Source organism: Vombatus ursinus, unplaced genomic scaffold, assembly GCF_900497805.2.
Source record: "Vombatus ursinus unplaced genomic scaffold, bare-nosed wombat genome assembly UNPS02014812.1, whole genome shotgun sequence".
Classification (NCBI taxonomy): Eukaryota; Metazoa; Chordata; class Mammalia; order Diprotodontia; family Vombatidae; genus Vombatus; species Vombatus ursinus.
Genome location: NW_020954590.1, coordinates 45,833,404 through 45,905,492, shown reverse-complemented (window position 1 = coordinate 45,905,492; position 72,089 = coordinate 45,833,404). Strand labels below are relative to the sequence as shown.

The 72,089-nt window shown below is 39.7% G+C and overlaps 2 protein-coding genes across 2 annotated transcripts in view; both read left to right on the top strand.

Annotated features, from left to right (window-relative positions):
• Positions 1-10,360, top strand: part of LOC114054115 (myosin regulatory light polypeptide 9) — an 11,753-nt gene extending 1,393 nt beyond the window's left edge. Inside the window, exons 2-4 of the mRNA XM_027877243.1 lie at positions 6,580-6,778; positions 7,482-7,643; positions 8,625-10,360. Coding sequence (XP_027733044.1) covers positions 6,595-6,778; positions 7,482-7,643; positions 8,625-8,797 — 519 coding nt within the window. The 5' untranslated portion in view covers positions 6,580-6,594 and the 3' untranslated portion in view covers positions 8,798-10,360. The remainder of the gene's footprint in view (positions 1-6,579; positions 6,779-7,481; positions 7,644-8,624) is intronic.
• Positions 10,361-18,443: 8,083 nt separating this feature from the next.
• LOC114054074 (myosin regulatory light chain 12B-like) lies at positions 18,444-47,571 on the top strand. Its single transcript, XM_027877166.1, has 4 exons — positions 18,444-18,584; positions 31,113-31,308; positions 35,374-35,535; positions 46,877-47,571. Exons 2-4 carry the CDS (start codon positions 31,128-31,130, stop codon positions 47,047-47,049), a joined length of 516 nt encoding a protein of 171 aa, XP_027732967.1. The 5' UTR covers positions 18,444-18,584; positions 31,113-31,127; the 3' UTR covers positions 47,050-47,571.
• The last annotated feature ends 24,518 nt before the right edge of the window (positions 47,572-72,089 follow it).

Below are 72,089 nucleotides of genomic sequence, written 5' to 3'. Positions count from 1 at the left end.
AGAACATATGTAGACTAGTTTGAAACGTTACAGATCTAAAAATAAACTGTCTCAAAATATGTTTAGCACTTTGTTACTGCACAAAATAAAGTTTCTTGTTTTCTAGCATATAAATTTTTTTTAAAGTTATCCAACTTCTAGATTTTGTGTACAATCATAATAATTATCAGGGTGTAGCAAAAGAAACACTGGTGGGTTTTTTTTTTTAATGCTACAACTTTGGCTTTAGGAAAATGCATTTTGTACCTTGGCAAAATAATGCTAGCTATAGAAAATATAATTTTAAGTAGGCCATTTTCCATTTATATATTGCAGTTTGTAATCACTTCATAGTTCTGTGGTTACTTGTGGCAAGCTGATGAAAAAGGTGACTTAATTCTTTAGGGATGAAATGGCCTGTGATTACTTGAGTAGTTCAGGAAGATGCCCTGTAGCTTGTTAGACTCTGGATTCTCTAACATTCTTAATAATGTCATGATACCTTTAGGATTTAGAGATTAGAGATCGAGTCCAGATCCCTCATTTTATAGATGAAAACTTCAGAGAGGTTTGTTGACTTGCCCAGGAGTTTCACATGCAAGAGCTTTGATTCAGGCACAAGTCCTCCTTCAGAGCCAGTGTTCTTACTACACAATGCCAGCCTTTTTAAAAAGTTTTTATCTTAGTGACTCCCAGTTTTCTCATGTCAGATTTGAAAACTCAGATAAGTTACCTTTTCTCAGTCTCTCTTGAACTCATTTTAAATCAGCCTGTGCTCTATGGATTACCTGGAGATTGATATATTTTCATTAACATCCCTGAGGGCAATTTGGAAGCCCCTGGGTAAGGGGGAAAGCTTGTAAAGATTCCCTTAATCTCACTGTTTCTAGTTATACCTAACCTAGAATGTCTCCATAAAAACTCTTTTAAAATGTTCAAAATTAACCATTTGGGGATGCTGGGTGGTACAGTGGTTAGAGCACTGGGCTTGGAGTCAAGAACACCTCAGTTCAAATACTAGCTTGAGAACTGCGTGACCCTAAGCAAGTCACTTGACCTCTTTTTGCCTCACTTTCCTCACCTGTGAAAAGGGCATAATAATAGCAGTTACCTCCCAGGGTTATGAGGATCAAATGAGTGTAAAGGCTTTTGGCGCATAATAAGCACTATTTAGATATTAGCTGTTATTATTCAATTTTCTGTTTATTTTTATTAGCCTTTCATTATTCATAACTTTTAAGCCAAAGTATGGCTAATACGCAAGCAGTCCTTTGTATTATAGCTGTGGTTTGTTGAACTTCCCCCTATCCTATCCCACCAGAAAAGGAATGCTTGCAGATTATGTGAGGCCTTTAAAGCTATGTTTACAAATGATGGGGAGGCTAGGTGGCATAGTGGATAACATTCTCAGACACTTAATGGCTGTGTGACCCTGGGCAAGTCACTTCACCTGTTTGTTTCGGGTTCCTCATCTGTAAAATGAGAATGGTAATAGGACTTACCTAAAAAGGAGTCTGACGAATATCAGATGAGATAATGATTAGCACACTGTCTAGCTCGTAGTGCTATATAAATGTTACTATTATTAATAACTTTCTGTAGCCAAATTTATACTTGCTTGTTGAAAAGTTTAATTAGCTTAACTTGCAGAGAGTTATGCCTATGACCGAACGGCAGGAAGATCCCAGAGAATATAGACTGGATTTAAAAATGAAATCCAGAGGGATGGGGGGAAAGGCAACTGATCTCAGCTTTTCAACTTGATGTAAGAGGCATTTAGGAGCCTTTTACTTTGTTGAAGGTAAATATGGGGCTCTGATTGGCATGGGGAGACTAAACATGGCAAGGCACAACAAATTAAAGGCAGTGAAGGAAAACAGTCCTTGCCAGCCATCTCCTTTTTTTTTCCACCTTCATATGTGAACACCCCTCGAGTATCTTTAGAGAAAAATGTTTTTTGATAAATATGATGGCAGAGTTTTTTCTTTAATTTTTGCTTGGCGCTCCAAAAAGTTCTGAAGCTGTGTTTTGAATTTCAGTATCAAGTGTACTTATTTGCATGTGAGCATAAAAAATACATTCCAATTCAGGTACAGATAGCTTTTTCTGAATTTTTAAAATTTTGGCTTAGCCATACAATTCTGTCCTAATATGACAAGGAGAGAATTTATTCTCTTGTACTACACCAGTAGAAATCCTTGCTAACCTTTCAGGTCTACACAGGAAAGAAGTTCCTGGCTATACTTGGACAACATAGTAAGCATTCTGCTGTGTGAAATTATTAGTTATTGGATATAGTCAAGCATTAGCTAAAAGTATTTTAGAGCAGGAAAGAGACTTTAGCAATCTACCCCCATAGAAGAGATTGTATTCAAAGAGGTTAAGTGACTTCATGAAAGTCTAAATAGCTAGTTTGTAGTAGAGCTGGAACTAGGACCAAGAACTTTTCACTATACTACAATAGACAGAAAGTACTGTCTCTTCCAACTCTGAAATATTTTTTTCCCAATTAAGAACCAATTGAAGCCTCTATAACCATAAAGCTTTTCTGGTTCAAGGTGACTTCTCTCTCTCTCCTAAACTAAGTACCATTCATTTGACCATAAAGCATGTACTCCCCTGTGATATCTCTTGTGTTTTTGTCACCTTTAAATTTTTCACATAATTGGCATGATTATAAAGTAATGCAAAAAATAGTATTCTTTTATAATTACATCCAAATTTACACCTTTGTTTCAATAGCCGTTCAATAAATTTCTTGATTCTAAGACCATGCCTTACATTTGTTAATTATATATAGTATGTGAATGAGGATTCTATGGGAGGTCAAAAAAAGCCTTTTCATGTGAAACTTGCTCAGTTTTTGATAGTTTTCAAACTACTTAAGTTTCTTTATCACTTGTCCTTGGAGTAGCAGACTAAAATAGAGGAATAAAGTAAAAAATTACTATTTCATTATCAACAGGTAGCAAGTTGTATTCCACCAAATTTGTTCACATCTAAACTTACACACAGATCACTCAATTTTGAGAAGAGTCTTTTAGTTTTTCATCATTTTCATAGTTATTTTAAAATAATTTTTAGTTTTAAAACAGATAGGTAGGTGGCACAATGAATAAAGTGCCTGGGCAAGTCATTTAACCTGTTTCCTCATCTGTAAAATGGGTAATAATAGCACCTACCTTCCAGGATTGTTGTGAGGATCAAATGAAATAATAATTGTAAAGTGTTTATCACAGTGTCTGGTAACATAGTAAGTGCTATGTAAATATTAGCTATTATATTGATACTTTGTGTTTTTACAACACCAAATTTCCCAATACTTCTCTCCTTCAAACCTCAGATAGCAATCTCTTTTAACAAGAAAGAAAAAGAGGGAAGGAAATTGAACAGTTCAGGAAAACTAACCAAATATAGAAAAAGTCTGACATTACCTGTGGTACATTCCCTCACTTTTAAGCTCCACTTCAGTATCTCATTATGTGGAGGTAACCCTTATGCCAGAAGAGGAGCAATGTATGTCTAAAAACACTCTAGTTAATTTAATGTCTCCAAAAAATTGATAACATTTTTAAAAATTTTAAAGGTTTTTTAAAATTAAGCTTAGTTAAGTTTTAGGATTTTGTTTGAATAAAACTAGTATCCTTTGTGATTGAATATTTCATAGACATTTCTCTTAGAAAATACAAATGAAATCTCTTGGATGCATACCCTAATGAAATGTGCTGCTCACCTCTGTGGGCTGGTATTAGATTATATATAGCGGCAGGAGAACTAAATTCAGGAACTTGAAAAAACCGGTATCGCAACACTTTTTGGTCTAGAACTGGAGTGGGGAAACCTTAAGCCTCATAGCTACATCCCTTAATAAAAGGATTTGTTCTGTAAAACTTGGACTTAGTCAAAAGGCTGCACACCGAAGACCTGGAAGGCCACGTGTGGCCTCAAGGCCGCAGGTTCCCCATCCTTGGTCTAGAAAGAATGCTGTGCATACCCTAAAAAGCATGATGGTTGTGGATTAAATATACAGACAAATCTTGGAATATTTGAAATTGGAGGTACCCCTTAAGGTTTCAAATAAGCAAAATTAAGATAGATAATATTGCTTCAGTACAGAGGGGTGTAAAAAGTAAGAACAAGTACTGGCTGAAGCTACAACTTCAATTATAGATAAATTTGAACAGATTAGGACAACTAGAGGTCTGGGGATGATGAGTAATGGATAAATTTGCACTTAGCTTTTCAGTCTGTCATGGCAAATACCATACTTTACCACAACATTGACCCCTGGTATGTGTGGTATTTTGTTTTATGACATTTTTATGTTAAGACTCTGAAATGAGAATCTAAGAAAACAGTGAGGGTTATACTTTTATGAATTTAGTGATGAAACTGTAATAGGGAATGTAAGTAACCAAAAAGAGAAAGAATTGATGAGTCAGTCATGGGAGCCATCTGTTCAAAGCTAATATAATAAATAAAAATTTTTCATTGCTATGCTAAACACTTCATTTATAGAAAGAAATTTATGGCACAGAGATCTAGGTGATAGTTCATTCTTTGGAGTCCAGGGATTTATTTTTAGTACAGAGGATAGTGTTTTTCAGTGTCATAGATGAATGTTGTATATGGAACGTAAGTTTTAAAATTGTTATACTGGTCAGTGGATGAAATCAGTAGTGGCTATTTGTAGATGTAGCTAGAAGAATATAACTCATTACAGAGTCCCATTCTTTTTAGCCACAGCTTTTGCAGATTACTAGCCGGATCTCAGCTCAGCCATGGTACAGTAAAATATTTTATTGTTAAATGGTTGTGGGGCTTGTAATAACTATATAAGCCAGTTTTAGGTTCTTTGAGAGGCAGAATATTTTAAAGGAATTATTGCTTTTGTTGCCAAAGATCAAACTGTTTGTTTTATTCCTGGACACTTAAATTTTAGTTGTAATATTTCAGTGTGTTTCAGTTAAGATTGGTAATTATTTTCATATCTATCTTTATTGATAATTTGTATAAAATTTATTTTACCATGTGTGTATTTGTTTTATTTTTTAAAAAATCAACTACCTAGCTATTATGAGTGATTTCCTGTACTACAAGTTAAAGTCCATTGGCAATTCAGGCTTAAGGGTATTTGGCAGTAGGAAGTACTGGGTGAAAAATCTATTCCTATAATTGTATTTCACAGCTACTCTATACCCTTATCTTTCTTCCTGCCCTATAAAGCAGCAGCTATATTAAAGAAAGAGAAGAAAAGTCTCTGAAGAGATGGGAAGAACACCTTATAATAATTAACATTACTACTACCCTGTGTCCCATGAAAGTTTAACTTTTAAAGTGTAAAACTGGCATTGATGCCCTAGTAGTTAGGTACATTTCTTTACAGCCATTGTACAGTTTATTTGTTGAGTTTTTCACTCTGGTGGCTTGTTAAATGTTTGGTGGGGGTTTTTTTTGTTTTTTAATTAAGGAAATTGGAATGTCATTTCTGTTAAAAGTCCACAGTAGTGCTGTGCATGTCTCATCAGTTTGATGTCAGCTTTGAATTTATCACTTTGGTGTTTGTGAATTATAAAGCCCAGGTCTTTTGGAACCTACCTAGAAGCCCAGTCAAAAAACAAAACAAAACACCCCAATTTTTTTTTTCAATTCTTTACCATTTTTATTTAAAGTTTTCGGTTCCAAATTCTGTCCCTCCGTTCCCTCTCTCCTTCCTGAGACAGTAAGCAATCAGATATAAGGTATAGATATATAATTATGTAAAACATTTCCTTATTAGTCATCAAAAAAACTTTCTTAAATATTAAGGGTGACTGGTCTCAACAGTATGAATTCTGGTTTCTCCCTCAGCACAAATGCATAACTAAATAATAAGTGTATGGGTTGTAGAAGAAAAGGGCCCTAGTGATAGTGACTTCAGATAAAGATATCTTGCTAATCGAGGCATGAATATAACGGTATATTCTTCATATCCTTTACTTTTTGGAAGTTCTTCATTTGTCATATGTTGTAACCTGTTCACACCAACCCACCAGGTGCTTCTTCATTTCCCTTTCCATGATTTGTAGAATAGTAATGATAAAAAAAAGGTCATAGGAACATAAATTTAGAACTGGAAGGGACCAAAGGCCATCTAGTCCAACTCCCTCCTCCTTCCCCCACCCCCCAGTTCCAAGTGATTAAAGGGGCTTTGCAATAACCTGAAAATAATCCAGCCTGCTAACCCTCCTATTTAGTTCTGCAGCCAACAGGTACTTATTCACTTATGTAAGAGAATGTATGATAATACATATAAATTTTAAAAAGATGGACAGGTTATGTGGTGAAGGATTACAGATAAGCTATTCATGTACTCCTCTGTTAAGAAGGTCTTCCTCCTTATCCTTTCCCGACCTTCCCAATTTATGAGAGAACATGGACAAGAGTCACAGAATGGATAGGTATAGATGGGTTGCGATCTTTATCACTGGAAGAAATCAAAATCAATGAGATCACAGATTCATTTGAGTCTTGATCAATTTACCAGTAAAGTGGCTCAACTTTTAAATTCTTTTAATTTAGGTTGTGTTCTTGTGTTTTTAATTTCTTTTTCCTCGCTAGGACGTAACAGTCAACATGTCAAGCAAAAGGGCAAAGACAAAGACCACCAAGAAGCGCCCTCAGCGTGCAACTTCAAATGTATTTGCTATGTTTGATCAATCACAGATACAGGAATTCAAAGAGGCCTTCAATATGATTGATCAGAACCGGGATGGTTTTATTGACAAAGAAGATTTACATGATATGCTCGCTTCCTTAGGTAACCATGGATTATTTTTTTTTAACTGTTTTACATACACACATTATAGAGTATCTTAGAATGTTTTGTATAATAAGTTTTAAAATACTAAAACGATTGCAGTACAGTAGTAGCCACTGAGGGTCAAACCAGGTCTTAGAAGCTTGGAACAACCAAAAGCAGCTTTTGGAACTGTTCTCTAGAACCTCATGATGGAGGTAAGATTATTAGCAAAATTTTAAGATGGACCTCGCCACTAGCTTATTACCTTATTTGAGATATACGGTTTATAATTATTAAGCACCTACCTAGTTTTAGTGTTCAATAAATGTTCCATACTAGATGCTAGGAGTACAAAGATAAAAAATGACACAGTCTTACTGTCAAGGAATTTACATATTAGTAGGAGGATAAGATATACATAAACTATAAATTAAAATGTAATAAATGCAGAGATTCAACTTGAGGATGGCTAGGAAGACTGAATAAACTCAAGGTAAGAGATTTGAGGTATTTAATAAAAAGCTGAGATTCAACTCATGTCTAGACTTATAATCAAATGTTCAGTACACTGAGAATACCAACTATTAAAAATTTTTGGCATTTTAAAGCCAAAGATGGGGGGAAATAACCAGTATTGTTTTTAAAAAGTAAGATTTATATTTTATTTGAAAGGGCTTCATAAATGTGAGTTAATTCTTTTTAAATGTGGACATCATTATAGGGAAGAATCCAACTGATGAATACCTAGATGCCATGATGAATGAAGCTCCAGGTCCTATAAATTTTACTATGTTCCTCACAATGTTTGGGGAAAAGCTAAATGGAACAGATCCAGAAGATGTCATCAGAAATGCTTTTGCTTGCTTTGATGAAGAAGCTACAGGTAAGAGACGCCTTTTAAGATAGCTGTACGGAAGTCTACATTGTAATCCTTTTGTAGAATTAACTTTTCAGTGGGTATTTCTTGAATGACTATCTATTTCCCAGTAATTATGGCAAGACAATATAAAGTGCTCTAAATTCTGACACATCCTCTGTTTCTACAGTAAATCTAGCCCTCTTATTTTAAAAATTATAAAGCAGTTATTGGCATCCCCATGTATAAGAAGCAAAAGAAGAGGAACACACCATATTGTAGTGGCATTAAGAGGACAAAAGTGTGCTTGCTAACTATTGACCACCAGACAAAAAGTGTGTTCTTAGGAGAGCAATTTAAACTGGTGGTGGCTTTTATTATTAATAGCAAAAATAGTTATCACTATATGAACTCTGGTTTTCATTTTGATGATATGAAAACCCTTCAATTTTTACTATCTTGAATTCTTTATGTGTAATTATAGGGAACTCAATTTTCAGTGGAAATTTTTTAACCATTTTTCCTAACATATTTCTTGGCCTCCTTACCCACACTCAGCCCATGTGGCTTCTGACTTTTAGGGTCACTTAAGCAAAATAACCTGCCTTCAAATTTTATCATTTCAAAGCCATTTTTAAAAATTATTTTTTGGATTATCCTCACTGTTCATTGACTCGTGTTAATTTTCACCTTCCCCATTTAGCCAAAGAATGAGAAGTTTAGAGCATGCCTACAGAAATAGGTTAGTAAAATTGGAGGACACTGGAAACAGAAATGTCAGGCAGCTCTTAAGTCTTCTAAGTACCACAAACCTCACACAATTTGACCGTTTTTGATGGATGGTGAAGGTGTCTTAAATTTCTAGAAATACAATTCCAGAAGTATGTATCTTTTTGTGTTTAGTAAGACATGCTCATTACTCATAGACATTTTGCGTGTTAAAAGATTCTCAGAATAGCTTTTTCCCATCCTCCACCCCCCCTAATCTTTTTGTCTTGTATTTCATAGGCACCATTCAGGAAGATTACTTAAGAGAATTGCTGACAACAATGGGAGACAGGTTCACAGATGAAGAAGTAGATGAGCTGTATAGAGAAGCACCTATTGACAAAAAGGGAAATTTCAATTATATTGAGTTCACACGCATCCTTAAACATGGAGCAAAAGACAAAGATGACTGAAAGGAAATGTCAAATTCATGCCAACAGTTGTTATTTTCACTTTGTTTATTTCTGAGACTTTCTGATACTGTTTGCATGTACTCAGCTTTATAGCTTTTGCCTCTCATGTATTTATTCCAAACCATTTGGGGTATACTTGCACCTCTGTAATCAGACTGGAAAAGGGGGTGGCGGTTATCACTTTTTAAAACTGAAGTAAAATAGAATTGGAGAAATTATCATTGACTTGTGAAAGCCTAAGGGGAAAAAAAATCTCAAATTTCTGGTTTAGCTGGATTTTTTTTACACTTTTTGTAATAAATACTTTTAAAATAAAGGTTGTAAACAAAGTATTTCCACTAAATACAGATATTAGGTGTATTTAAGTAATTTCTGAAAATAAAAAAATCTAGTGTGTTAAAATCTCAGCGGCCAAATACTTAGTTATAGCTTATGCATGAATCAGAAATTTCTTCCTCTGGAAGAGGTGTTAACTCCTCTATTCTTTATTCTTGTGCCAGATTAAAAATATTTCTGAGATGTAGTTCTTGTTCAAAACCTTTAGCTCAACAAAAACTAATCAGCTGATGGCAGCTTGGGCATTTATTTAGTACTATTCACTGCTTCCACAAAATATGCAGATAAAGTAAACTGTAGAAAAAATGAGAGTTACCTACTTGTTTTGCCTCCATCTCTAACTTTCTGTCTACCGCCACCATCTTTGTATTCCCAGTGCCTCTTAGCGTCCCAGACACTGAATAACTAACTGTTGAACCAAAAGTTAAATGAGTGCCATAAGTGCCATAACCTTATTTGTATGAGGTTTCCTTTGCTCTCTTCTAATTTCTGATTTACATTTGCATTGTTAATTTGTAGTGCTTGGGTAGCTTTAATCCTAACCGAGCTATGCCTTCCATTATGTATTTTGAACATTTGAGCCCTGCTTAAGTTCATAAAACAAGATTATTCCATGTTTAATTCCAAATTTGTAAATTTTTGTCAGAATAGTTGCCTAAATTCATAAAATTATCTCAATAGAGGATGAATCTAAGTGCCTTAAAATTGGAATTTTGTCTTTTTTTTTAATTATGGTTTGTGGCTGTTAGATTTCTTAAGAGGAATTTCCATATATATCTTTATTGAAGTATCTGCCATTTGAATGGAAAGCCTTTAAAGGTGTATTACATTTTATCTAATATTGCACAACACTTTGCACTGAATTATATAATGAATCCTAGGCCTTACATGGTCTCTTCTTCATCTCTACAGCACTGAGCAAAATACATATCCCTTAGGAAAAAGGTATATAAAAGTTTTTTAGCTCTACCGTATTTCAAGTTATAGCATAGTCCTGTATAAGTGTTGCGTAAACCATAATTTGTTCTTAGAGATATTGCTTCATAATTGAATTTGGCATGTTACATATATAACACAGGTGTGTTCTATTTAAGCACAAATATTTGTACTTTGATAAAATGAGGATTCTTTAAAGCCAGTGAGTTTGAAGCAAACAAGTCTGTGTCTGCTCCTAAGTTTTGTTTTAAACTTTTGAAATCATGAAATAAATTTATCAATTAGAAGAAATGGGCCTGGGTGTTGTGGTGCACTCCTGTAATCCTTACTCCTGAAGGAGTGCTAAGATAGGTGGATCCTTTGAGCTGGAAGTTCTGAGCTACGCTAGGGTGGCAGTGGATTAGGTGGTCCCATTATGTTCATTGCCAATGTGGTGAGCCCTCTGGCAGCATGTCAGGATGCCTAAGGAGGAGTGAACTAGCCCAGGTCATAAAAAACAGCTGGTTAACACTTTCATGCCAATGATTAATTCCCGTGAGTAGCTGCTACACTTCTAGCCCATTAAAATAAAAATAGGGAGTTCCAGTCTTCCCTCCCCAAAACAAGAAAAATACCATTCCAACCTCACAGGCTCAAGATCATGTGTGAAAAGGCTTTTTTTTCTATCTATTCTAGTCTTTGATGGAAGTAGGGTCCTTTACTTGCCTCAGTATCCTTGTTTTGCACTTAATTTGAATATAAGTGGAATCCTTTTTAATAACCAAATTATATCAAGCAGAAGTTGGATTAAAACCATGGAATTCTAGATGAGACTTAATCATATTGGGACAAACTCATTCATAATTTCTTTAGATTACAGATGCATAGTTTTGAGTCATATCACCATCCCTTAGTGATCACTCAGGGTTGTGCAAAGCAGGGAGCTGAAGGACTGGCAAGAGGGACTAATTTGCAAGATTCTGCTGTCATTATCTGTATACTCAGTATTCTGCTTAGTAGAAGTTTGATGCTTAAACATTCCTTGAATTCTCTGCTCATAAAATCCACAGCCAATAAAGTGTGTTTAAGTGGAGGATGTTAAGAATGATAATCATATGAAAAAAAAAATGTCCCCCCTTACCAAACCAGTGGCTTACCTGTTTCGGTAAATCTGAAAGACTTAACATCAGTATTAGTCTCTATAAGGAGGGGTGGGAGGGTTGGGATGTATGCCAGCTTTATCTACGACTGTCTATAGCAAAAGCTCCTTTGCCTCCATCAGTGGTCTCCATTTCAGAAAGCATTCTCCATTAAAGAACTAAACCTTAGGTTTAGCAACAGTGCTCACTGAATGAAACAGCAGCTCCAAATTTAGCAACTACAATCACTACAGAGAAATCAATTTGACTGACAACCAACAGCTTCCATGGTAGATTCCAAACCTTCTTTAGTAACAATCTCCAGTGGAAAATCAGCATCAGCTTAAAAAAAATTCCATTGGAAGAGACAAGCTTTCTTAGTCTAATGAAGCACCCAACATAATGAACCTTTAGGGTATCAGCCTCACGTGCCTGGCTACAAGTAAAACAGCTTAGATTCTGTATAGGGATCAACTTTTGCCTAATAAGTAGCCTGATGAGTCCTTGACACCAGAAATTATGTGGGATTAAGGAGATGAAAGCCAGCCAAGTGGTTCAGTGGATTGAGTACTGGCCAAATCAGGAAGTTGAGTTGTTTCAGTCATTTCTGACTCTGTGACCCCATTTGGGGTTTTCTTGGCAAAGATACTGTAGAGTGGTTTGCCATTTCCTTCTCCAGCTCATTTTACAGATGAGGAACTGAGGCAAACAAGGTTAAGTGATTTGCCCAGCTAGAACTGTCTGAGGCCAAATTTGAATTCAGGTCCTCCAAAATTGTGGCACCTAGCTGACCCACGGCCTCAGGGGTCAGGAAGACTTGAATTCAAATAAATTGAAGAAGGAAATTATGAACTGCTTCATTATCTAAGCCAAGAAAATGGCAAACGAGGTCACAAAGGGTCAGGACACAACTGAACAACCACCACAAAAGAGATGAAGTTTTGAGTGGGGGCCTAGGAGGAAGTAAAATCCAATGAGTTCTCTACACAGAAAAGGAAAAAAGCTATGGAATCTGACAAATTTGGAAAGACGACAAACGGGATGTGGGTGGGAAGAGGGAAGGAGAGGAAGATAAAATGAAAAACGGAGTCAGCTGTGGTAGGGCTTTTGTCATCTTGAAAAGAAATCTGGGAAGAGTGTCAAATGAGCAATGATGTTAAATATGTTATGGAAGATGAGAAGTGGAAAAGCTTTAACACAAATCATAAGACTCATTTTTGACATATTCCTCACACATCTTCATTAACCCTTACATACTCATTTATGGACTCATAAATTCATCCTAGTTCACTTCCCTAAATGGTCAGTAGATATGAACAGGCAGTTCTCTGGGGTAGGAACCCAAGCTATCAATAACCACATGAAAAAAAAACAGCACTCCAAATCACTAAGAATAGTTGTTTAGTTGAGTCAGACTCTTCATGACCCTGTGCATCATATTGTCCAGGAGGTTTTCTTGGCAAAGATACTGGAGTGGTTTGCCATTTACTTCTCCAGTGGATTAAGGCAAACAGAGGTTCAGTGATTTGCCCAGGGTCACACAGCTTAGTGAATGTCTGAGGCTACATTTGAACTCAGGTCTTCTTGACTTCAGGCTCAGTACTCTATCCACTGAGCCACCTAACTGCCTCCTCACTAAAAATAAACTGCAAAGTCAGAATGGCCAAATAAATTGGGATAGATTAATGTTAATAGAATATTATGCTGCAAAAAAAAACAATAAAAGGGATGGATTCAGAGAAACAGGAATTGTATGAACTGATGCAGAATGAAAATGAGCAGAGAGCTCTGCTAGCAAAGAACAACCCACATGCCATGACATCATTGTAAATAAAAACAATTTTGTAAGATAAAAGAACTCGATGGCCAATTTTTTCAAAGGAACAACAATGAAGCATTCTACTGATCCAGAATGAGGAGCACTTCTGGATGTGTGGAATAGTTTTGCTTCCTAAGGTTATTTGACAAAAGGGAGGTTTTTTTGTTTTTGTTGCTTTTTGTTTTTTTAATTGTAAGAGGGGGCTAGAGGTGAAGAGACAAGCAAATAATGATGAAACATTTTTTTAAAAATAACAAAAGCAGGTTCCTAAGGAGACAAATAGGCAGGACAATTTTGAAACTAACTTGTTAAATCCATTATATTCTTTGAAAAAAAGTTGTTTTGGTAGAGATTCAGTTTAATATGCAATCCCCTTTGTTCTATTCTTTGTATGCAGAAAAAAAAATGTACAGAATAACAAAAATTATTTTTAATTTATTTAAAATTAAAATTTAAAAATTTCCTTAAATTGTTCATTTACCTTCGATAGTGATAATGGAAGAGGTGCCCTTCTCCCTTAACTAGTTCCTCTTTCTCTGTGTCAGCTTTCAAGCTAATATCCAGGCTCTCCTCTGATCTTCAGGTGCTTTGAACTCCTGACTAATATATCTTGCCAGGCACTTCTTCCTACCCCATTTACTCTAAGTTCTAGATATTAAAATAGCAGAGATGAACATCTGGCACATTCCCAAGAAGGTAGCCTGTCCCTCTACACTTACTGAGAGCTTTTTCTCAGATTCAATAAAGGTTACTTGCAAGCCTCACATGCTTTCAGTTAATGTTTTTTTTTCCCCCACAAAAAAAGTAACCAAAATTCTTCTGTGCAGCAACCTCTCTCCCTCCCTACCATAACCTGTAGATTCTCTGCTATGACAAGACTGATTTCTGGTCTTCTGCTTATTAATTTTGCCATTTCCAAATCCAAAGGAGCTGCTGACCTAGGGTACTGCAGTAGCAAAGAATTCAGCTTTCTGCATAGCCTCAGAAAGAATCATATTTTCTCAGCCTCAATGAAGCCCAGTCCGGACAGAAGCAAGTTAATGTCCCAGTTCTGCAACTGAATCTGTCCCTGAACCAAGTGGTGCTATACCAAGCCACATAATGTCCACGACTACTATAGGTAACACCTAGAGGCAATTGGAGTAATACCAAGCCACCCCCTTAAGGCAGAATCCCAGTGATGCTAAGAGCAGCTTTCTCCCCAGGAGGTAGCCTGAGAATTAAGTGCCCCAATTATTGTTGCATATCAGGTTCTATGGATTCTGTCCAGGTTTCTACTGGAACCAGTTCGAAAAATGGCTTTTAGTGACACAGTTCCAGAGTTGGAGCCACAAATGAGTGTGACTATTGGTCCTGGGGACACAAATTATGACAGCTCAAATTCACATATTGTGGCAGTCCTTGAGTTCACACTACCTGAACTCAAAGTGTCACACACACACACACACCCCCAGTATTGGAATAATGTGAATCACTTCAAGGGGCCAATCAACATCAAATTGAGAAGGCGGATTCTCAGGTCCCTACCATGTGACTAAAGCTGTTCTCTTCAATTCTTAGCTACTAGATCCAACACTTCCTCAGTCTTTATTCTTCTTGCCCTCTCCACAGTATTTGACATAATTGACCATTCATTTTCTCCTGAAGAGACCACTCTCTCCTCCAGGGATTTTCATGACTGCAGTTTCCTGTTTCTCCTACCCATGTGATTATTTTTCGGTCTCCTTTATTATAATATGAGCCATGACCCAACCCTTCTGTGTGGGTGTATTCCAACTCTTTGTCCTGGGCTCTCACCTCTTTTCTTCTTACCCTCTTTCAGTGAGTTCATCAGCTCCTATGAGTTCAACTATCACCTCCATACAGATGACTCAAAATTTCATATCCAATCTCACCTCTTTCTTGAACTTCCATCCCAAATCAGAATCACCAAGCACTTGCTGGATGTCTCTACCCAGATGTCCCCTAGGCATCTCCAATTCATATCCAAAACAGTACTAATTTTTCATCCTAAGCTCACTCCTTTTCCAAACTTCTCTATGTTGAGGGCACTAGTAGCCTTCTAATCACAGGTCTGGAAACTCCTTAACTCTTGATTCTCTCTCAACTCCATTATCAAATCATCAGCCAAGTCTACCTCCACATCTCTCCCATCCATCCCTTTCCACCATCACCCTAGGTCAGGCCCTCACCACCTCTTTGCCTATTCTGTTCAAGAATCTGTAATGGCACCCAATAATCTCTAGGATAAAATACCAACTTCTTTATTTGACGTTTAAAGCCTTTCATAACCTGATTCCAACTGATCTTTCCAGGATGATTTTACATTACTTCCTCTTGCATTCTACACTCCAACCAAACTGGCAGCCATTCCCACTTTCTTATCCTTGCATAGGCTGACCCTTTCCATGACCCCATTAGAATGTAAGCTCATTTCCAGTAGGGGTTGTTTCAGTCTATGATCTCGTATCCTCAGCTCTCAGCTAAGTGCCTGGCACACAGTAAGCATTAATGTTTGTTGACCAAATGCATTTGTATACTGGTAACTATATATGGTAGCTTGCTGGAATGTTCTCCCTTACCTCTGCTTCTTGCAGTCCCTATTTCCATTCATAGCCTAGCTGATGTGCCACCTCCTAATCAAGTCCTTTCCTGATGTCCCAGGTTGTCAGCATCCCAGATACTACTTTGTTTACTTCTCTCTGCATATATGTAGCACAGTGGAAAGAGAGCTAAACTTGGAGTACTTCAAGCCAGTTTGAAATTCCTGCTCTGCCACTTATCAATTACTCAATTTAATGTAATCAAAATTATCCATTTTGCTTTTTATAATGTTCTCTATCTCCTGTTTGGTCATGAATTCTTCTGTTCTCCATAAATCTGATAGGTAAACTATTCTTTGCTCTCCCAGTCTGCTTATAGTATCAGCCTTTATATCTAAATCATGAACCCATTTTGACTTTATTTTGGTATATGGTGTGAGATTTTGATCAATGCCTAGTTTCTGCCATACTCTTTTCCAGTTTTCCCAGCAGTTTTTTTCAAAGAGTGGGTTCTTATCCCAGAAGCTGGGGTCTTTGGGTTTATCAAATAATAGATTACTATAGTCATTGACTACTGTGTTTTTCATACCTAACCTATTCCAGTGATCCACCACTCTATTTCTTAGTCAGTACCAAGCAGTTTTGATGATTGCTGCTTTATAATACAATTTAAGATCTGGAATGGCTAGGCCACCTTCCCCTGCATTTCTTTTCATTAGTTCCCTTGATATTCTGGACCTTTTGTTCTTTCAAATGAATCTTGTTATTATTTTTTTCTAATTCTATAAAATAATTTTTTGGTAGTTTAATTGGTATGCCACGGAAGAAGTAAATTAGCTTAGGTAGAATTGTCATTTTTATTATATGAGCTCAGCCTGCCCATGAGCAACTGATGTTTTTCCAGTTATTTAGATCTGACTTTATTTGTGTGGACAGTGTTTTGTAATTGTGTTCTTATAGTTCCTGGGTGCCATTAGCCTTTTTAAAAAAATTAATCTGTCCCCATTCTATTACCCTTTCCCTTATCCTCTCTCAAGGTTCTCTGCAGGTTCCATCTCCTCTGGGAAGCCTACTACGTGCCAGGCACTGTGCTAGGTGCAAGGGATACAAATACAAAGAATGAAACAATCCCAACTCCAAATTTGTTGTTGTTGAGACATTTTTCAGCCGTGTCCAATTCTTCATGACCCAATTTGGAGTTTTCTTGACAAAGATACTGGAGTGGTTTGATATCTCCTTTTCCAGCTCATTTTGCAGATGAGGAAACTGAGGCAAACAAGGTTACCCAGAGTCACATAGCTAGTGTCTGAGGCCAGATTTGAATTCAGGAAGAAGGGTCCTCCACACGCCAGGGCACAAACAAAGCCAATGCAACTAAGATTAGAAGGAAGGTAGAAAATTGGGAAAGAATTTTTATAACCAGTCTCTCTGATAAGGGCTTCATTTCTAAAATATATAGAGAATTAAGTCAAATTTATAAGAATACAAGCCATTCCCCAATTGATAAATGGTCAAAGGATATGAACAGGCAGTTCTCAGATGAAGAAATTAAAGCTATCTACAGTCATATGAAAAAATGCTCTAAATCACTATTGATTAGAGAGATGCAAATCAAAACAACCCTGAGGTACCACATCACACCTATCATATTGGCCAACATGACAAAACAGGAAAATGATAAATGTTGGAGAAGATGTGAGAAAACTGGAACACTAATGAAGTGTTGGTGGAGTTGTAAAATGATCCAGCCATTTTGGAGAGCAATTTGGAACTATGCCCAAAGGGCTATAAAAATGTGCATACCCTTTGACCCAGCAATAGCACTTCTAGGGCTATATCCCAGAGAGATCATACAAATGGGAAAAGGACCCACATGTACAAAAATATTCATAGCAGCTCTTTTTGTGGTGGCAAAGAATTGGAAATTGAGAGGATGCCCATCCATTGGGGAATGGCTGAACAAGTTGTGGTATATGAATGTGATGGAATACTATTGTGCTATAAGAAATGATGAACAGGCTGACTTCAGAAAAACCTGGAAAGATTTGTATGATCTGATGCTGAGTGAAGTGAGCAGAACCAGGAGAATGTTGTACACAGTAACAGCCATGTTGTGCGATGACTAATATTGATAGACTTAACCCTTCCCAGCAACACAGGGATCTAAGACATCTCCGAAGGCCTCATGATGGAAAATGCTGTCCACATCCAAAGAAAGATCCATGGAATTTGAATGCAGATCGAAGCATACTATTTGCTATTTTTACGAAGGTAAGACAACTAAAGGAAACCAGAGGAGGGCAGCTGGTGCCAGCGGGTGAAGGCGTCCGCGCACGGCCAGTGTCCCAAGCGGTAGCTGTCTCGGCGGGCAGCTCGGACTCTTACCTTCCCTGTGGCAATACCAGCCAGCCGGCTTCTGCGGCCAGAGCAGGTGGAGGAAGGCGCCACTACCGGCGCCTAACGCCAGGGCAGGCCTTCGTTTTCTCCCTCCATTCCCACTGGACCCAGTTTACAGAATTCCCGGCCGCTCGGGCCCCGCCCTGCCCGGGGTCCAAATTCCGCGCCGGCCCGGCCCGGCCCGGCCCAACCCGGCTCCGCATCGCCCCTTCCCTCTTTCCGGATCAGAATCAGTGCCAAGCCCTGGCAGTTTGGAATGCGGAACAGCCGCTGGAATCTACCACCTTGCGGAACCGAGGGGGTGGTTGTCCAGAGAGTAAGAATGACACCTGCCACATCTAAAGTGAGAAAATGCGCCGAGGGAGTGGCCAAACAGCACAGAAGAAGGTCTTCTCCTCTCTTCGGTGTAGAAGCGTTCCCTAGTTTAACCACTTGCCCGGGGGCGCAGAGACAACTTTCCTCAACCCCGCGTTCGCTCCGACTTGGACGCGGTCACTTCCGGAAGCGGCGGAGTCCGGACGCCGAAGCGCTTTTCCCGTGCAGTGGGGGCGCTGGTCGCTGTCACTCGGGCGCCGGGCGGCTCTGGTCTAACGCAGAGGGGAAAGCCCTGAATTTCTCTTGGTTCTCTGTGGCAGCAGGTGAGTGGCGCCCGCGCCATTGGAGCGTGACATCTGCCGCCTCTCGGTTCCCGAGCTCCCGGCGCAGCTTCCGGGCGGACCCCGCCCCCCGCTGCAGCCGGCGGCCGTTGTGGGGGAGGGAAGGCGGCCGGGCGGGGGGCGCGGGGGACGGGCCGGGAGTCTTTTCCCGAGTGACTGAGGCAGAGTTGAGGGTCAGGGTCGGTGCGGGTCTTTCCCGGAGAGGCGGAGGCAGGGAGTGGGGGCCTGCTGTCTGTGGTCCCCCTGCTCCTGGTGGGCTTCCCTGGGGGACTCCGTCTCGGTCCTGGGGGGTTGGGTGCGGTGGGGGAGATGGATGGGATGGGAGGGGTAGCCGAGTCCTGGCTGGGATGGAGAGAGGGCTGCTGCCCTCGGACCCACCCTGGAAACCTTGGCCGGGTGGGGCAGGGTGGGGCTGGGCGGGGGATTGGAATGAGAGAAAGTAGAGAGACTAGGATGCCCAGCCTCGCAGCCCCCGGGGATGCCCGCCCAGCCTCGCAGCCCCCGGGGATGCCCACCCAGCCTCGGCGCCCCGGGATGCCCAGCCTCGGAGCCCCCGGGGATACCTAGCCTCGGCGCTCCGGGGTGCCCAGCCTCGGAGCCCCGGGGATGCCCAGCCTCGGAGCCTCCGGGGTGCCGCCCCGGACACCCTGCCTCTGAGCCCGCCATCCCCGGCTTGTAAGTGCAGAACGGATGGCTAGGTCCAGCGGCTGAGTTGCAGCTTCAGGTGCGCGTAACTGAGTCCAAGGAAGTATTCATTGAGCATCACTGTGTATGTACCCTAGGGTTTGGAATCGTGAGAAGAGGTATATGGAGGGATAGGAATCCCAAAGAAACAATATCTTGGCCGGAGGCAAGGGAGGGCAAGAAAAAATAATAAATATAAAATATTTACATTTTTGTGTATAAAAATGATAGATGTAAAATAGAAGAATAGTCAAAAAGATGAAGACACGAGTCTGACTAACAGAGGGTTTGGACTTGGAAGAAAAGGAGTAAATAAGATTGGGTAGGATGTGACTAGTTTATGGAAGTTTTTTTAAAGCTGGATTACAGGAGTTTTAAATGTGATATAGAAAGCTTTAAGGGGCCATTGTAAATTGTTGAACATTGGAGAAGCATGAGAAAAGCCTGTTTTAAGATGGTTAGTCTGGCAGCATTTATGTAGGAGGTATTGGAGGGAGGGGAGAGATAAAGATCAGTTTGCTGTAATTATAGAACTTAGAGTGTAAAATTTAAGAACCTAGTCCACCCCACCCCCATTTTATACATAAGGAAACTGGGACATAGAGTGAAATGACTTTTGCAACATTACCCAGCTACCAAATAGCAAAGTAAGTTGCCGTGGCTCTAGGTTCCTGTGCTGTATTGTAGTTTGTCTAGTGCAGCCCTCTTGTTTTACTGGTGAGGCATCTGACACTTAAGCAACTTGCTTGTAGTCATGTAAAGAATTTTAGGGCCCTCAAATATTTCAGCAAGTTGAATAGCTTTTGATTGTCGAGGAAAAGTAGGTGGACAGCTTTTCAATCCCAGGCAAAATTGCGAAGTAAACAAAATTTTAGTCATCTCAGCCTCTTTTTTCTATACTTTCTCCCAGTAGTTTAAACTTTGGTGTAAATGTGTTTCCAAGATGGGAACGGTGTCAGTTGTAGGAATTATTGGGGAAAATAGCAGTGCCTCTTAGTTACAATTTAATGTGGAACCACCTTTCTCCCTTTGCCCTCCTCTTCCCTTCCCTAATGAACCGCCCCCCATTCTTAGAGGCTAGGATCCAATCTAAAGTAAAATAATAGCTGACAGATGTTTTATAGTGCTTTAAGGTTTGCCACTGTCGTTAGTTGGAGTCTCTCCTTTAGCTCTGTAATGCAATGTAATGATCATGCTTTTTGTCCCTTGGGTCATCCATCTCTTCACAATTTTGCCTGAATAAAATAGCTGTTACTGAGTCACAAAATGCCCATCTCTATGCCTTTTCAGTGGCTGTCCTCCAGGACTGGAATATACTCATTTCTCATTTCTGTCTCTTCTAATCCTTAATTTCCTTAAAGATCAATTCAGACATCACTTCTGGGAAAACCTTTCTTGATTTTTTCAACTCCTGATGCCCTTCCTCCCTAACTACCTTCTATTCAGTAAATTATAAAGAACTTTAAAAGACAGAGGAGTTTGTATTTGATCCTTTAGGCAATAGAGAACCACTGGAGTTTATTGAATAGGGGAGTTACGTGGTCAAGGCCGATCATTTAGGATAAATGACTAATTATTGTGAGATCCAAGAACAATTATATATGATTAAAGGTGTTAGGTTTGCTTTGTTATAAGTTTTATTTGATTATAACACTAAATTCTGTTTGTGTGAAGTGTTCATAGTTTATTACTCAATGTGATCATCTGCTGGTAACTTTTAAAATGTAGCGAAAACATTGGTCTTGACTACTGTAGTAAGGAGTGGAAATGAAGAGAAATGGGGAATATGTGGGAAACATTTCAAAGAATTGACAGGAAAACTGACATTCATTCTTTTCCTCAATTTCTCCCGTATTCAAAGTTTTAGGTGAGGGCATTATTCCTCTTAACTCTATTATGTTGCTGTCTAGAAAACCTCATTCTCTTAAATGGAGTCAGCTGTCATGTCTATGCTGATCTGAGCTCATATCCCATGTTTACAAACCACCTTCACTTAAATGAGAGACAGTGTGAGGTCATGGAAAAAGCACTAGATTTTGGAGTTAAGAGAACCTGGGTTTAAATTCTTTTTTCTGTTCCCTATGCTGTTTGCCTTTGAGCAGGCATTTCACTTTTCTGGCTTCATTTGTTTCCTTTACAAAATTAAGAAATTGATGTGGATGTTCTCAAAGGTCTTTTTCATATTTTAGTTCTATGATCCTATGTGCCATTGTTGCCTTGGATTTATCATGTTTAAAATAATTGATTTTCCAAGTCATTTCTCTCCCCACCTCATTCCCAACTCCTCTCTGCTAAAAAAAAAAAAGCAAACCATCTTTTTACAACTATCTCATTTCTTTCAGGATATCACTGTTCTTTCAGCAACTAACATAGTGCCTGGCACATAGGAGTTTATTTCCACCCCAGATCTTACTTACATGTGCAAAGCACATAAAACATGGGTAATATTTGAATTAAATTGGACCATTCAAGAACAAAAGACCAAGAAAAGAGCTTTCAATTTAATTAAACAAGCATTTATTAAACATCTACACTCAAACAAGACACTGTGCTAGGTGCTGAAAGAATTGTACTACCTTGATCATAAATGAAATAGTTGTAAAGAGAAGCAGAGTTTTGTTTTTGTTTTTTGGAGATAAAAGAGAAGAAGAGGCGAAAAATAATGTGCTGTGTAGGTGCTTAGAATTAAAAGACACAAACTAAACATATCTTTTCTTTAAGGAGCTTACATTGCACTGGGGGGATACAAATGTATGCTATAAATAAATGAAAATTTTGAACAAAGTAAATTCCTGAGTGGTAAATTGGTGGAGCAGGAGTAAGCAGTATTTAGCTGAGCCTTGAAAGTGACCAAATATTCCAAAGGTGGAGGTAAGGAAGAAGAGTATTCTACTAATGAAGGACAACCTGTGCAAAAGTATAGAAGTTAGAGATAGAATATCATGTACAGGCTACAGCAAGATATGAATTATGAGAGGGAGAGTAATATGAACCCAATTTGGAAAGTTAGATTGGAGCCTTATTATGAAGAATATGTAATTACTCGGCAAAAGAGTTTGTGTTTTATCCTTTGGGCAATGCGGAGTCAGTGATATAGCCAAACCTGTGCTTTAGGAATATCAGTTTGACACTGTGTTTAGGATGGATTGCAAAGGGGAAAGACTGGAAGTAGTAGACCAGAGGTTCCCAAACTTATTTGGCCTGCTGCCCCCTTTAAAAAAAAATATACTCATCACCTCCCTGGAAATCTTTAACCCTTTAATGTTTTTTTTTTAAATTTGCATCATTTCAAAAATATATATTTTTTAAAAAGATGATACATCTTAAATTTAATAATTTATTGTAAATGTAATTTTTCCTCCATTGAAATTTTGATTTGAACACAGTATTGCATCATGTAAGTGTGTAGTATCGTATTGTAAACTGGCTTAAGACCTGTCTTCGGACTTCATTGGTTATAATTTGCATTTTGTGTGTTTATTTGGAAAATAATGTTATCACTAGGACTCTACTCTGTTACACAACAGATGAAACATACGAATGGTTTTTCAAAATTTTCTTATCTTCTTTCCTTATGCTTCCACTGCCCCCTTATTTTTATTCAGTGCCCCTTAATTGTAACTGAAGCTGCTACCACTGCTCTGCCCCCCCCCATTGTTCCAGTGCCCCCCAGGGACAGTATCACCCACTTTGGGAACCTCTGAGTTAGACCAGTTAGGAGGCTGTTGTAGTATAGGTGAGATGTGATAAGGCCTTGAACTGAGGAGGAGAAAGTGAATAGACAGGAGAAATGTTAAAGAAGTTGAATTGACAACACTTGACAGCTGATTGGATGTAAAGGTTGAGGGAAGGGAAGGTATTGAGGATGAATCTGAGGTTTCAAACTTGGGCAACTGGACAGAAATGGAATTAGGAAGAGGATTGGATTGGGGGAAAGATAATGAGTTCTGCCTATGGAGCATCTCAGCAAGGTAGTTGATGTTTGGGACTGGAGTTCTGGAGAGAAATGAGGCCTGGCTGTGGAACTGATGAGATCACCAAGGGGGAAGTGTAGAAAGATAAAGGGCCTTAGGACATAGCCCTGGGAGACACCTACTTATAGCATGCAAGACTTTGATGATGAATCAGCAGAAGAGATAAGAAGGAATGGTCTGGAGGAACACCAGGATAAAGCAGTATCAGGAAAACCCGGAAAGGAAAGCATCTTCTTTGGGAGAAACCCATTTATTGCAGATGGGGAGAGCCAGCAAAGGAAGGCAGAATCATTCACCAGCAATCAGGTACAAGGAAGGAAAGGGTATAATAAATTTAAGACACATTGTGAAATAATAAGCTATAGGATGGGTTGAAAATTTGTAGGAAGTGATAAAGAGGGGAGGAATCAAAAATGACTCCAAGAAATCTGAGTTATAAGAGGAGAATTGCTTTCCACGGTAAGCCAGTTGTTACTTCGCAAGGAAACAAAATATCTTGTATCTAGTTTTACCCACTAGTGTTAATAGAGTGCAAGCAGTTCCTTTGTTCAGTTGTATCCAACTCTTTGTGACCTCATTTAGGATTTCATTGGCAGAGATACTGGCATGGTTTTCCGTTTCCTTCTCTACCTCATTTTACAGATGAGGAAACTGAGGCAAACAGGGTTAAGTGACTTGCCTAGGGTCAACACAGCTAGCAGGTGTCTGAGGCTGTACATGAACTCACAAAGAGAAATCTTTCTGACTCCAGCCCTGGTGCTCTATCAGACTCTGAGCCATGTAGCTGCCCTGTAATTCCACTGACCTAAAAATCAAAGTAGACTGAATGTTTAACTAGCTGACAGTCTTAACTAAGTGACTTCCATGCTTTGCATGGAAGCACCAGAATTGCTTGCCAGATGATTGTAGGGCCTTAATAACTTAAGAATCATTCCCAACAAGGGGAGGTTAGGATAAAGAAGCATTGGCATAGTTTATTTTTCATTCATCTTTCCCAGGGACCATAGAGTCATACAAGCTAGATTCGGCTTACAATCAACTATTTGACAATTATTGATTCTAAAAGAATATGTTGCCTCTGCAGTGGAGCTGCATGAATACAGAGCAGGCCACTTAATAAATGTTAAAGTGTGCAGTTTGATATTCCAGTGGATTAAAAATGTATACCAAACTGCCATACTTTTTAAAGAATGTTAGACTAGGTCTAGAATTCATGGTTAAAACTAGCAAAAAATGTGGCAACCTGATTAGTATTACCAAAAGAACATATCATATGATTCTCCTTCTGCACCTGGTCTTTGTACATTATTTGAAATCTCTTTGGTTACCTTCACCCTGAATTAAGTGGTATACAGTTATTCCAATATTAGCATACCATTTTATTGGTAGGATTTTTTTTCTTAAAATTCAAAGGGCCTGGGAGAAACATCTATATAAAGGTATAGAACTGGTGACCAAGCAGGAGTACAATAAAAGAAGTTAAGAGGCTGTTGGATTTGCTTCTTATATAAGTCTTTCTTGACTCCAGTTAAAATCCCTGAATTATAAAGGGTCTTTCGGACTAATTAAAATGCTGTTCAACCTGATTTTTCTTATTATCTTTAATATATTTGATTGGAAAATATTAGTCTCAAATTCTTTCTGGTCTTTGACAGAATACTTTCCCATTTTTCAGGTAATAACATAAATATCCCTGATAATTTTGTAGTAAAACTTATCAAATTTTATTTAATTTGATGTTTTAAAACATTTAGGGGAAATTCTTTATCTAAGACGAAACTGAAAAGATAGAACTTAGTTCCCCCCTCCCCCCAAAGGAAATAAGGATATTAATCACATTATCAATTTCTGACCTGGAAAACAATACCTTATCTAAAGACTGACTAATGAACTTTTCTTGGTTCTCCTATATATGTACTTTAAAAGCATACTTCTTCATTGTTTCAGTGGATCTTTGATCTCATCAATGTTTTTAATCCTGGTAACAAATAGAAAGCTGTCTATACCTTCTGATCCTATGTAGCTCTTGCTCATATCCTTCTGTAATTATAGGTTATGTATCCATTGTGTGAATCTGGAGGAGTTATAGGAATACCTCTAGATTCATGTTAAATGTAGATAAGTGTAATTGTTAATTTGTGATACCCATACTGAGAACAGAAAGAACAATAAGAGGTGCTAGAGAACATAGAAATAGAATCTTTGGGAGCAGAGTCAAGATGGCAGAGTAAAGTGACTTGCTTGAGCTCTCCCCCAAACCCCTCCAAATACCTATTAAAAAATTACTCCAAACAAATTCTAGAGCAGCAGAACACACAAAAAGACAGTGAAACAAATTTCCAGCCCAAGACAACCTGGATGGTTGATAGGAAAAATCTGTTGCACTGGTCTGGGAGAGGAGCGCAGTTCAGCATGGATTGTACAGGCAAAGATGGGGCTAGAGGAAACCTGGAACAGGCCTTAGGGGACTGAAACACGGGAAACTGTGGTGGTTTCCAGACTTCACAACCCACAAATGCCAAAGACAACTTAGAATATCAGTGGAAAAGGTCTGTTGGACCTGGGTGAGAGAGGAGCGCAGTCCAGCCCTGGCACTAGCATAGCCCTAGGGCGACAGCCACAGCAGCAGCAGTTGCTTCTGGAGTTCTCGGCCCACAGACAGTGAGGGGAACGAGTGGCTGATCAGAGGGGGATTGCAGGGATCTCTTTGTTAGTGCTGAGGCAGTATTCTCTTGCTTTGCCTATGCTTGGATCTGGGGCACAGTCTGGGGTGGTGGTCCTGGGGCAAGGAGGAGCACTGGCAAGGAGATGCTTCTGGTGGCAGTGGAGAGGGAATCCTCACAGTGCCAAGGCAGAAAAGAGTGCTTGTGGTCACTCATCCACCAGAGCACAGGCCAGGAAAGGAGTGAACCTTTATGATCATACCACCTTGAAAGAACTGAAAATTTACAAGTCCCTAGAATTATCTCTGGAAACAGTTGCACGAACCCCCTGAAGGTTGGGACAGTACACATGGAAGCAGAGCCCTACCATAGCAAAGAGTTAAGAAGTTAAGTAATTGGCTGGGAACATGAGCAAACAGAGGCAAAAGACTCAGACTATACAATCTTACTTTGGTGACAAAGAAGATCAAAACGTGCAACCAAAAGACAACAAAACTCCTACATCCAAAGCCTCCAAGAAAAATATGACTTGGTCTCAGGCCATGGAAAAGCTCAAAAAGGATTTTGAAAAGCAAGAGAAAAGAAAAGAAGAAAAACTGGGAAGAGGAATGACAGTGATGCAAGAAAATCATGAAAAATGAGTCAACAGCTTGCTAAAGGAGACCCCCAAAAATACTGAAGAAAATAACATCTTAAAAAATAGCCTAACCCAAATGGCAAAAGAGGTCCAAAAAGCCAATGAGAAGAAGAATGCCTTAAAAAGCAGAATTAGCCAAATGGAAAAGGAGATCCAAAAAGTCACTGAAGAAAATAATTCCTTAAAAATTAGAATGGAGGCAATGGAAGCTAATGACTCTATGAGAAATCAAGAAATTATAAAACAAAACCAAAAGAATAAAAAATAGAAGACAGTGTTAAATATCTCATTGGAAAAACAACAGACCTGGAAAATAGATCCAAGAGAGATAACTTAATAATTATTGTATTATCTGAAAGCCATGATCAAAAACAGAGCCTAGACATCACCTTTCAAGAAATTATCAAGGAAAACTGCCCTGATATTCTAGAACCAGAGGGCAAAATAGAAATGGAAAGAATCCGCCAATCACCTCCTGAGAGAGACCCCTAAAGATAAACTCCTAGGAATATTGTAACCAAATTCCAGAGTTCTCAGGTCAAGGAGAAAATATTGCAAGCATCCAGAAAGAAAAAATCCAAGTATTGTGGAAACACAATCAGGATAATACAAGATTTAGCAGCTTCTGCATTAAGGGATCAGAGGGTTTGGAATATGACATTCCAGAGGTGAAAGGAGCTAGGATTAAAACCAAGAATTACCTACCCAGCAAAACTGAGTATAATCCTTCAGGGGAGGAAATGGAAATTCAATGAAATAGAGGACTTTCAAGAATTCTTGATGAAAGGACCAGAGCTGAAAAAAAACAAACAAAAAAAAAGGGGGTAGCTGGGTGGCACAGTGGATAGAGCACTGGCCCTGCAGTCAGGAGGACCTGAGTTCAAATCCAGCCTCAGACACATAACACTCACTAACTGTGTGACCCTGGGCAAGTCACTTAACCCCATTGTCTAGCCCGGCCCCCCTGCCACAAAAAAAATAAAAAACAACCAAAAACCAGAAAAGACCAGAGCTGAATAGAAAATTTGACTTTCAAATACAAAACTCAAGAGAAACATGGAAAGGTAAACAGGAAAGAGAAATCATAAGGGACTTATTAAAGTTGAACTCTTTATATTCATACATGGAAAGATGATATTTGTAACTCATGAGACCTTTGTCAGTAGTAGGGTAGTTGGAGGGAATATACATATATATATCTATATATCTATATATATATCTCTGTCTCTATATATAGATAGATATATATATATACATATATATACATATATAGATATATATATAGACAGAGTGCACAGGGTAAGTTGAATATGAAGGGATGATATCTAAAAAATAAAATTAATGGGTGAGAGAGGATTGTGGTAGGAGAAGGAGAAAGGAAGAGGTAGAATGGGATAAATTATCTCACATAAAAGGCAAGAAAAAGCTTTTACAGTGGAGGGGAAAAGGGGAGGTGAGAGGGAATGAGTGAATCTTGCTGTCATCAGATTTGGCTTAAGGAGGGAATAACATGCACACTCAGTTGGGTATGGAAATCTATCTTACCCTACAGGAAAATAGGGGGGAAGGGGAAAAGAGGAGGGGAATGATAGAAAGGAGGGCAGATTGGGGGAGGGGTAGTCAGAAGCAAACACTTTTGAGGAGGGACAGGGTCAAAGGAGAGAATAGAATAAATGGGGTGGGATAGGATGGAGGGAAATATAGTTAGTCTTTCTTAACAGGACTGGAGGTGTTTTGCATGACTACACATGTGTAGCCTGTGTTGAATTGCTTACCTTCCCAATGAGGGTGGGTGGGGAAGGAGGATAGGAGAGAATTTGGAACTCAAAGTTTTAAGAATGAATGTTAAAAATTGTTTTTACATGCAACTGGGAAATAAGAGATAAAGGTAAAGGGGTATAGAAACCTATCCTGCCCTACAGGAAAATAGAAAGGGAAGGGAATGGGGGGGGTGATAGAAGGGAGGGCATATTGGGGGAAGGCGTATTTAGAATGTGTGCCATCTTGGGTTGGGGGAGGGGAGACATGGGGAGAAAATTTGGAACTCAAAATCTTGTGGAAGTGAATGTTGAAAACTAAAAATAATTCATTAAAAAAATAACTCATCAAAAAAAAAAGAAATAGAATCTTGGACTTTAGAAGTCAGTAAGTCCAAATTCTTCATTTAAAAGAATGATGAAATGGAATCCAGAAAAAAAATTAAATGACTTGCTCAAGGTCACCTAAATAGTGGCAGAGTCAGGAGCAGAACTCAGCTCTACCCAGTGTGGTAGAAGCCGCCTTCTAGATCTTTTGACCAGTACAACTTTTGGGCTATCCATTTGTTATCCTTCTTACTTTACCTGACTAGCCCGTTTCCTTTTCTTGTCATATTTTTTATATCTTCTAATTTAATAACATTCAATGTAAATTATTTGATTATATTTCTAAAAGTTATGATTGTAATTTGCGGGAATATACCCTCATTAAAAGAAAACTAGCCATTCTTTTCCTCCATTTAATCATCTCAGATTTGGGGAGATAAAGTGAAGCTCTGTTATGGGAATGGGAACTGGACTTGTCATGTCATTTCATTGTTGTAGAGGACTCCCAGGTGAGGAAACTCCTCTAGCTATGTAAATCAGCACTTTATACTCTTAGAGACTTGCTAGAGTTGTTCAGTTGTCCAACTCTCCATAATCCCATTTGGGGTTTTCTTGGCAAAGATCCTGGACTGGTTTACTGTTTTCTTTTGTAGCTTATTTTACAGGTGAGGAAACTGAGACAAACAGGGTGAAGTAGCCTGTCTAGGGTCCCACAGCTAGTGTCTGAGGCCAGATTTGAACTCATGAAGATGAATGTTTCTGACTCCAGGCCAGTTACTTAATCCACCAAGTCACCTAGGTGCCCCTTGCCGGAAGGTGAAGTGAGTTATCTGGGGCTAACGCAGCTAGTTTGTGTCACAGGCAGTATTTGAACCTAAGTCTTCCTGGGTTTGAGGCAGCCTCTCTATCCACTGGACCAGGTTACCTCTCTGCCCTGTTATACCATAAATTAAATCAAGTGACTCTCATCTCACCTCAGCTGTAATGATTACATGTGATAAAAAACTGTTGTGACATTGTTATTATTCCACAACATTATCATTAAGAAGTTGTTTATAGTCTATAGTTTTTAGATCATTTAATTGAAAAGAATGGAAAACCTTTGTTTACAGGGTTGTTTTTTTAATTAAGTTACAATATATCAAATTTTCATAGGAGTGATAAGTTTTTAGAGCTGGTTGGGGCCTTGGGAGTATATTACTGCTGTGAATGCTAGGCATTTGTGCAGGGGCAAGGAGAGGCAGGGTTTAAATGAGGCAATGTCCCTGCTCTCCTGGATATATAATAAAGCCTCTGTTTCACAGATGAGGAGATAGGCCCAAAGAAGGTAAGTGGTTTGCCCAGTGATAGCTGTAAGCGTTTACTATGTGGTAGTCCTGTACTAAGTTCTGGGGATAGAAAGAAAGGCAAACAATAGTCTCTGCCCTCATGGAGCATACATTCTAATTGGGGAAACAACATGTGGGTAACAAGGTATAGACAAGATATATACAGAGTAGATGGAACAGTAATCTGAAATGGGAGTCATTAGCATCTGGGGAGACGAGGAGAGGCCCACAAAAGGTAGGTTTTGAATTGAATCTTAAAGGTTTAGGTGAGGGAACAGAGCATTTTAAGCATAGAATACAACCAGTGCAAAGACAAGGAAAAGAGAAATGAAGGAATTGCAAGTAGGGCAGTATAGCTGGATCATGGAATGCCTTGTAGGAGTGAGAATAAAATAAAATATAGGAAAGGGCCTGGTTGGTAATAGGAAACCCCTGAAGCTCACTAGAGCTTCAGACCAACACAAGGAAAACCACCTTGGCAGCTGTTTGGAGGATGGGTTGGATTGGAGAGGGTTGAGACAGGAAGACCAATTAAAAAGCATTTGCAGTATAAATAAGTGGTGATGAGGGCATGAACTAAGGTTGTGGCTATATGAGGGGAAAGAAGCGAACATATGTGAGGGATGTTGTGAAGGTAGAAATGAAAAGATTTGCAACAGATTGTATATGTGGGGTGAGTAAGAGTTAAGGAGTTGAGCATGACACTGAGGTTGTTAGCATAAGTAATTGGGAGGTTGGTAGTGCCCTTGGTGCTAATGGGGAAATTCGGAAGGTCATAGATCTTGTTAGATATACATACTTTCTTCTAGAACATGCTGCCTCTAGAGTGTGACCTATGATATAATCAAATCTATATAAAAAATTGTAATGGGATTTTACTGAATTTTTTGAAATGATTTCATACTTATTAAAAGTTTATCCAACATAAGTTAAAAGGAGAAAGAATGAAAACATCTATTTCTTAATCTTAAACTATATATGTTTCTTTGGAGTTACTTTATTTTCATCTTGCAAGTAGGGTTTATTTTGCGATTACCTTTACCCAATGTAAGTAGCAACTCTTCAATGAGGTTTTTCTGCTCACTAATTTTAGATGCCATAAATTTTGTTTTAGTCAATAAATTTTTCTTTCTCTTCTAGAATCCACTATCCAACATGTCGAGCAAAAAGGCAAAGAAGACCACAAAGAAGCGTCCTCAACGAGCAACTTCCAACGTATTTGCTATGTTTGACCAGTCACAGATTCAAGAATTCAAGGAGGCTTTTAACATGATTGATCAGAACAGAGATGGTTTCATCGACAAAGAAGATTTGCATGATATGCTTGCTTCCTTGGGTAAATTTCAGGGTCTCATTTTTTTTTCCTGAAAAAAATTATTTTGTGAATCAGGGAGATCACAAGAGTACTCCCCTTAATCAGGTTAAATGTAATTGCTAATTTGTGATAGTCTAACTGAGAATAGAGCAATAAGAGGCACTAGAGAACATAGAAATATAGAATCTTTGAGTTGGAATGGACCTCAGAAGTCATTAAGTCCAACCTTCTCATTTTAAAGATGATGAAATGGAATCGAGAAAAAAATTAAATGACTTAGATCTAAGATTGAGTGGATAATATCAGAGCCAGGAGTAGAATTCAGAGTCTAGTGCTTTCTAGTGAAACAGAACAAGGAAAAGCAATCAAAGCAAGTAACTCTAAGTTCGTAGGGGAAAGGATTGAATTAATTGATTAGGAGCTAACAGCTATTTGAGAAGTTGAACCTGGCTTAAGACTAATGTAAAAAGATTTCTAGATGTGGAAATAAGAATTACTTCATACCTAAACTTGAGCAGCAAGAGTGCAGGGCAAATGTGAAAAGGCCAAGAACAGGAGTTCACCTAGGGATCAGAGGTTCTCAAGCTTTTTTTGTGTCATAGACCCCTTTTACAATCTGATTGAAGCCTCTGGACACCTTCTCAGAATAATGTTTTTAAATATATAAAATAAAATATGTAGGATTGTAAAGGAAACATATTAAAATACAGTTATTATAGTACTTAATTAAAAAAAATTCACAGACCCAAAGTTGAGTCCCTGACCTACATAGAAGGGACTAAATTTTTTTTTTAGGCAGTTGGAGTTAAGTGACTTGCCCAAGGTCACACAGCCAGTAAATGTCAAGTGTTTAGTCTGTGGCCGGATTTGAACTCGGGTCCTCCTGATTTTAGGGCCAGTGCTCTATCCACTGCACCATCTAGCTGCCCCTTGAAGGGATTAAATTAAGGCAGAGTAGTAGGTTGGTACCCTACCTTAATAAAAGCAAGAAATCAAGCAGGATCTAGTTATTCTAGTACCTAGTCAGAGACTAGGCAACAAAGGGTCAGGATTTGTATAAGGGAATTATTAGCAAGACTGGAGTTTGATACTAATCCTAGGGCTTTATGATTCAGTTACTGGTTTCATCATATGGGCAGGTTTAAGCCCAATCAGGTTGGCAGATCTGGCCAGGCTGGGAGGCAGGGTGCAGTTTCTGGGAGCAAGGCAGAGTCTAACAGAAAGATAGAACAGCTAGCTAGGAATGTCAGGCTGCCTGGAAGAGCAATTTAGATCAGAATCCTGGGTTTGTGCCAGGAGAACAAGACAAGATCTAATTTTTTGAAGGACAAAGAGAATACTTCTATAGCTTGGAGCTAGCAATGTGGCAGAGCACTAAAACAAGAAACCAGGATATATTATTCTGGACTCTATAGCTAATCCTGTATTCTGTATGTCTAATGAATTTTACAATAGAAAATAAACATACAGACAGACATCAAGGGGATCATGTAAATAACTTAACTCTAATCTCTTAAGAGCCTTACATTAGTACATTCTGGGTTTTTTGTTTGTTTTTTGTTTTTAAACAAACGTAATGGTCAATGTTCATAGATTAGGCCTAGTTCAATGTAATAATTTTTTGCATTCTAAATGGCTGGAAAATTGTTTTAGATGTCTTAATTCAGAGAAGAGGTGCTGAGGAGAATTAAGGGGTAAGCCTGCATTTCCAAGGTTGACCTCTTTAAAAAAAAAAATGCCTGGTTTATTTCTTAAAGAGTTTAAGACTAGGGCAGACTCAGGAAACTTTTCAGGTGACCCTGATTTATGTCATACAATTGTAGCACATTGTGAACCTTTTAAATCATTTTCTGGTTTCATTTACTTCCACACTTAGTCTGAGCACTTTGATGTCCATAAATGGAGACTGTGGCATGACCCAAGAGATATATGATCAGTCACAGGGTGACTTGGAGGGTGGGTTCTGTACCCTAAGGTAGTAGTGACCTATGGGAGAGAGCCTCCTTTTTATTTTTGTTTAGACTGGAAGGAGTAAGTGTCATAGTAATACATATTTATAATTAGAGATATTTGCTGAAGAAAAAAAAACTTTTTCCCGATAGAGATATGCAATCAAAAAAGCTTGGATATCACTGGTCTAAATAATGCCCATGGTCAGCCATCCCCACCATATGCCAACTACCTGCCACCCACGGGGTAGCTAAGCCAGCTTTGCTGGCGCTCAAAGGGAGAGATAGGAGGCAATATGTGCCACACAAGTCAAACCACGATTGATCATTTTCTCCTCCCAAACCTTGATGGAGACTGCACAGAACCCTGAACCTAAGAGCCTTGAGATTGATGTTGTCCGTCCCCCGCCCCAACCACCTAACCTGCTTCGAGCTCAGTTCCAAAACCATCATTGAGGGTCCAGTGGCATCGGCTGGCCAGTTGCCATTAGTGGATGTGCAGATAGGCATAGAGATCTGGAAATAGCAGGACACAGTAGGTCGCTGGTTCTGCTCCCAGCCACCCACCCTTACAGCCTTTATCTGGGAAGCCCAGGACCCTCAACCCAGGAGCCTTTGGAAAAGCACATGTATGCTTTCTTCTAGCCCACTACCCACAATGCATCATCCTGGAATCCAACCCTTACAGAAAAGATGTAGCCTTGCAACTACCTGCTCCTGCAGGTAGTACTATGACTACATTTATTGAAGACCCAGAAAAGAAAATTCTTGGCACTATCAAATGGTTAGACATCAGAAACTGATGATTTTTATCAATGAGAAAGATATTTTAAAAGATATATTACCATCTATTTTGTTTCGGCACTCTGAGGCCTAATTTCTTTCCATATATGTTGTCTCCTCCATTAGAATGTGAGCTCTTTACAACCTGTCTTTTCTGTTGGTATCGCTAGCACTTAGCACAGTACTTTGCATGTAATAAACACCTAACACTTTATTCGTTCATCAGTCGTCCCTTCTTTGCCTCAAAACTTTCGTTTCTACCTCTCTATTGCCTACTTCTCTTCTATAAAAATGCTTGTCTCCCCATTTTAAAAAACTCCTCAAACCTTCAGACCTGTTACCCTCTCATATTTCTCTTTTTTACTGCCAAATTTCTAGAAAAAGTAATCTACACTCAAAGCCTTCATTTCCTTACTACCCATGTAATCCTTAACCCCTTGTGATAATGGCTTCTTTCTGTTCCACTCTATCTAAACTGCTTTCTCTAAGATCACCAGTAACCCTCCAGTTGCAAAATGAGTCCTCAGGTTTTGAACATTGTGAGAACCAAATCACTTTTTCTGTCTCAAGTGGCAGTCAATGTAGGAGATCCTTTTACCTCCAGAGCCAGAGCAGGAAAGTTTCCTCAAAACTATGTGGCTTGAAGAGATAGTTTCCAGTTGGAACTCAGAATTCATTTTCTCATAGATATAATAAGAAACTAAAATATGATAGTGTAATTCAGACCCTTTTATGGGCAAAACTAAGAATCTAAACAATACTTTTAATCTTTTTGCCTGAGAAAATGTGTTTTCTAATCATTGATTTATTAGCAGACTTGGAAAACAATCCATTTGCAAGGTAGAGACTAAATGTTTAAAATAATGATAGTAACTTATATTTATATAATATTTTATGATTACAAAACACTTAAATATACATCATCTCACTTGATCTTCACAAAACTTTATGAGGTAAATTGTGCCACTAATATTCTCCCTAATTTAGAGATGAAGGAACTTATCTAGAGAGAGAGATTTGTGACTTTCCAAGGTCAAATGGTCAGTCAGTGATAGACCTGACTGGAACCCAAATTTTCTGATCCTCAAACCAAGTCTTTTCCTACTACTTCACTTCCCATATGCAAATGAGTGTACAGCAATACTAGATTTAAACATGCTCTCATGTTGGTGGTTACCATTGTTGTTTTTTACTCAAAGTAACTTTTGGTTAAATCTGCTTTCTAAGCTTTAATATTACAATATTGCATATTGAATAATAATTTAATATATAGTAAGGTAATGATTATTATCATACTAGAAATAACTGCATCATAGTTACCAACTTTAAATTTTTTTCATGTGAATTCTTTTAGGGAAGAATCCAACTGATGCATACCTAGATGCTATGATGAGTGAGGCTCTAGGTCCAATAAACTTCACCATGTTTCTTACTATGTTTGGTGAGAAATTAAATGGAACAGATCCAGAAGATGTGATTCGAAATGCTTTTGCTTGCTTTGATGAAGAAGCAACAGGTGGGTGGTAATCATGAAATAATATCACATAGTTTTCAAATCAGCTGCAAAATTAAGATGTGTCTAGCTAACTGTTAATGTGAAGTTTACCTAAACCTTCAACCACGGTAAAACTGAAGGTTCTGGTTGCAGAAGTGACCTTCTCAAATAGCTGACATCAGGAATTAAAATCTTTATTTGGCTTTGTGAAACTTGTCAAAAAGGATATTTTTAATTCTTATGCTCATATCCACATCTGTTATTTTATTGATATATGTACAACTTCTACCAATACAAAGTATAACCCCTCTTATAATTTAGTATATAATCTGTGAGAGTTAATGGTGCCCCAGAAAAAAATCACTACCCTGATGCTAGTCTGGTGATGAGCCTCTGATTGATGACATTAGTTTCTCCTGATGCTTTATCTAATTCTACCTCCTGTTGACCTCATTAGCTCCCATAGGTGTCATTGTTTTCTCTGTGCAAATGACTCACAGAACTATAAAGGATGGTCCAAGCATTAATAGCTTAAAATTGCAATAAGACTTTTGGAATACCCTGTATATCCAACCCTATCTTCTCCCCTGAGCTCCAGTCCCTCATCACCAGCTCCCTAGTGGACATTTCAAACTAGATATCCCATAGGCATCTCAGATGTATCTAAAAAAGAACTGTCTTTCTCCTCAAATTCACCCCCTTTTCTGAATTTCCTTATTTCAGTAGTAAACACCACCATCTTTTTAATCATTTAAGTTTACAACTTTAGAGCCATCCTAACTCCACAGTCTCTTTTATCCCATGTAGCTAGTCGCTCACCACATCTTGTCATTCCTGTTTCTGCGACATCTCTTTGTATTCAGCTTCTCCTCACATGGACACCACCGTAGTGCAGACCCTCCTCACCTCAGACCTGTACTATTGCAGTAGCTTCCTAATAGATCTCTCTTTCTCTTGGTTCTTCCCACTCCATCATCTACATAGCTACCAAAGTGATATTCCTAAAGCACAGGTCTCACTATGTCACTCCTCTACTCAGTAAAGTCCAGTGGCTCTCTATTATTTCTAGGATCAATTAAAACTCTTCTGTTAAGCATTAATAACTAAACAAGATAAGCCTAAACTACCTTTCCAGCTTTAATATACTTTCCTTCCTATCATGTACTCTATGATCTAGTCAGACTGGCCTTTTTGATGTTCTTTACACACAACATTACATTTCCTTGCCTTTAATTGGCTGTCCCCCATGGTTTCTATATACTCATTTGTATATGTTGCCTTAACCTATAGAACATAAGTGCCTTGAGGTCCAGGACTGTTTCATTTTTGTTTTTGTATCCCTAGCTACCTAGCACAGTACCTGGAACGTAGTAGGTGCTTAATGAATGCTTGTTGATTGTTAATTGATTGAGTGGTCTTTGGACTGTAGACAGATAGTCAGTTGGCCCATACTGGAAGCCTTTCAAGTTTAGAAGGAACTGCTAAAAATTATCATTTTTCTGGCATAGCCTTTGAGAACCCAGAGTCACTGATGAGACACGGAGGGATCAGAAGAGACCTTAATGAATTCCTTATTAAAAGTTCCATAAGGTCCTATTTAGTATAAAACAGAATTGTTGAATTGAGAAAACTTTATGAGTCTGGTCCATGCTTGCCCATATTTTTAGTTGTATTCCCCTCTCAACTAAATGTAACTTCTGCTGTCTCCAGTATGCCTTTGCTCATGCCATTATATCTCAACCACTCTCCTCTTTATTTTTTATCTTCTTCAGGCCCAGATCTGTTATGTAATTTTTAGGCAGGTCATTTAATAAGCCCTTCTATGTCCTGTGCACTTTGCTAAGTGCTAGGGATACACAAAGTAAAAATGAAAGTCTCTCAAAGAGCTTACATATTGTCACGGAAGATATAAGTATATGCAAAAATAAATATGAGGTAATTTTACAGAGGAAAAAGCCTCATAAAGAAGGTAGTGTTTAAGCTGAATTTTAAAGGAAGCAAGGGATTCTGAGAAGTAGATACGGGGAGAGTATGTAGTTCAGGCAGAGGGACAACTAGTATAAAATTACAGAGGTAGGAGAACAAATGTTGTGAAAGGCTTGTTTGGTTGGACCATAGAGTATCTAAAGAGGAGTATTACATAGATTATAAGGATGGGTTGGAGCCAGCGGGGAAGGACTTTGAAAGATAATAGGGAAAAACTGGAGTTTAGCAAGCAGAGAATTGACGTAGTTAGACTTTTGTTTTAGGAATATCACTTTGATAGCTATGTGGAAGATGGATTGGAGAGGGGAGAGACTTGAAGCAGAGACACTTACATTATATTACAGGGAGTTACAGGAGTCTAGGTATCAGATGAGTAAGGCCTGTACCAAGGTGTAGTCCTGTGAAATGGCAAAAGGGGGATGAATTTGAGAGATATGAAAGTCAAATTGGCAAGATTTGACAACTGATTGGATATATGAGGTGATTGAGAGTGAGGAGTTGAGGTTGGCACAGTGGTTATCATCTAAGTGACTGGAAGGATGGTAGTTTCCTTGACAAAATAGGAAAGTTCAGAAGTGGGTTTGAAGGGGAGTTTTTTTTTTAATATCTTTATCTGTCCAATAGGTAGTTGGTCATGAAGGACTGGAGCTCAGGGTTGTATGGTGTGTGTGTGTGTGTGTGTGTGTGTGTGTGTGTGTGTGTCTGTGTGTGTCTGTGTCTGTGTCTGTGTGTGTATAGGTAGATAGATATAGATAACGAATATGGAGAGAGAGAGTTCTGTGAGTCATTTGTATAGAGATGATCATTAAACCCACAATAACTAATGAGATCACCAAGAATGAGAGTATAGATTGAGAAGAGGAGGCTCCAGGACAGAGTGTTCAGTCAGCAGTCACACAGCATTTATTAAGTACACTTGATGTGAGCCGGGCACTATGTTAAGTGCTAAGGATAAGATGAAAGGTAAAACAGTACCTGCCCTTGAGCTTGCATTCTAATGGGGAAAACAACATATAAATAATTAGGTTCATATGAGGTAAATATAGAGTAAATGGAAGGTAGTTTCAGAAGGCATTATGGGAGTGGGTAGGGGGTGGAGGGACAGGACTGGAAAAGGCTTCCTGCAGAAGATGAGACTTAAACTGAGTCTTAAAGGAAGCCAGAAGGCCTTTGTGAGGAGGGAGGAAATTGCAGGCATGGGGAGCAGCCAGTGAAAAGGCATGGATGGAGGGAGGAGATGCAAGTTGTGTTTTGAGGAACAGCAAGAAGGTCCGTGTGGTTGGATTGTAGAGAGGATAGAGGAGAGTGAGGGGTAACAAGACTGGAAATGCAGAAAAGGGCCAAATGAAGAGCTTAAAGTGCCAAACAGGATTTTTACTTTTACCCCGGAAGTAATATGAAGCCATTTTATTGAGCAGGGAGGTGAGGTACATGATGATAAAAAACCAGATGGGAAATAGACAGGACAGGAAGTATGGCTGAGAAAAGATCATCAGATTTAGGACGTAAGAGATTGTTGGTAACTTCAGAGAGAAAAGTTTAAGTTGCATGAGGTTAGAAGCTAGATTCCAGAGAGATTAGAAGAGAGGGAGAGGAGAGGTGGTGGAGTGAGTTAGCAAGTGTAAACAAGTTTTTTCTAGGAGTCTGGCAGAGAAGGGGAGAAGATACAGGATCATAGTTTTGGTTTTCTTTTTTTAAGGATGGGGAAGACTTGGGCATGTTTAAAGGCAGCAGGTAAAGAATCAGATTAGAGAAAAAGGGGGGTGATTGTCATTCTTCTAGAGAAAATGAAAGGAGTTGAGATCAAAGGACCATGTAGACGGTTGACTGTGGCAAAAAAAAAGGGCCACCTCATTATCAAAGGCTTGAGAAAAGGAAGAGAAAGAGTCTGGGGTAAAAAATAAAGAAGAAGGTACTCAAGTTGAATGCCAGTTTCCTTTGTTAAGTTAAAAACAAGTTCATTTGCTGAAAATGTTAGGAGGATGGGGAGATGTGGGACACTGAAAAGAGAAGAGGAGGTTTGGAATAGCTTCTCTGAGTAGTGAGAGAGGGAAATAGGAAATAATAAAAGAATTACCTTGCTCTGGTAAGGTGGTGAGTGAAGGTAATGACAGTACTGACGAATGGCCAGGGACACACCATCTGGAAGAAAGCAGGTATCAGATCCCGTTAAATGGAAGGCATATGAGGGAGGAAGGATCCAGAATGAAGGGAAGTTTGTTCATTATGGAACAGGAATTCCATTGGACACAGTGGAGGGTGAGTAGAGTTAAAGTAGGGTATGAGTAATGTGGCATTGAGAGTGAGGATAAAAGAAAGAGTAACAGGGTTTGGAGGTAGTTTATTCTTAGGCTGCTGTGATTAAGTAATGTAGGGATAAGAAGAGTAACATCTGGTGCAAGTTTGCTAGCCGTGGGGTAGAAGTTTTCCTCCTACCTGATTGCTCCTTCCGTCTGCTTTGCTGGATCTTCCTCCCTGTCACACCCACTAACCGTCTGTCACCCCACCGTCTCTGTCCTGGGTCCTCTTCCATTCTGTCCTTTTTTATGTGGTGATCCTATCAGTTGTCATCTCAGTGCTGATGATTCTCAAATCTATCCAGCCCTAACCTTTCTGCTAACATCCAGTCTCGTATCTCCAGCTGCATATTGGACATCTTGATCTGGAGGCTCCGTGGGAATGTTAAACTCAACACGTCTAAAACTGAATCCATTATATTTCCTCCCCAAACCTGCCCCTTCCTAACTTGCTTATTACTGTTGAGGGTACCACTAGTCACCCAGGCTCAAAAACCGAGGTGTCATCTTTTGTTCCTCGCTATCTTTCACCCCCTCCCCTTCCCATATCCAATCTGTTGCCACATCCTATTGATTTTATCTTTGTGGTATCTCTTGAATATGTCCGCTTCTCTCCTCTTACACTCGCACCACCCTGGTGCAAGTCCTCTTCAAATTGTGCTTGGACTATGGCAATAGCTGACTGATTTATCCCCCTGCCACACGTCTCTCCTCACTCCACTCCACTCTCCACTCAGCTGTCAAAGGGATCTTTCTAAAGCATGTGTCTTATCGTGTCACCCTCACCCCCACTCCCCACCCCAGCAGTAACCTTCCATTCACCCCCAGTCACCTCCAGGATCAAATGTAAAAGCTCGTTTGGCATTCAAGCCCTTCATAACCTGTCCCCCTTTCTCAGTCTCCTTATATCTTACATCTCCACACATTCTTTGATCCAGTGAAAAAGTCACTTATCTCCCAACTCGGGGCATTTTCATTGACTGTCTTGGAATTCTCTCCCTCATCATCTCCACCTTCCTGCCTTCTCTGGATTACTTCAATTCCCAGCTAAAATTCTACCTTCTATAGGAAGCTTTTTCCTCATGCCTCTGAATTCTGCTGCCTTCCATCTATTAATTATTTCATATTTATCCTGTATATAGCTTGTTTATACATAGTTGTTTACCTGTTATCTCCCCAGTTAGACTGTGAGTTTCTTGAGAACAAGGGCTATCTTTTGCCTTTCTGTGTATCCCCAGTGCTTGGCACAGTGCCTGGCACATAGTGGGTGCTTAATAAATATTTATTGATTGACTGATATGAAATATAATTTTAAATTTCAATTTTTTAATTTAAAAAGTTATTTTGTTGCCCCCTGCATTACTTCCCTCTAAAAGAAAAACAAAGACTTTGTCCTTAGTCAAGCAAAAGAAATTCCCTCTTGTGCCATGTATAATAAAAACTATGTCTCTGTTGCATCCTGAATCCATCACCTTGTTTATCAGGAGAGATAAATAACATGCCTCATCATTGCTTCTCTGCAATCATGGTTGGTCTTTATGTTGATCAGAATTTTTATGGCTTTCAGAGTTGTTTGTTTTTTACAATGCTGTTGTTATTATATAAATTGTTCTTGTTTTGCTCACTTCGGTGCTGTCATTACGAGTCTTCCCAAGTTTCACTGAAACTGTCTCATCCTTTCTTCACATATCTCTTTCAAATACACAGTAATATTCCATGATTCATATACTATGATTTGTTTGGCCATTTCCCATTTGATGGGCACTCTTTTGGATTACAGTTCTTACCTACTACCAAAAATGCTGCTATAAATATTTTTGTATATATGGGTCCTTTCTTCTTTATCTCTTTGACATATAGGCCCAGCAGTGGCGTTGCTGGGTCAAAGGATGTACACAGTTTAGCGTAGTTCCAAATTGCTTTCCAAAAAGGCTGGCCCAATTCATAACTCCACTAGCTGTGTGTCGTACGTGAATTGTAATTGCCCCCCCCCCCCCCACCTCTGCCTGGATGTATGTTTTAGAGTTACCTGGACTGCTCTTCTTTAGTGGCTGGGTGGAATGTGATGTGTCTGGCCTTGATCTGCTCTGATACCTAAGAGGCATACTGTGTGCAGAGTACTGAGCTAGACGCAGAAGAAAATACTAAGCTTAGATAAGACAGAATACCTGCCTTCTTGGGACTTATGGTCTAGTAAGGGAATAGGATACAAACAGAGTATAATAGACAGACATAATAGATCATAAATGCATTAAAGAATTGCAAACCAGAGTGCTCTGTGAGGCCTGACGTTTCTTGGAGGTAATGAAATTTGAGATAGGCTTCACAGGATAGGTAATAATTTACTTGATAAAGATCGACATTCCAGGCATTTGGAGCAATGTGAAAAATTGATAGGAAAGTGTAGAGTATATTCTGGAGTAGAGCCCTATTAGGATGGAGTGTAAAGTCCATGTAGTTAGGTTAGAAATTAGGCAAAAAACATTTGTTGTCTACTCTGTGCACTGTGCTTTGTGCTGGGGATATAAAGATGAAAATGAACATGTCTTGCCTTCAAGGAGCTTACATTCCCAGATTGTGGAGCGCTTTGATTTCTAGGGAAAGGAATTTGACATTTAATTGGTAACTGTTGGGGAGCCCCTGGAGACTTTTGAGCAGAGGCATTCTGGAAAGCAATTTGGAGCTATGCCCCAAAAGTTACTAAACCTAGTTTAGTTAAAAGTTACTTCAACCTAGCAAAAGTAGTGGGAAGATACCAGGCTGCTGGTATTTTACATTTTAGCATTTTACAGCAGGGTGGTGACAGTGAAAGGTGAAAGAACAATAGTTGTGATATGTTAGTGGAGGCCTCTGGTCCAGTCCATTCTCCACATAAGCTACCAAAGTGATTTTCCTTAGGAGGGTATCCGACCTTTTGCTCTCCCGCTTAATACACTCCAGGGGTTCCCTGTTGTCCCTAGGTTAAAATAAAATCTTGTCTGTTTGGCTTTAAAGACCTTTCACAACTTGCCTACAGCCTATATTTTAGGTTCATTGTATGTTAGTACCTTTCCAGTACTCTCGTCCAGGACCACTGACACTATTTCTGCCTTTGCCCTGGCTGTCCCTTATATGTGAAATTCACTTTCTCCTTATCTCTGACTCTCAGAAGATTTCAAGATATAGTGCAAGCACCATTTTCTACAGATAGTTGACTTTCCTGATTCCCTGTTACTGCTCTTTCTCTGTAACTTGTATGTATTCTGCATATACTTTTATATATATATATGTATATATATATATGTATATGCACATGTTGTCTGTCCCAATAAAATGTATGTTCCTTGAGTATTTTTCATTTTTATCTTTGTAAAGGGCCTAACACATGGTAGACATTTAATAAATGTTTATTGATTGATTGATTGAGATAGTAACTGATTGACCATAAAAGGTGAGGAAGAAGGGTCAAAGGTAACTTAAGTGTTATGAAGATAGGAAACTGGATTAATGGGGCCATAAACAAAAATAATGAAGTTAATAATAATAATAATAATCAAAGAGCAGGTTTGAAGAAATCTGTCAAGAAGTCTCCTCTTCATGAGTTCAAATCCACCCTTGGACACTTACCAACTGTGTGACCCTTGGCAAACCACTCCAGTATATTTGCCAAGAAAACCCCAAATGGAGTCACAGAGAGTCAAAAGTGACTGGAAAATGACTCAACAATAGGTAGAACATCCATAAGAAGATGGCCTGTAGGTAGCTGGAGATGGAGATCTGTACATTAGAGAAGTGGTCAGAACCAAATTTAAAAGTTTAGAAGTTGTCTGCTTAAAAGGTGGTAGTTGAATCTATGGGAGTGAATGGACTTAGCAAGGGAGATAGCATAGAGGGAAAGCACATAGGGTCAAGGACCACTCCTGGGGAAAACTTGGATAAGGAGTTTAGAAGAGAATGAGAAGTATCATCGCAGGATGTAGGCAGAATAGTTAGGAAAGCACCGGAAGAATGTGATGTCTTTGAAGGTTAAAGAAGGAGAAGAAGATGCAGCAGAAAATAAAAGATGGTAGCACTCACTGTGTCACAGGCTGCAGAAAGAGTTGTTAAGGCTGTAAAGGAGTATGAGGACTGAAAAGGGGCGTGTTAGATTTGCCAATTAGCAAAAAAAAAAAAAGCAGGTAAGTAGAGGTGTAGATATGAGAGGAAGTGAAAGCATTGGGTATATATCACTGCTAAACTTCTTGGCAAAGTTAAGGGGAGGAGGGAAATACAACTATTGCTAAATGAGATAAACAAGTCCCTTGACTAGGTAGGAGTTTTGAGAGTAGAGATTTTGTTGAATACAGTCTGCTGAGACAATTCTTGTTCTCTTGAACATATTAACATTCCGTTCATGGTTTTATCTCCTAATCCAACAGCTCCTTTTATAATGCCAAACAAATCCCTAGGATTTGTGTCATTGAGCTTAATTCTTTTGGCTCTTTCCATTGGGAAACTACTTCTAAAAGCAGATATTCTTTTTTTTTTTTTCCTTCTCTCCCATTTTGTAGAGACTTAGGGTATTATTCAGTTTTTCCCCTAACTTCCTAAGCAGCCCTCTTCCTCGCCCAAATGATTGATTTTCAGTTTCCTGTTTCTTTGAATGTTTTATAGTTTTCAGTTTAACAGTTTTTTTTAACAGTTCATCTCTCATGGAAGAGGAAAATGTTGATCCATTAAATTGAATATATTTTTTTCTTTTGTTCTTTTTGTTATTGTTACATCTATGGTAGCCTATATTCCTTACCTTAGCAACTTACCTGCAAATTTTTGCTGTGTATCTACATGGCAGGTACTTTTCTCTTTCACTATTAGTGACCTTTCATACTGAAGATTGTATATCACTTGAGTTAGTTATTGCCATATTTTATTTGGTGATTTTAACACAATTTCTACTTCAGTCAATCAAATTTAAAGGCCCATGATAAAATTAGTTGCTCCTAAAAGGGAAATATTTTTTGAAATGGCCTAGAATGCAGTAGAAGTGAAATCTTATTTGTAGTAATTAAAAAAATTTTTTTACACAATTTATATTATAGTTTTAAAAATTCATTATAACATTTTAAACAAATATAATATTCACGAGCTAATGTCCAAGATTAAGAGAAGTATTGCCTGATGAAAATAGTATTTTTGTTCCTGTAAAAACTAAGAACTTAACTTCCTGTAAGAACTAAGAACTTTCATTTCAGATTATTGGAATACTTAGGTCTTTTGTTGTACTTTATGCTTCCAAGAAAACTCCTATCATAGTATATAATTGCCTTTAATGTCTTATTATTTACTAAGCTTTTTTTATTGCTGCTATATTATATTCAATTCCAAATATATCCCTCTTTTCCTTCTCTTCCTCATCCATTACTACGTATGACAGAGTAGCAGTATTCCATTACCCATAGTCCTCCAGCTCTGCAGCAGTCGAGGAAGATGCACTCAACTTTACATAACAGCAAAAGCAAAGAACCACAATTTGCAATTTTAAAATACAATTCAGCACACATTTAAGTGCCTACTATGTGCCAGGCACTATATAGAAAAAGAAATTTCTACATGTATATCCATAAAGGCTTATTATTTGTGACTCCCCTTCAGTTTGTTTGTTCATCTCAATATTTATATGAAAATCATAGATTTGGGGTTAAAAGGTACCTTAGAAGCCATTGAGTCTAACAATTACCCCCCTCATTTTGCTGATGAGGAAACTGAGATACAGACATAAAGTGCTTGCTTGGAGTCACAAAGCCAGTAATTGAGGTGGGATTTGAATCCTATTCTCCTTGACTCCCAGGTCTGTTGCCCAGTGCACTAAGCCAATTTACCTCTCCATATACATACTTTTCTTTTTATACAGTCATAGTGTTTGGTAGGTTCTGTTTTCTTCTCTTCTCATCCCTTCACATAGACCTTTGCAATATTTATATTCTGCATATTTATCATTTTAATGGCATTTTAGTGTCCCTAAATACCAGAGTTTTATCCAGTTGTTTACCAATCATTTTATATTTTGATTTTCAGTTCTTTGTACTTATAGATAGTGCTGATATGTTTGTATTGGCAAACTTTTTTCCCATTTACAATAACTCTATTAAAGTATAATTCTAATGATGGGCGTATCAAGTTAAAACCTGTAATTATTTTTATGACTCTTGTTGTATGCCATCAGATTGTCCTCTAAAAATTTGGTACCACTTTTGCAATTCCATATGCTTGTTTCTTTACAGCTCTACCCGCTTTGAGTTTTGCTATCAGTTATTTTTTGTCAATTTAATGGGAGTAAAGTAGTTGTTTCCGTTTGCATTTCTCTGTAAGGTGGTTGAAGATATTTCAGCATTGTTTACAATAAATGTACCCTCTTGAAAACTCTTTGTTCATGTTCTTTGACCAATGTTCAGTCCATTGGTGGTTGAATTTTTTCCCTCAATTTTCATATTGATTCCTTATAGATCAGTAGTGAAATTTTAATCTTAATACAATCCATGATTACACTAAAATAATTTTATCATAATTTCGTTTAATCATCACCCAAATGGTATATTTTCAGATAAATTAATGATAAACATTATTGAAAAATAAAAATCATTGAAAAATTATTTCTGTAGAGAGATATTAACTTCAGAAGCTCAAAATAAAGTGGAGAACTGTGATTCTTTGCTTCAGTTTTTCCATTTTCTGTTTGTAGATGACAGCCTTGTTTGTACCTATATCTGCAGTTTCTATTTTTAGTTATCTGAACTGGAGGCAACCTGTGGCCTTCTAGGTCCTTGGATGCGGCCTTTTAACTGAGTCCAAGTTTTACAGAACAAATCCTTTTATTAAGGGGATTTGTTCTGTGAAGTTTGGATTCAGTCAGAGGGCCGCACTTGAGGACATAAAGAGCCACATTGTGGCCTTGAGGCCGAAGGTTCCTCACCCCTGGACTAGATAATCTCTGAAATTCCAGATTTAGTGATCCTATAGGTATTTGAACTATTTTGTGACGTATGCCCTAAAGAACTTGAAGTTGCAGGAACATTGAGGAAAAAACTTCCTCCCTCAAACTCACTATTTTTCCTTCTTTGTAGGCACCATTCAGGAAGATTACCTGAGAGAACTACTGACAACAATGGGGGACCGATTTACAGATGAAGAAGTAGATGAGCTGTATAGAGAAGCGCCTATTGACAAAAAGGGAAATTTCAATTATATTGAGTTCACACGCATCCTTAAACATGGAGCAAAAGACAAAGATGACTGAAAGGAATCTCCTATCTGTCAGTTATTCCTGTTTCACTTATGAATCATTCCATTCCTAAGACTCCTTTTTTTTCCCTGATAGAACCTGCTGCATACACTTAGCTTCACAGCTTTGGCTTTTCTTATGTATTTATTCTAGGCCCTTCTACCATAATGTGTTTGTGTAATCAGACTGGAAATGGGGATGATGTAAATTGTTTTGAAAAGAGTTTGAGAATTGAAAAAAAAAAAATCAATGAATGTGAAAGCCCAGAAAAAAAGAATCTCAATATTTCTGGTTTTGCTGGATTTTTACATTTTTATAATATAAATGCTATTTTGAAATAAAGATTATGTCAATTCAAAGTAAAATATCATGGCAAGTTAAACAGATGTGTGGGGATTTTTGGAACTATTTTTGGGAGATTTTCAACTTTACTTGGTTCAAATCACATGGTCAAGCTGCTTTGCCAATGTGAGTATTTCAATAGTATATATCTGGACTTTATTTAACATTAATGTGAAGTAAAAACTGTTATATCTACTTGGACTTTTGTCATGCTTTTAATAAGTTCAGAATTTTAAATTATTAATTACATAATTAGTTAAATTTTTCAGAAGATTTTTTTTACTTAGCATTTTACCATTTAAGTTTAATCCCAGAACATGAGGAAAATATCCTCCATTTGCCCACAAGCCCTAGATGACTAAAATTCATATCCACTGAAATGAGAGCTCTTTCAGGGCCAGTATGGCCAATCCTAATTTAAGTGAAGAATGTATAGGTCATTGTGTATGGCACCACTGATTTATTCCTAGATGTCTGGGAGCTGAAGCAGCTGCAGATTATCCCGTGTATGATTAGAAATGATATTGGCCAGGTTATGGCAAGAAAAGTATGCTGCTTTTTACGTGGCTTTTAAAATGCTGAAAGTGTAAGTTGAAATAATGTTATTTAAGGGGAAAACTGGAAAATCAAGACCAAAGAATTTGATTACTAACATTTTTACACCAAATAACCCTTGTGATATAATGAATTAAATTTTGTTAACATTTCCTTAAGAACCTTCAATCAGTACTGCTCAGCTTTCTCAAAGGGATTGTTTTATGTTTTAATTAGGACTATATACAACTGCATCTGATAAATTGAAGTAATTGCATTTGTTCAAGGGAAGGGGCATCACTCATTTCCATTGCCTTAGGCAATAATATTGTAGCACTGTTCTGCTTTTAGACCTGAGTGTCTTTGGCAATTCACATAAGATTTAGGAAGAGACTTTGATTCGGCCCAACAGAAGAGGCATGGGATTCCAGACAATAGTATTGTCATAGGATCTGACATGCTCATTTTTGTAATTTGTAGAGAAATGTGTACAGATGTTAAAAATGCACAACGTCCATGACACAAACCTACTAAGAACATATCAAATACCTCTCAAGGCACAGGGCAATCTTAACTACATAGAGCATTGATAAGTTAGAGCCATCCAGAGGAAGGGAGTCACAGGATGTGACCGTATGACAGTGGGGACTTTTGATAGTTACCATGTGTTCATTTTTTACAATCTTTACTTCCTCCTAAGAATGCTATTACTTCTTTTTATTACAGCCATAGTTTTGTTTTGTTAACATCAACTTACAATTGTTTCACTGTTTACAAATCACTGTTGTATATACTAATCCTCATAACTGAGGATAGCATAGACAAGTATTATTGAGTAATACTTTTCACAAAGTTATTGTTATTAAACGGCAAACCACTTTTAGTTCCATAATCGATTTCATTCCTTAAATGCTTACGTTCCAGACTGCCACTTAATTAGCTGTGTGACTTGAAGTCATTTCACATCTCTGGGACTCAGTTTCTTCATCTGTCAAGTGAATTGACTAGATGATTCTTAAAATCTCACGCTGTAACATTCTAATTCTAATTCTATTAATGTTTAAGAAGGAAACAAAAAATCCTCTAGCTACCCTTGACTTAAAGGGGAAACACCTTGCCTTCCTGTTAACAGTTTGCCCTGTCACCTTCCTCCCACAGTTGTGACTTCACTCTTGCCCTCTCTGCAACTTGGAGTCAAATATAAGATAACTCAAAATGTAAAAACTCAGCAAAACCTGTTAATGTGAAATTTTACATTTAATTTGAAAATTAAAAAAGAAACACAGCAATCTGTCTTGTAATGCTTTGTTATTGTGTTTGCTTCATGGCCCTTATAAGTAGTGTGTGGGGGGAGGTGTGAAGGAGGGGAAGCTGATTAAAATCAAACACTGTATATTCATTACCTGCCACAGAATCTTGTGCATTTTAGGTGTGTAATGTTACTGGCATGAGAGTAGGAGTGGTGCTTTAGTACTGTGCTTCTCCCTCTCATTTTAATCCCTGACACTTTTGTGACAACCATACAGGCCTCTTTGTACTGTTGAATCCCCAGAGCAATCACCCCCTTTGTTTCCATTGATCACTTTCATGAGGGTATTGATTCTTAATGCCTAATATGTGTGTAGAATTATAGTTACAAAACTTCACATTGTGTTTGGAAGCATGGCAGTGTATTGCATAGAGTACTAGACTTGGAATAAAGCTGTCCAGGATGCAAATCCTTCTTTTTGACAGTAGCTATGTAAGTAGACAGTCTTGGCTTCAGTTTCCTCATCTGTAAAAACAGGGTGATAATCCCTCTATTAGCACTAGATAGTTATGAGGCCCAAGTGAGAGAAAGCATTTTGTAAACTTTAAGGAGCTACAGTGATACCAGCAATTGTTTTGATTCTCACAAAACCCCTTTGAGATGTTCAGGTATCATCTCCATTAAAAAAAAGAAAACTCAGTTCTGTAGAGGTTAAATGTCTTGCTCAAGGATAATGTACACCCCTAATAAATGCTGGAGCCAGTAGGTCAAGTTGGTGTTGAACCTAAGCAGAGTAGCTAACCATTTACACTACACCATCACCACTAATCTTGGAAATACCTTGAGAAGGAGTCTGGAATTTAATCAGATGCCAGCACTTACTCTGAAGCCCAACAGTGTCCTCGGCAACAAATGGTGTAAACCACATATCCCTCTTGCCATGTCCTCTATACCTCACTTCCTAGGGTGGTGGTACCTATAAAACTGGGTAGTTTTACAAAGCGAAGGCCACTGGGTGGCAGTATTATTCCTAATACAATCTCAGTCATACCCCTTTATTTAGAGGCCATTCCTTTGCAGAAAGGTCTCATATCACTCCAGACAATATTATGCCTTCAAAATGTTTAATTTGTTCCTTAGATGAAGCAAAGGATGGTACAGGCCGCCTCAATGATTTTCACAATCTGGAGCTCTAAGAAAAATTATCAATGGCAGAAGTTGACTGTATATTGTGATCTGATAATGTTGTTCAGTCATGTCTGACTCAGTGACCCCATTTGGGGTTTTCTTGGCAAAGATACTGGAGTGGTTCACCATTTCCTTAAATAGCTCATTTTACAGATGAGAAAACTGAGGCAAACAGGGTTAAGTGACTTGCCCCGGGTCACACGGCTAATTGAATTCAGAAAGATGAGTCTTCCTGACCCCAGGCCTGGCATTCTGTCCACTGCTCATAGGAGGCACCGTGTTACAGTAGAACATATGGCCTCTGTCCTCTGAGCTTCAACTTCTGCAAAATGAAGGAGTTGAACTAGCAGGCACTTGAGGTCCTTTCCAGTTCTGGATCTCTGACCCTATGAAGTGTCATAATACCATGCCAAGAAATAAAACACCTGTTAACTGGAGTTACCAACTAAAGCAGAAAGGGCTTTAAAAAGTTCAAGAGCTTGGGGGTTTGTTTTATAAAACAGTGTAACCTTCTCTAGGGGATTCATGTTGTAGCCTCTATTTAGAGCAAGTGCAGGTATCCTTTAACTGCTTCCTGTTGGTGGTGCAATAAAAAGAACACTTGGAGCCAGGAAACTGTGAGTTCAAATCTAGCCTCAGATGCTAGGTGTATGACCCTGGACAAGTCACTTACCCTCAGTTTCCTCATCTGCAAAATGGGGATAATAATAACTCCTACACTTCTCCCCACCCCCACCATCACCTCAGGTTATTGTGAGGATAAAATTAGATAATATTTGTAAAGAACTTTGCAAAGCTTTTAGTAGCTTTTTAAAAGCTACTAAGCCAAAACTCTACTTTGCATCTGCTCAGCCTAGTTTCAATTCCACTGAACAACATGCTCTTCCGGGGATAAACTCATCACTTCTAATCTCACCATCACGCTGCTTACTCGAGCCTTGATTGATACCCCCTCCCTCAACCTCCTCTTCCCTCTGATTGGGGGCTGGAGGGCAGAGTACCAAACTCCCAATGCCTTCCTTTATAGAAGACAGAGTCTGAATCCTCTCAGCTCTCTCCATTTTGCATCTATTGCTCTGCCTGAGTTCAACTCCATGGAACAAAATGCCCCCACAACAGTTAACCGCAGTTCCGCCTCCCTTTTCTCCCTTTATTTGTTGTGTCTCCCTTTAGATTATTCTTCTAGATTACCCTTGTGAGTGGGACTGTGTTTTTATTGATCTTATCCCCAGTGCTTAGCACAGTGCCTGGCACACAATAGGTACTTAATGTTTATTAGACTGGATTGAAAACTAGAACTTTCAGTATATACTAAAGGAACAATCACTACCCCTCAGGCCTCCTCCTCCTGCCTGCCTCCCGGATATAAGGCTGATTCCCCCACACAGGCTTCGAGCTCCTGGCCTGCTAGACAAGGGTTGAGATGGAGTGATTTCCTCATTGTGTTTTCTTTCCTTTGGTGCAAGGCCTTGTGAAATCTCAGAAGATAGCTGGCATTTTCCCCTTTCCTGGGAAAGTCAGCTGCTGGAGCAGTTGCATTGGACATAGTGACAGAAACAGACTAGCCAAGAGGAGGGAAAGGATTATCCACAGAGAGAGGGAGAAACTGCTGAACAAAGGGCCTGCTTGGTACTGATTAGCAGGACTCAGTGGAGGGGAAATATAAAAATTGCTAAGAAGCAGCTCTGTCAGAGAAGTACTTGCAAATATCCAAACTGGGCTTCAATATTAGCCCCCCAATGGATTTTAATCATTCTATGATTTTTTTTTTTATCACTTAGCCTTTTCTTTTCTGTATGTGAGAATAAAACTGCCTGTTTCATACCTGATTCATGTTTGTATCCTGGGTGCCTTCGTTACTTTCTCCTCCCTGGCAGGAGGGGATCCCTTAGAACTGAGCCAAAAACTGAACTTTTCCTCAGGAATCTCAGGCAACAGTAGAACTGAGATGGGGAACCTGAGAGGAATGAACCCAGGGCAAACAGAGAGGTCAGACCCCTAGGAAAGGGATTGGTGAAGGTCACCAGTCTATGACCTCAGCCTAGAGGTTCTTGGAGAGCCACAGTTTTATAATAACATTCAATTTTAAAGCTGGAGGGGAATTTAGAGAGCCTCTAGTTCAACCCTCACATTTTACATGTCAGGAAAGTGTAGCCCCTTATTTTACAGATAAGACATCCAAAGTCACAGTGCACTAGTGGCCAACCCAGGACTAATTTCCAGTTCTTTTGATTCCCAGAGAAGTGCCCTTACCAACTAAACACTTAATGCCTAATGCAGGCTTGGAAGTACTGCCAGAGATCTTTCAGCCCCCAATTTCAGTGTCCCATATTGATTTATAAATTTTGTGCACTGTGCCACCCAGGCACACGCTTAGTGAGAATGAGCACCATGCTACATAACCTCAACTGAGTCCTCACTGCAGCAAGGCAATCCTTTTACACCTAACTGACTCACTTTCCCACTCTCCACAGCTGCTCTTCTGAAACTTTTCATCCCTCCTCGAGCCTCTTCTACCACTACCCTCTCAGCTGAGAACTTTGCCTCATGTCTCCCTGAAGAAATTGAGGCCATTTACAGAGAGCTTCCTCTTCTTTCTTCAACACACATCAACCCAGATGCCTTCTGTCAATATCTCCAGCTTCCCTCCCGCCTCACATAATGACACAGCCTTTCTCATCACTGTGGAGACAAACTCCTCTGCATGCACAAGTGATCCCACTCAATTCCGTCTCTCCAGCACATTGCCTTGTTAGAAATAAGGCCTTAGAGAAATAAAGCCTTCTAGTTAAAAACGAAACTAAGAGCAGAGTGAGTGAAGAATCATTTATTATGCTTCTCTTGAGAGAGGCGGGTACAACACTTTAGTAGCACGTGGGCACTAGTTCAGTGTTAAAAGCAACTTCTAAGCAATTGGTAAGATCCATACTTGATTGGTCTGGTTCATCTGAGTTACACCCTCCCTGGACAGCCCATTGCATGTTTGTCCATGTTCTGCTAACTCCGCCCACTTCATGGGTCCCATGTTGAAAAATGGCAGCTATCTCCTCCCTTGGGGTGTGTCAGTTCATATTCAATAAGCTTATTAAGCAAGCGCAGTGGAGAAAAGCCTTTGCCCAGTTGAAGCCCTGTCCTTGAATCAGGCTGGTTGCAACTGGTTTAGCCCCTAGGGCTCTTTCTTAAGAACTAGCTGTTTTTTCGAGTACTTTCTGTTTGGTTGAGAGACTATCCACAAGATGTTGGAATTTCTTACCCTGATGTGGAAGCCTAACCCCCTAAAATCTTTCTTACAGCCTTGCCATTCATCTCCACTTTCACTTATCTTCAATCTGTCTCTGTCTCCCCACTACTTACAAAAATGCCCATGGTCTGCCTCATCCTCAAAAAACCCTCACTTGGTCAATCCATCCCTACTACTCCTTGGGCTGCCTGCCCACAAGTCTCTGCCTTCCAGTAAATCTTCCACTCAACTATCAGAGCGACCTTTGTGAATTGCAGGTCTGATCCGGTCATCCTCCATCACTTCCCACTCAGTAAACTCTAGCAGTTCCCTCTCACTCCTAGGATTGAATAGGAAATCCTCTGTTTGCCACTCAAAGATCTTTACAACCTGCCCCGCCTCACCCTCATACACACCTTTCCATTCTTCTTATACCATATATCTCTCCACTCCCATCTCCTTCCACGCTGTGAGATCCAGTGACATTGACTTTCTTTCTGCTCCTCAGACAAGTGCTCTATCTCCCTACTGAGAGCATTTGGCTCTCCTTCTTAATTTCTGCCTCCTGGTTCCCCTGACTTCCTTCGAGTCCCAGCATAATATCTTCTCTAGGAAGCCTTTTCTGATGTCTCTTAATTCTAGTGCTTTCCTTCTGTTGATTATTTCCTATTTTTCCTGAATATAGCTTGTTTGTACATAGTTATTTGCATGTTGTCTTCCCTCTTCATATATATCTATATATGTATATGTATACACACATATTATATATATGTATATATGTTTCTATTGCTGTTTGTCTTTCCTTCTCAAAGAGGACCATGACATCAGGGAGATGTTGCCATGACATGCAAGTGAATTGGATTTAAGTGAGGAAGGGCTGTGCAAAGCCACCAGCCTCACTTTCTCCTCCAGAGACCATCTGGGTCCAGTGGCCAGATATGGATCAGGACAACTGGAGATAGCCCGGGATGCAGTGGGGACCTTGCCCTTTTCAAGCTAAGGTCTTGAGCAAGTCTTAGTTTGACTGAGGCAGCACCCATTCAGTGATTAAGACTTATTAAAAAAAAAATGAAGCAAAGAATGGCCTCTTTAAAAAAAGATCTGGGAGGGGAAGATGCTCAGGGTTTCTGGCCGAAACAGAAACAATTGTGATTTGGCAGTCAGGGCCCAAACAGTGACCAAATAGGGCTTGGTCTGGGTTAGGGTTGAGATTGTGGGTGAGGTGTCAAGAAGGAACATGAGTACTCAAAGTGTCAGAAGTTAGGCAGTTGATTACTTACAGACATGAAAGTTTGTGGCTCCCTAGCCCTTCAGTCCCATAGGTGAGTATGTATGTGAGGCATGGGTGAGATGTGGCCCTCATTGAGAGCCCAAAGCTCTTTGCCATTATATCTGACTGTTGATACTGGTCAGATTCACAGGGATGGGGTGACTCAGAGATCTTAGGGAATGTCAATTAGCAGGTGGCCTGGACAGTGACATTCTCCACACACACACCCCCCCCCTTATCAATCACAAGAGCATCGTGATTTTGAAAGTTTGCTAACAGTGTTTACTTGGATTATGAAAGTTTCCTAAAATGATAATGATCAGGAAAACCTTGTATTTCTTGCCTAAACGAAGATGACTGAACCAGCATTGTGTACAGAGCAACTCTGAGGTACATGGGTGAGTGATCAAACATGGAGTTATTTCTGTCCACTAGAACCTGGCAGTAAGTTCATCCTGAGTCCTCTGCAGGCAGGAGGGGTGTCCTGCAATCAAGAAGTGGCCAGGGCAAGCCCAGGAGACCAGTGTCTGAGGCAATGTTGTCTCTCTGAGTCCCCTCCAGCAGGAAGGGTCCAGGTCAGGATATACATAGTGGAAGAGTGTCTCTTCAACCCCTCTATCTTCTGTTGTGAAAACAGAGTGTGTTAGGGATAGAAGAGGAGGGGGGAAGAAATAGCCTACAAAGCTACAATAAGAGAGCACAAGATCTGGCAGTTTCTAATAAACAGAAAAAACTTTAAGTAGTTCAGTTAAACTAAATGCAACAAGCATTTACTAAGTGCCTACTATGTACCAGCTTTATATGTGTGGGGCAGTAGGGAATAATGGTTTGAAATTTAACTGTGGAGTCCAAAAGACCTGGGCTCAAGCCTCCCCTCTGACATATGTTGGCTGTATGACTCTGAGCACTTCTTGGTGCCACAGTCAACTCTCTATTATCTACATTGCACAGCAGGTGCCAAGTTGCACTGATGAAGAGAATCCCACAGATGGAGCTCCTTATATGGCTGGAATCACAAGTGCAGATTTTTTTTAAAAAATGCACTAGAGATACAAAGGCAAAAACCAAAACAGACCCTGAAACCAAGGAGCAGACATAGCTCTCAATGGGCAGAGAGGACACAAGGACAAGCACACAGATAAGTAAATACAAAATATATTTAACAAATCTATTGTTGGAGGACCCATTTAGCTAAGCTTGGAAAAGCTCCTCCCCAGAAGGCTAGCCACTAGATAATGACATTTTTTTGGTCTCAGCAACTCATGCTGACCTTCTGCTAAATGATATAGGGATTGCAGTTTTCACTGAAGGAGGGAGTACCCACACGAATGAAATCCTGTATTTTCATGCTTAGCAGAGTTTAAAGGGATGGTATGGTGACCAAGGTTGTTTTGCCACTCCTATTTGTCCTTCACCCTACTGCTGACTTGTTGCCCAGTTGGGTTTCCTGGTATAAATATTCCTTCTCCACTTTGGAAAGTTGTATCAAATGAGCTGTAATTCTCTTATCTTTTCATTTGTTCTGAGCCCCCAGCCAAAGATAGTACTTCAGGAAAAACATCTCCAGCGGTCCCTCTCTCTTCTCCAGGGATGCTTTCCTTCAGTTGCTTCCTTCCAGCTCTATTCCCAGTACCTATACCCTGACTAGCAGTTGCCAGTGGTTAACACTGTTTATAATGACAAAATAAATATTTTAAATAAAGAAACAAAACAAAACAAGCTCCCAGTGGTTTCAGGCTCCCAGGAAGGAACTCAGAGGGTATAAAGAGAGGTAGGATTACTACGTTGGGGTGTGTTGGAGGGCAGGAAGAGGGTTGAGTTTGGCAACATACCTCCTTCAGTATCATCCCAAGCAACTTTGCTCACATTGTTCTGGTTCCTTTATTGGGTTGTCTCTGTCTGTGCTTCTTTTTTCTCAGTTCCATATAGCTTCTTTTTTCTTTCTTTCTTTCTTTTTTTTTTTAGTGAGGCAATTGACTTGCCCAGAGTCACACAACTAGTAAGTGTTATGTGTCTGAGGTCAGATTTGAACTCAGGTCCTCCTGACCCCAGAGCCAGTGCTCTATCCACTGTGCCACCTAGCTGCCCCTTCCATATAGCTTCTTATAGCTTCCATTTTCCAACTCCATGCTTTTTCTGTCTGTCCTGTTAAGAGCTGGGTTCCCCTTTGATTTCAAGTACCTGTCCCTTACTTTCTCACCCACCCCAAGTTAAACATCGTCCCAAATATAACTAGCTCTCTAGAGACTACAAGTCTAAATTACACACATATTACATGCATGTATCACGTACATGTCCAAATATGCAAATATGCATTAAAAGCAATGTGATAATAATATCAGTAAGTCTGCATAATGATAGCATAAACATATTTGCAAGCATATTTTCAAATAGACAAATTATTCATAGCTAATAGGCAAGTGTATCAATGGTACACAAATATGCAGTAATTATCATGTGCATCTATGAACATATGCAATTTGCAAGGCACAACTTATAGAGTTAGACACTAATGCTGTTTAACTCCAAGGGCAGCTACTTCTCCAGTTTCCCCTGTAGCATCCATGTGTTAGTCTGATCACAGGTTGTATAGACTAGGTCTCCTGGGACCTGCTGATCTATCTGCCCCTACTCCTCAATAGAACTATGGTCCTGCATCCCTGAACCTGAACTTGTGTAGCAGGCAGGGTTCAGACTGGCTAATAGTGTTTCTATGTTCAGTGGAGTGTCTATGTCCCCTGGGGGTCTCTACACTTGAAGTTCTAGGTGGGAAAGGGGATGCTTCAGGGTCCTCTATTTGAACTGGTGGTGGGGTCACTGAGCTTTCTTCACTTGAAATATCTATTGCTAAGCCTTGTTTGGTCCGGGTACTGTTTGAAAAGTTGGCAGTTATTCTCTGTTGCTCAGTCTGCTGAGATGAGTCCATCAGTCTCCTACTGCTCATTGGGGAGTGGATTTGGTGAATTGTTTTTATAGGGCTCCTTCCAGGTTCTGGGGAAATTCTGTAAATAGGCAAGTTGGCCGGGCTGTCCACAACTAGGTTTGAAGTAGCTTTCCAAGGATCCATTAACTCACTTATGTATCCCATAAACACCAAGATTTCTCAGCAAAACTTGTCTCCTTACCACAACTGGGTTTGAAGTAGTTTTCCAAGGATCCATTAACTAACTTATGTGTTCCATAAACACCAAGATTTCTCAGCAAAACTTGTCTCCTTATTCAAAGTCTTAAGCATTGAAGTAAATTATGGCACATTGCTCTTTGAACTATGAGAATTTACTTTCTATGAAGCTCTTCCTAACTCTGTGGTCAATTTTCTTCCTCTCTTCCCTTTGCCCCCCAACTCTGCCATCCCCATCATGGGAAATACCAGTAAGGAGATGCAGGGCTATCTCAGCAAGAGGCCTGCCCCTGAGCAAAGAGCCTTTCTGAGAATTAACTCTCTTGCATACACTTATGCCAGGAAACTTTTTTTTTATTAATTTATTTTGATTTATCAACAAAATTTATCACTTCCATAAGTTTTCGAGTTTTAAATTTTCCCCCTCCCTCTCCCCCTCTCTCCCCAAGATAGCAAGCTATCTGATATAAGCTATACATATATATTCCTATTAAACATACTTTCACATTAGTGATGTTGTAAGGAAGAATTAGAACCAATAGGAGGATCCACAAGAAAGAGAAAACAAAACAAAGCAGAAGAAAAAAAAATACCAAATAGTATGCTTTGATCTGCATTCAAACTCTATAGTTCTTTCTTTGAATGTGGATAGCATTTTCCATCATGAGACTTTTGGAGATGTCTTAGATCCTTGCATTGCTGAGAATGGCTAAGTCTATCAACGTTAGTCATGGCACAACGTGGCTATTACTGTGTACAACTTTCTCCTGGGTTCTGCTCACTTCACTCAGCATCAGTCCATATGAGTCTTTCCAGGTTTTTCTGAAGTCTGCTTACTCATCATTTCTTATAGCACAATAGTATTCCATTACATTCATATACCACAACTTGTTCAGTCATTCCCCAATTGATGGGCATTCCCTCAATTTCCAATTCTTTGCCACCACAGAAAGAGCTGCTATAAATATTTTTGTACATGTGGATCCTTTCCCCATTTTTATACCAGGAAACTTAACAGTGCCAGTGGTATACAAAACATAGAAAGAGACATGGCTTTCACATGAGCCTTTCACCAAGGCTCTGAGGCAAATACTGTCATGAAGATACCTTTTGTCATTTAGTTTTGGTTTTTTATTTTTTTTTAATTTTTTTTATTTTTTCACAAAACTCAGATCATTTTGTCTGCAAGTATCTGTGATATGGGAGCAGCTAGCTGGTACGATGGATAGAAGGCTGGGCCTGGAGTCATGGAACATCTGAATTCAAATCCAGCCTCAGACACTTAATAGCTGTGTGACCCTGGGCAAGTCACAACCCCAATTTGCCTCAGTTTCTCATCTGTAAAATGGAGACACAATGAAGAAGGAAATGGCAAACCATTCCAGTATCTTTACCGAGAAAACCCCATTGACAATGTACATGGGATCACGTAGAGTCAGACATGACTGAACAACAACAACAATCTGTGAGATGATATTTACCATCCATACCACCCTTACATTTTCCACTTAGTTACAAGCTGTTAATCTCATCTTCTACATATGCCATTTTAAAATCTGGGCTCCTGGAATACTTAGGGAGTCACCTCCGGCTCAGTTAGATACTTCTGACTTGTCCCCATCTGGATCATTTATTATTGTACTATCAGAATTTTTTTAGAGCTTCCTTTCCTTCTTAGGCTGTTTTGCCTTTGAGTTAGGCCAGGGAATCATCTCTATCTTCTGTCTGAGCTTTGTGAAATCCATCTTCCCGTGATCTGGGATACATTTCTGAGAAAGAGCCAAAATAAGCCTCCTTAGCCATCATGAACTTCCATTATCCTTAAAAAATGTTCACTTGATTCATTCACCTCTTTAAGCCCCTCTCTCAAACTTCTCCTTCCCACTGACAAACACCTAGTGGGATTTCACTGACAAATACCAGCCTGAGGGATTGCCTCAAAGATCTTCCCAAGGTCCAAAGTTGCCAAGTTCTAGAGATGGAAGACCCAGCATTCTAAAGGAAGGAGAGAGACTGAACAGGGTACTTACTTCTCAGAAAAGGAAGAAAATCATCCACATGCTTCCCAGGCTTGGAGGAAACAGGAAGGAACCCGTAACTAGGGGAAGCAAGGGACCTGTATTTGGCCATCCTCCCTGTTACTCACTGTGAGTGATTCAGGCAGTTCAGGTCTGATGGGAAGTAATGTTATTTGTTCAGTAGTCCCAGAATATGATCACTTTCTGGGGAGGAGTTTAAAGGCTATTTGATTGCTTTGTGTGTTTTCTGCATCTGTGTATGGGCTCCTGCGAGTCCATTTCATCTTCTGTATTTTCTATGGTATAAAATAAAACTGTCTGTTACCTGATTTGAATTTTGTAATCTTGAGAGCTTATATGGAAGCTGGGGACCCTGTAATTATATTTTTCGGGGAAAAAGTTATACCTAAACTGTATTTGGGGATTTTCATGGAATAAACTCCAGGTGGGGGCAATGAGACAAAAGAGAGATCTGACCCTTTTGTAATAAGCCCCTGATACTGGACTAGGTCCACATGGGACCAAAATAGAAAAACAGAAGAATTATTCATAGCTAATAGGCAAATGTATCAATGGTATACAAATATGCAGTAACTATCATGTGCATCTATGAACATATGCACTTTGCGAAGCACAGCTTAAAGAGATAGACACTAGTACTGTTTAGTTCCAAGGGCAATTACTTCTCCAGTTTCCTCTGTAGCGTCCATGTTAGTCTGTTCACAGGTTATGTAGAACAGGTTTCCTAGGACCTGCTGACCTATCTGCCCCTAAACCCGAACTAGTTAATGGAATGTGCTGACCATAGTCCTCATTAAAACTACGGTCCTGCATCCCTGAACTTGAACCTCTGTGGGAGGTGGGATTCAAGCTGGCCAATAGTGTTTCTATGATCAGTGGAGTGTCTGTGTCCCTAGGTATTTTTATAGGCGGGAAAGGTGATAAAGCAGGAAGAGTACTAGAGTCAGTAGACCTGAGTTCAAATTCTAACTCTGTTACTAAGACTCAGGTCAAGTGTCACTTTCTGCAGAAAATCTTTCCTAGTCCCAACGGTTAGTTTGCTGTCTCCTCTAGGTTTATTCTGAATCTTCTGAGCGCTTATACACATGTTGTTCTTCTCTATGAGAATGGAAACTCCTTGAGGGTAAGCATTGTCTTGCTTTTGCCTTTTATCTTTAGCACTTAGCAAGATGTGTGGTACACAGTATATTCAAAATGGAATTGTAGTCTCCTCCTTTCAGGAGATGGCAGATCACATAATACAAATGCTCATTCTCTCTGATTTGTCTATATCCTTCCAAGAGCTCACCATAGAGACTCCAGCCAACTTTGTGGTGCCCTTCCTGATTTCCTAATAACGTTCTGAAGTTACCAGTGGATCACTCTGGCCGTCCCCATGTCTTTGGTTGTTCTTTGGTTGGATGTGCCTAGCCCATCTTTATGCCTTGATGATGTCACACCACAAATGCTTAATGCTTGTTTATAGATTGAATCTTCGACCCTGGGACACCTCTCTGGACCTTAGTTGCCTCATATATAAAAAGAGGGTGGTAATGATTGCAAAGGTCCTGTCCAACTCTAAATTTGGTGATATCTTCCTAAGGTATGGGTCTGACCACTTTACTCTCTTGCTCAAAATTTTTCCATGGTTCTCTATTACTTATAAGGATATATTATAAACTTCTTAGCCTGGCATTTAAGGACATCTACAATCTAGCACCCATCTGCTTTTCCAGCCTTCTTTCATACAATTCCCTTTTTCAATAATCTGTGTCCACCCAAAGTGGAGTGCTAGTTGTTTCCCAAACTAAACATTCAATCTCCAGTCTCTGGGCATTTGCCATCCCATGTGCACTCCCTCCTCATCTCTGATTCTAAGAATCCTAACCTTCCTTTGAGGTCCAACAGAATAGCTATCTTTCCCTGATTACTCCCTCCCCCAGTTACTGTCACTCTCACCAGCCTAAATTATCCTTGCATACTAATTTGTGTACATGTGTAAGGGAGTAACCCACAACAATTCACTCATCCAGCATAAATCTTTTTTCAGGTTCTGAGAGAGTTAATGAGTTTGAGTTAAGTCTGCCTTGACAATTTACTTGTATGGCATATAGATCTGCCTTAGAGTTCTAAAAGAAGCAAGTTGAATTGTCTGACTCAGTTCTGAAATAGCAGTTGCTCATTTGCATATGGAGGAGGATAGAATAAGGAGGCAGCTCATGGGAGACAGTGCTGGGTCTGAAGTCAGACCTGAGTTTCAAATCTGGCCTCAGACACTCACTAACTGTGAATTGTGTGACCCTGGGCAGGTCACTTAACCTCTGTTTACCTTAATCTACTGGAGAAATATTCATAAGGAATCTTAGAAAGAATGCTGAATTATTAATGGAAAATATACTGGCAGGTGCTCCTGAGTTACAGGGTTTGTAGAAATACTGTATCCACATATAAGTCTTACCCCTGAGGATACTGAGAGCTAGATAGTAGCCATGTGGCTTTCCTGACTTGCTAAAGTAGATGCAACTGGAGAAGGAAATGGCAAACCACTCCTGTGTTTTGCCAAGAAAACCCCCTGGACAGTATTCGTGTACTACAGTCTACTGGGCCACAAATGAATAACTGAACAATAACAGAATCCTGTAGCAAACAGAACACAATCTGCATCAGTGAATTGTAGATGCAGAATCAGAGAATGTTTAGGTCAACAAATGGGGAAATATGGATGCCAGAACTCTTCTACAATTACAAGACAAATATAATTTGCCTGGTAAACAGAAGGTGAGAATTTGATTACTAACCAGAAACTAAGGGGGGGTCATTTGTGGAAAGGACCCAGCCTCAGGTACTTGACACTTACTAGCTGTGTGACCCTGGGTAAGTCACTTAACCCTGATTGCCTCACCAAAAAGCAAAAAAAAAAAAAAAAGGACTCAGTTGCTGATCCAAGAAGTTAGAACAAGGAACAGGATAGAGGTGAAAGAACAAATTTTAGATGAATATTAGAAAGAGATTTAAACTATTTTTCTTTCTGAGTTCTCCAATGTTGTTGGATGGTTCAGTTCAAAGTGTATTCTAATGCTAATCCTGACCAAAAAATATAAAGAAGGAAGAGAGATATTATGTGTGTTTATACTCTGATCCCTAATATGATTTGCTGCTAAGAAGACTGAAGATAATTTTCAGCATCTCCACTTGAGAGGTAAAGAACACAAGCCTGAGTATGAGCAGAGTTAGAGAAGCTTTTGCCAACTTTAGGATAAAGGTGTTGCCTTTTCCTAAAAGAAAAATAACACTAGTCTAGCTGAAGGCATCTGCTAAGTTTGAAGCTGGAGGTGATGTTTCGCTATTGATACCAAAGAGTAAATTCATCTGAACAGAGGAGCTACTTGAAAGAAGCAGTGAATCAGAGAAGCTGTGCAGCAGATTGATTAGTTCGACTGAGATGTGGTTCCCAGTAAGATGTTAAGTCAAGAACAAGGTAGGTCAGCCCAGCCTAGCAGTGGAAGCATCTGTTCCCCACAGAAGCTGGGCTCATCAAAGACTTTTTATGGACAGGTTCTGAGTCAGAAAAAGCTCCCCACCCCCACCCCCCCCCACCCCCGGCCAAGTCTACAGTTCCAGAATTGTGAGCTGCTCCGGACACCTGCATTCCCTACGTGTGTGTTTTACTATCCTAGGCTTTTAGGTACATGCCTACTCTCTGCATTGGTGGGTCAGTGTGACAGATTTGTGGATGGGATATTATTAAATATTATATTGTTTGCTTTCCATTTTTAGTAAATGTTTTTGTTAAAGTTAATTGAGTATTAAAGTTAATTGAGTCTGAATTATTCATGGAAAATATACTGGCGGGTGCTCCTGAGTTACAGTGTTTGTGGAAATACTGTATTCACATATAAGGCTTACCCTTGAGGATACTGAGAGCTAGATAGTAGCCATGTGGCTTCCCTGACTTGCTAAAGTAGATGCAAGAGGAGCGATCAAACTAGCCCCAACCCAGCAAGAAGGAGCCTGGGGAAATCTGGGGGTTAGTGTCATTTCCAAGCTAACCGTGAATGAATGATGAATCAATGAAAAAAAAACCCATCAAATACTCTCTCTATACTTAGCAATGTACTAAGGCTAGAAATGCAAAAACAAAGCTGGAATCATTCCCTGCCTTCAAGGAGCTTATGTTCTAATAGGGAGAAACAAAATGCATAGAGAATGATGGCCAGGATCAGGTTATTTTGACCAGGGGAGGTTAGTGGAGAAACAGAATGGGGAAGAAAGGATTTGAAGGGTACTATCAGGCTGCATGGCAGCTGGTGAGAAGTCCAGAGGGTGAAGTAGAGCCTCCTGGGAGCCTAGACCAAGATGTAGGAGACAACTGAGGCACAATAGGCCTTAGGGAAGGAGTTGGGAGCATGAAAAGTTAAGTCCTCCAAGGTTGGCATCTTATCTGACAGCATGTTTTGGCCCCACTATGGACTGTAAGTCTTCCAAGGGCAGGGACTTTTTTGTTTTTGTATTTTTGTTCCCAATGCATAATGGAGACAGAAAAATTCCACCTCTGTCAAGTAAGAGCTACTTGAGTCCAGGCAAGTCACTTAACCTCTTAGTGCCCGGACTGCTCTCTAAGATTGATCTTCAATCTGATTTGGTAGAGAGTTACCTGTCATTGGGAGTTCCCTATGGCAACAGGTCCCTCCCATCCCCATGCCTAACACAGTAGGGGCTTCGACATAATAAGTGCTTAATAAATGTTACTTGTATTTGAGTGAATTGCTTTGATAAGCAAGTAAGTTCCATGTATAAGTTTCTAAGTTTGCCAAGGCATTTATTGCCGCAGTCAATAAATATCTGTTGGTTGCCTGGCCCTCTACCCATCCAACAAGCAGTATCCAAATGGGAAATGTCCACCTCCAAATTAGCTCTGTAGCCTTTTTTTTTCTACCCAAAATGCAAAGTTTTGTTTTTGCTTTTTTATTTAGTCATTCCTACCTTTCTCCTCCCAAGACAGTTAGACCTATGAATGTATGAACGAATGAAGCATTTATTGAGCACTTACTATGTGCAAATCACTGTGGCAATCACTGGAGATACAAATAGAAAAGCAAGACAGTCTCACATTCTCACGAGGGAGACAATACCAATGGCAGGTTCTAGCTACAAGTCAAATTGAAAGGTCCCCATGATCTTTAGAGTAGGGCAGCAATGCAGATGGCAGTGCCTTTTCTTTAATGTTTCTTTAATGTTATTTTCACTGATAAAATCATATCAATTTCTAATGTTGAATCTGAGTTACAGTGTTACAGACAGTTACAGACGGTGCCAAGGACTTTGGTGGCAAGAACTTTCCTTTCTGATTCTTCAGGAGTTTTGGCTGTTAGCACCTTCAGAAGGAGTTGCCAGGCTACATCTTCACGAGGGTTACTTCCAAGGATGATGGCTGCAAATGCTAGACTGGAAGCATTGTTATTCCCAGGATCTTGGGACTGGGCTGCCTCCATCAGAGTCTCAGTGGAGATGATAGTCAAGGTGGTGATGGTGATTTGACTGGTGGTGGTTTAATTTACCTGCTGCCGGTTACCTTTCTTTCCCTCAGGGCATCTTGCTGTTTTAGCTGGACTGGCTTAACTGCCTGTGCTGCCAGGTTTTTGGCGGTTGGTGGGGATAATTGCCCCCTTTTCCACAGGAGTGGCCCTCCCCCATCCCATGAATGCTGTGAGAACAGGGCTGGAAGTAGGATGATTGGTCTGGGTTACTGCCACTCCCAGTCTTCTGTTTATCTGACTGTTGGTGGGAGTTGTTGATCAATAGTGACTGCTGGTGGCGATAAAGAAGGTTTCTTCCTAAAGTGATGGCAGTGAGAGCCCAGCTGGAAGCAGGTTTCATGGTTTGGAGGACAGCTACTGTTCTCAAGGCAACTTGGGCTCAAGGTCCTGAGCTGTCTCCGTCAGGGTTTGAGGAGAAATAGTGGTCAAGGGGGTTCTGGTGTTTTGACTTGCCTGGCACATACTGCCTCCTGACTCTCCCTTGGTACTTCACCTGCCGAGTAGAAATCAAATCAAATTTTTTGATTTAAGCTTTTTGCAGTCCAAACTTTAAATATAAATGGTGCCAGACAAAGACCTATGAAAGAATTAGCTGTCAAGGCTAGCAACCCCTGCATTCCGGTTTAGTTCACAGCCTGCACTGACTGGGCTATAACCCAGAAATAAATTGCAGCTGCTCTGGCTCTAGTCTTCTGCAACTGTGCATGACAGTCCTTCCATGACTCACTTTCTCCCTGCCCCCATTTCAGGTTCACCTCTGCACAAGCGGAGAACCATTGTTCCTCTCCCTAATGTACCTCCTCACTGTTTGCAAAGTCCTGCTTGGCTTAAAATGGAGCAAATTCCTACAGTTTCCCCCCTACCCTTAATCTGTTGTTAAGCTTAGAGAGGTTTACCCCATACTACCCTCACCCACCTACGCACCTCCTCCTCTTTAGGAAAACAAAGAAAACTTATAAAGTTAACCTCTGCACAGGAAGTTTGTCCCAATTGTGGAGCTTCCAAGAAAGGAGGAAAAATATGACCACCAGTATGAAGAATCTATAAATTGGTAAAAGTTTGCAAATCGAAGTTGGACTTCCAAGTTGCTATTCTTTCCTTTGTTTTATATATACCTGTGCTCTTGGAATTAAATGCTAATGGAGAGAACTAGAGATGAATGGATGCAATCAAAATATTACAGAGGAAATGGACCAGTTCATTTTAAAATGATTGAAAATAGGCATTTCAAACAACAAAAAAACCTTGAAGAGTAGTTTCTGGGGATTAGAAATGCTGTTAAGTGTTCTTGCTTAGCTTTCTCTTTCTGGATGCATTCATTTCAGCACATTTGGATTTTTCTTTAAGCCACCTGTGATCCAGATGTTTGTCAATCTCACCATATTGCCACACTGCTGGGATCGTTTTTTTAAAAAGATCACTTTTGAAACACATCCATAGGGTGTATACATGTACTCCTCTCTCTGCCTGTTTTTTTTTCCTTCTCTTTCCTTCCCTCCTCCTTCTTGCCCCCTTTTCTCCCATTTTCTTTCTTTTCTCCCATTTTCTCTCTTTTTTCTCATTTTCTTTCTTCTCTCTCTCTCTCTCTCTTTCTCTCCTCTCCTCCCCCCTCTTTCTCTTTTCTTCTCTGTTTGTTTCTCTCCTTTTATTTTGAAAAGAGGGGTATTAAAGACAATGAAGATATTTTCTATAGTATCTGGCCTAAATGGGGCGAGTGGGAGGTGGGGTGGGATAGAGATAAGGCATCAAAATGGGGCTTTTCCCAGATTAATTGGAAGTGATGTTGATAAACACAAGTATAGAGACATTGAACTGGAAAGTATTAGCTGTGTCTCAATAGCCCTTGTATTTCATTGTACTATAGAGATTGGAGATGATGGCAAATTGGCATCCTCCTTTCCTTTAAAAATGGACTGAAATGTGTATAGACCTGCTAAATAAAAGTATTTAGAAATCTATTCTAGAAAACTGGACTCTGTCCCCAATTCTGCTTTATCAGGCAATTTTCCCTCACCACATGGGAATTACTAATTCCCTCTTCCCTCCTCCAACTGAGGCTTTGAAGGATTCACATAATCAATATGTAAACTGATGGAACTCTTCTAAAAAGGCTAAGATCAGCATCAATTAATAGGTGCTGAATTTTGATCTATTCCAAAGGCTGAAGCAGGCGAGTAGGTGGCGCAGGGGATAGAGCACCTGAGTTCCCTGGAGTCAGAAAGACTTGAGTTCAAATCTGACCTTGGATACTTACTATTTGTGTGACCTTGGGCAAGTCACTTAACCCTGTTTGCCTCGGTTTCCTTATCTGTAAAATGAGCTGGGGAGGGAAATGGCAAACCACTCTACTATTTGTGCCAAGAAACCCCAAATGGGGTCACAGAAAGTCAGACACAACTGAAACAACTCAATGACAACAAAAAGGCTGAGGCATCACAAAACAGGTAACATAATGTTGTGTGTTTGTTTCTTTTAAATAGTAAAATTCAAGGGTGAATGTCTATGGTCATGGGATTTATTCCATTTGGGGCCTTGCCCAAGACATACAGGGTATGCCCATAAAAAATAGTGTGCTGAGATAGTTACTCAAATCCACAGCTGCCTCAGGCCTGAGCTGGTCTCACAGTTATGGAGGACATGCAGGATAGTTCTAAATACATTTGATGAAATACCCTATAATACCCTCTGAGCCCAATGCTTCGTACCTTTTGTGTCCTTCTGGGCACAGTATGCCCCCTAATGGCAGCAAGGGTCTTCCATCTGCCCCAAAACGTTCTCTGCCCAGGGAGTCTACCATCTCGTGCTACCACCTGATTTCCAGCCTCCTCAGATGAGAAGAGGAGTCAAATCTTCCTCTGACCCCATGCATTGTTCCTTCCATCTCTTTCTGGGCTCAGCATGACCCCTGAGGGAAGGTGGCAAGGGACCAGGCATCTTCCATCTGCCCCAAAGCAAGGACTTTCATCTATGCCAGCCCAGGCAATTTCAACTTCCTACTGCCTGCCCAGTGATCCAACTGGAATTCGGAGAACCTCCAATACAAAGAGGAACAACCTTCCCTTTTACCTGAGGCCTTCCGTCCTGCTCCACCTATCCCTCAAGGTAAGAGGAGGGATGAATCAGGGACTCCCATCCAGTCATCTGACTATGTGGCTCCAATCTCATACTGTACTTGCCTCTAGCCAGCCTCTTTTGGGAAGCGGAGTGGCACCCTCTACACAGTGCTGAACAGTCTCACACCTGATAATTCTGAACCCTTAGAGGTCATCATCCAAACCTCATTCCCTGCCCCCACCTCCTGATTCCTCATTCCCATCCCCCTCTACCCTCCCATGCCAAAGTTTCAACTAAGTACCACCCAGCCCTTCCACTTGCCCTCTGGAATGCCTGTTCCCTAGGCAACAAACTTTGCTTCATCCTAAATCTTTTTCTCTCCCACTTCTTCCATCTTCTAGCTATCACTGAAGCCTGGCCTCCCTCTCATGATATAGCCTCCATGGCAACCCTTTGTTATACTGGCTGTACCTTTAATCATTGCTCTCAACTCATTGGTCAAGACAAGAGAGTTGGAATACTCCTTACTCTCTATTGCCACTTCTGAGTTCTCCCCCTTCTTCTATCACTCAGTAATCTCTCTTTCTTAGAGGTTCATGCTATTCATATCTACCACCCAATCAAAACCCTGGTAGCATTGTCAACAGTTGTCTACAGACCTCCAGGTCACTCCTCTTCCTTCAATGAGTTCAGTACTTGATTCACAATTTTTCTCTCTTCCCCAACTCCTGCTTTTATACTAGGAGACTTCAACATACATATTGACTATCCCTCAAACATCCTAACCACTCAGTTCCTCAACCTACTCATTTCCCATGACCGATTCCTTCACTCCATTTCAGCCACAAACAATGATCATATCCTTGATCTTGCTATCACCCACAAATGTACCACCTCCATATTCAAGAATTCTGAAACCCCTTTATCCAACCATAATGTATTACTTTTCACCTCTCCCTCTGCCTTTCCTTGCAAAACCCTACTCTTCATCCGTACCTTGACATCCAATCTCTTGAGCCCTCAGTTCTCTCCCAGGCCATCTGCACTAGTCACTTTTTCCCGTTTAATCTTGGTAAACCAATTCAACTCTACACTGTCCTCTTCTCTTGAATCCCTAGCCCCATTATCATATTGCCAATTATGCCCAGCCAAGTCAGCCTAGGATCACTCCCACCATCTGTCACCTTCACTCCTACATGCGTGCTGCTGAACAAAACTGGAGAAATCATGCAACCATTTTCACTGGGTCCGCTACAAATTTATCTTACATAACCTCAACTGAGCTCTCACTGCTGCTAGGCAAATACTTCCACTGTCCACAGTGGCTCTTCCAAATCATTTCTTTCCTCCTCAAACTTCTCATGGCACCCATCCTCCTCCCACCCTCTTAGCTAAAATCTTTGCCACATATTTTACAGAAGAAACTAAGGCCATTTGCCATAAGCTCAATCTTCTCTCTTCATTTCATATTACTCATGTGCCTTCTGCCATAATCTCCTCCTTCACCCCTGTACCATATGATGAGGTGGCCTTACTCTCTATCAAAGTTAATGCCTCTCCCTATTCAAGTGATCCCATTCCTTCTCATCTCCTCCAACAAACTGTCCCCTCTGTCATCCCCAATCTCTCACTTATTTTTGATCTCTTCCTTTCCACTGGCCCATTCCCTACCTCCTACAAAGATGCCCGTGTCTTCACCATCCTGAAAAAGATTCTCACTTGATCCTTCCATCAATAGTATCTATCATTCTATATCTCTTCTGTCCTTTGTGGCTAAACTCCTTGAAAATGTCATCTCTTCTCTCCTTCCTTTCTTAAACCCTTACAATCTGGTTTCCAACCTCACCATTCCACCAAAATTCCTCTCTCCAAAGTTACCAATGATCTCTTAGTTGCAAAATCCACCTTTTGCCAATCCTCATTCTCCTTGACTTCTCTGTAGCCCTTGACATTGTTGACCACCCTTTCCTCCTTGATAGTCTCCTTTCTCTAGGTTTTCAGGACACCTCCCTCTCCTGGTTCTCCTTCTACCCATCTTATTGCTCCTTCTCTGTTGCCTTTACTCAATCCTCCTCAAGATCACAGCCTGAAACTGTAGGTGACCCACAAGATTCTTTCCAGGGCCCTCTTCACCTCTATACTACTTTGATTAGCAATCTCATGTTAAATGGATTCAGTTACCATCTTTATGCTGACAATTCTCAAATCTACCTTTTCTGCCCCATTCTCTCTGCTGACCGCCAATCTTGCATCTCCAGTTGCTTTTCAGATATCTCCAACTAGATGTTCAGTAGACGTCTTAAACCCAAAATGGAACTCATTATCTTTTCCTCTAAACCCTCTCTTCCTCCTACCCTCCCTATCACTGCAGAGAGAGTCACCATCCTTCCAATCCCTCAGGCTTGCCACCTAGGTGTTATCGTTAGCTTCTCACCATCTCTCACTCTCCATATCTAATCTGTGGCCAAGGCCTGTAGATTTCACCTTTGCAACATCTCTCAAATATGCCTCCTTCTCTTCTCTGACACTGTTGTGCAGGCTATCATCACCTCACCTGCACTATTGCAGTAGCTACTGACAGGTCTGCTGGCTTCATCTCTCCCCCCTTTAATCTATCCTCCATTCAGCCACTAAAGTGATTTTCCTAAAGCTCAGGTCCCATCAGGTCACCTCCCAACTCAGTAAACTCCACTTGCTGCCTATCACCTCCAGAATCAAATATAAAATCCTCTGCTTGCCTTTCGAAGTCCTTCATAACCTAGCCCCTTCCTACCTTTCCAGTCTTCTTATGTCTTACCCCTGACATATACTCTTCAATCCAGTGTCACTGGCCATGAACAAGTCACTCCATCTCTCAGTTCTGGGCATTTTCTCTAGATGTCCCCAATGCCTAGAATATCATCCCAACTAAAATCCCATTTTTTTTTTTAGACGTTAAGACAATACTGTTCATTGAAAGTTTACACAGAGGGGCAGCTGCTAAGTGGCACAGTGGATAGAGCACTGGCCCTGACGTCAGGAGGACCTGAGTTCAAATCCGGCCTCAGACCAAACACTTGACACTTACTAGCTGTGTGACTCTGGGCAAGTCACTTAACCCCAATTGCCTAAAAAACAAACAAAAACAAAAACAATAAAAAAAAACAAAAACAAAAACAAAAAAAGCTTACACAGACAGGCTCAAGGACAAGACATTCGAACCATGTTATAAAAACACTAAAATCCCATCTTCTAAAGGAAGCCTTTCCCCACCCTTCTTAATTCTAGTGACTTCCCTCTTTTAATTGTTTCCTATTTATTCTATATATTGTTTGTTTGTATGTATTTTCATTTGTTTGTTTTCTTCCCCATTAGATTGTGAACACCTGGAGAACAGTGATTTTTTTTGGTCTTTTTTTGTATCTCCTGTGCTTCGCACAGTGCCTGGCACATAGTAAGTGCTTAATAAATATTTATTGATGATGATGACAATGATGATGAAGAAAAGGAACACAGCATACCATCTTTTCTACTAAATGATTT

Bases quoted from the DNA above. Each gene is read 5' to 3' on its own strand.
- LOC114054074 (XM_027877166.1), top strand. From the start codon at position 31,128: ATGTCGAGCAAAAAGGCAAAGAAGACCACAAAGAAGCGTCCTCAACGA. The intron at 31,309-35,373 runs GTAAATTTCAGG...GAATTCTTTTAG, and splicing joins TGATATGCTTGCTTCCTTGG to GGAAGAATCCAACTGATGCA. The intron at 35,536-46,876 runs GTGGGTGGTAAT...CCTTCTTTGTAG, and splicing joins CTTTGATGAAGAAGCAACAG to GCACCATTCAGGAAGATTAC.